Raw genomic sequence first — 72089 nt, 5'->3', positions numbered from 1 at the left:
CCCCCATTTCTCATTTTCCACTAAGCAGTTAGTAGTAAATTAACCATAACTTGCTCAATAAAGATCCAATCGACAAGCAGTTTGAATTTTTGAAAACTAGAGAGACAGGGATTTAATTTGATATATTATACACTGAATTTGGATAACTGTAGACCCATTGCTGAACCATTCATTTTATCATCACACACATTTTTGTTTTCCCCGTTTCTCGATTTCCACTGAACAGTCAGTAGTAAATTAGCTATAACTTTCTCAATAAACATCCAATTGACAAACGGTTTAAATATTTAGAAACTAGACAGATAGGGCTTTAATTTGATACATTATACACTAAATTTGGATAACTATAGACCTATAGCCGAACCATTCATTTTATCATTACACACATTTTAGTTTCGCTCGTTTCTCTTTTTCAACTGAACAGTCAGTAGTAAGTTGACCATAGCTTGCTCAATAAAAATCTAATTGATGAATGGTTTGAATCTTTGAAATTCAGACAAACAGGAATCTATTGGATATATTATATGCTGAATTTGGATAACTGTAGACCCCCTACCGAACCATTCATTGTATCATCACACACATTTCAGTTTCTCCCATTTCTCAGTTTCCACTAAATAGTCAATAAAATCCAATTGACAAACGGTTTGAATCTTTGGAAACTAGACAGACAAGGCTTTAATTTGATATAGAATTTGGATAACTATAGACCCATTGCCGAACCATTCATTTTATCATCACACACATTTTAGTTTCCCCAATTTCTCAATTTCCACTGAATAGTCAATAGTAAATTGACCATAACTTGCTCAATGAAAATCCAATTGAGGAATAGTTTGAATATTTGGAAACTAGACAGATGGGACTTTGATTTGATATATTATACACTAAACTTGAATAATTGTAGACCCTTTTCCAAACCATTCATTTTATCATCACATACATTTTGGTTTACCCTATTTCTTGGTTCCCACTGAACAGTCAGTAGTAAATAGGTCATAACTTGCTCAATAAAAATCTAAGTGATGAGAGGTTTGAATATTTAAAAACTAGATAGATAGAGCTTTAAGTTCATATATTATAAGCTGAATTTGGATAATTGTAGACTTGTTTCTGAACCATTCATTTTATCATCACACACATTTCAATTTCCCTTGAACAGTTAGTAATAAATGGGCCATAACTTGCTCAATAAAAATCCAATTGATGAGTGGTTTGAATCTTTGAAAACTAGACAGACATGGCTTTAATCTGATATAGTATACAATGAATTTGGAAAATGTTAATGAGTGAAGACTTTTACGCTGTCTTTTTAGCTTTAATACATCTTCCATTTCTAGCCATTGATCTCCAAGCATTCTAATGGCTGAAGAGTTATTGCTGGTCAACCATATAAAAGCTAAAGTCCTCCCTCATTCTCGACGGTCTCTCTTGGTCGAAATCACTGAATCAAAACTGCTCTGTTAGGGTTCTTCGTATAGTACTTTGCTCTTATGTAAATCAGTGGTTAATCCACCTATCAAAGTTGTGTTTCTTTATGGTGTAGAGAATCAGGATTAGAGTTCTCATTAGAGTTATAGATTTATGGGCATAGAAGTGAAGTTTGTGTGATTCTTGTTAGTAAGGGCTTGAAGGGAAGATTGAGTGGTGTGTTGTAATCTTTGGTGACAATAATAATAGTGCAGCGAGCCTGCATATTCTGGAGCTCAACGTGGACGTAGCTTGTTCAATCTTGAACAAGTGAACCACGATAAAAAGATTGTGTGTTGTTTCTTTTCTATATTTGATATGTGTTTGACTGTGTTGGATCTCGATTAGGATAAGATAGACTCAGGTTTACAACAGTGGTATCAGGGCTGAGTCTAGGGTTCCTCGAATTTTAAATTCTAGGGTTTTCTTGATTTGGGAAATTTTCTTGGGTTTTGGAAAAAAATTGGGGCCTTTTCAATTAAGTAGTTCCAAGAATCCTAGGGTTCCAAATACAACAAGAATTTCCAAAAATCTCAGTGAATCGAGTCCATAATCATAATCTTGATTCCTTAGGGTTTGCTTCTGAACCCAAATCATGAGTATCACGCGCATGGAAATCTCCCAATATGATGGGAAGATTGATTTCAACACCTAAAAAAAGAAGATGAAGGCCCTCTTATCCCACAATAAGATGGGAATGGCTCTGGAGAAGGATGACACCAAATGGCCTAAAGAAAAGCTAAAGAAGAAGGCAGAGGTAGACGAGAAAGCGTATAATTTGATCATCATGAACTTGTCTGACACCGTGCTGCGGAAGGTGGATGGCTTGGGATCTCTAATCGCTCTCTAGGGTAGACTCGAATCCTTATATGCTCTTAAGTCTGCACCTAATTTAGCTTTCTTAAAAGGTACATTGTTTTCATATAAAATGGACAGAGCTAAATCTTTAGATGAAAACTTGGAAGAATTTCTAAAGATGACCCTAACCCTAAAATGTACTAACCAAGAACTATGAGACTCTAGTCTTGCCATGATTCTGTTAAACTCCCTGCCAGATGAGTACCTAGTTGTAAAGAATGCCTTACAATATAGTGGCACAGAACCTAGTGTGGATTTGATAGTTTCCGGGCTAAAATCTAGGGAACTAGAAATGAAAATTCAAAAAAGAACTGGTTGTAATCTGTTTGTCAAAGGTAGGTTTGATACTGGACAGTTTGGTAAAGAAACTGGAAAGAACTCTCAGAGAAACTTAGGCTCTAAAACCAAAAAGACAGGTAAGGGGAATGAGAAACCTAAGGGAGAATCTAGGAAGTGTATTTTTTTTTTTTTTTTTGTAACAAAATAGGGCACCTTAAGAAGAATTGTTACAAATGGATTAAGAAGAACAAATAGGCTAGTACTGAAACCAACCTAGCTAGCATTAGCAGTAACATTGAGATCTCTAAAGCACTTACTATTTCCAACACGGCTAGAAGTAATTAGTGGGTGCTAGACTCAGGTTGTACCTTTCATATGAGTCCAAACAGAAATTGGTTCCAAAGACTTAAAATTGGTGAACAAGAAATTGTATTCATGGGCAATAGCCATTCATGTGAGGTTCAAGGCATAAGTGACATAACCATTAGGCTAAATAATGGTAAGGTGGTTCTGCTCACTAGAGTTAGATACATACCTAAGCTTAAACATAACCTGATTTCACTTGGAACATTAGATGAATCTGGTTGTTCCTATAAAGCACAAAATGGCTGCCTGGAAGTGTACAAAAATGGAAATGTATTGATAAAGGGTGTTAAAAAGAATGGCCTTTATATCTTATGTGGTCAATACTATCCTAATGTGTTTAATACTGCTCTACTGTCCACTAATGTATCTGTCGCAGAGAAATGGCATTTGAGATTAGGCCACATAGGCCAAAATAGCATCAATGCATTGAAACAGCAGGGTTATTTTGGTAATGATTCTGTTTCTGATTTAAGTTTTTGTGAAACATGTGTTCTTGGGAAACAACACAGGATGAGTTTCCACAAAGGAACTCATCTTGCTACAAAGTGTTTGGACTATGTGCATGTTGACCTTTGGGGTCCTGAAAGGGTCAAGTCATATGGAGGGAACACATACTTCCTCTCCATTATAGACGATTACAGTAGAAAGGTATGAGTATACCTTCTCAAGACTAAGGATGAAGCCTTGACTAAGTTCAAAGGCTGGAAAATCTTGGTAGAAACCCAATTAGACAGAAAAGTCAAGGCCCTTAGGACTAATAATAGGTTGGAGTTCAGTAACCTAGAGTTTGATACTTACTATAGCAATCAGGGGGTATTAAGGCATAGGACTGTCAAGGGAACCCCACAACCAAAATGAGGTTGCAAAAAGGATGAACAAAACACTTCTAGAAAGGGTTAGATGCCTCTTATTTACTGCTGGTTTGTCCAAAACTTTCTAAGGAGAAGCCCTAACCACTGCAGCTTACCTAATCAATAAGAGTCCCTCAAGTTCGATAGGCTTTAAATATCCAGAAGAGAGATGGGCAGGAAGGAGACCAAACCTCAATCACCTAAAGGTGTTTAGGTGTGCAGCTTATGCACACACTCGAGATGGTAAGTTAGAGCCTAGGTCCCTTAAATGTGTCTTTTTAGGGTATAAAGAAGGGACAAAAGGCTATAGGTTGTGGGAAAGGGATGCCCCAAGGGTTAGGGTAATAATCAGTCGAGATGTAGTCTTTAATGAGATCATGTTTCCTTGTAAGCTTTCAAATGACAATGCAGGTAAGTCAAGAAGTGATCTTGAAATGCTTGATCAAACTAAGAGATATCAGTTTGAGGTGGAGCCAACAAGCTTGACAGAGCACCCTGAACAACTAGAAGCTTCTGAACCACAAAATCCTTCACTGTCCAACAATGAGGACCAAGATGAAGAAGGGGAACAGCCTGAAAACATTGATGAAGCCCATAATGAAAACCTGGCAGAATACCAACTAGCAAGAGCTAGAGTTAGGAGGGAGATAAGGCCCCCTAACAGGTTCAACTATGCTGACCTAATCTACACAGCCTTGGTTGTTGATGTAGAGATACAAAGGTCTAAACCTGAAACCTATCAAGAAGCCATCAGCTCCAAAGACAGAGACAAATGGTTGGAAGCCATGAAGGAGGAAATGAAGTCCTTAAAGCTGAACAAAACCTAGTCTCTAGTTCTAAAATCAACTGACCAGAAACTGGTATACTGTAAATGGCTTTACAAATTAAAGGAAGGCATAACAAGCTCAGACCCGCCAAGATTCAAAGCCAGACTTGTGGCTAAGGGCTTCACACAAAGGGCAGGTATTGACTTTACTGAAATCTTCTCATCTGAAGTTAAGTTTAAGACTATTAGGCTAATGCTATCAATTGTGGCTCATTATGATTTAGCATTGGATGAATTGGATGTTAAAACAGCATTTTTGCATGGTGAATTGGAAGAAAATACATATATGTGTCAACCTATTGGCTTTAAGGATAGGAACCTACCTGAACATGTTTGCCTATTGCATAAGTCCCTTTATGGCCTTAAACAATCCCCTAGGCAGTGGTACAAGAGACTTGACTCATTCATAGTAGGAGTTAGGTTTACTATAAGTGAATATGATAATTGTTTCTATTTTGCTTGCATAAATAACATGCCCATATACCTATTGTTGTACGTAGATGACATGCTATTTATATGCAAATCTAAGTCACACATAGCTGAACTAAAAGCAAAACTAATTGTTGAGTTTGATATGAAAGATTTAGGGTCTGCAAAAAGGATTTTAGGGATGATAATTGATAGAAAAAGAAAATTAAATAGGCTAAAACTTCACCAACTACCATACCTACAAAGACCGACTTCTAGGTTTGAAATGACTGAATCTAAACCTGTTAACATACCCTTAGCAGGTCACTTTACATTAAGTGAATTACAGTGCCCCAAAACTGATGCTGAAAGGTTAAAAATGGAAATTATCCCCTACTCAAGTGCCATAGGATCTGTCATGTACTCCATGATAAGTGTAACGCCCCACTTGAGGTACGTAGTTAAGACTTGATGAATGGCTTGAATGTTTATTGATTTACCCTCATTTGAGTTTGTATGTTGTTAATTGTTTGGTTTGGTTGAGTGGTTGCCCTGAAAATTGTAAAGACTTGGCGAAATCTTGATGTTATAGTCTTCGCCGGGGCGAAGACGAAGCTTCGTCGCGGCGAAGAGGTGCTACAACCCACGGTGTAGCTGCTGTAAGTTTTCGCCAAGGCGAAGAAATAGCTTCGCCGCGGCAAAGACTCGGCTGAAAATTTCCTTGAGTTTTTAGAGAATTCTTCCTTTGGGGCACAATGACCATTTTACCCCTAATTAGCAGAAAAAGTGGGGATTGAAATGCAAGGAAATTGCATGGAGAATAGTTTATTTGGGGGTGCATTTGCAAAGAATTAAAGGACAAAGATGGAATTCCTACGAAAGAGTAAGGGTAAGATGGGAAAGAGGGGAGAAAATATGAGATATTAAAGGTTTAGTTTTAGAAAACCTTCTCATTTCTTTCTTTCCACCGCCTCTTTCATCCTTCAATTCTCTCAAATTTTCATTCAACTTTTCAAGGATTTTTGGAGGGGTTTTGACTAGAAGTTGATACAAGTTGATCCTAAGCACTTAAAGGTAAGAATCCTTACTCTAGATGTGAATTTTATTGGTGTAAGAGTAGGATCCTTATTGAGTTTGTGTTTAAGGTTTAAGAGAAAGTATCAAGCCATCAAGAGTGGAGAGCTTAAGTGGATTCTACTTGAGTTTAAGGTAAGTAAATCCACCTAAGTGTGATTTGCATGATTGAATGATGTGTAGAGATTTCTATATGATTTAATTGATTGAATTTTTATGTTTGTCATGTATTGATGGATTTATGAATGAGTTTATTGTTGTTTTATGAAGAGAATTCCACCATGAAAATGGTGGATTGTGTTGATAAAAGTTGGTAGAAGTATGGATAGAATTGAAAGAATTTTGAGAGGAATATTTGAAGTGTATTTTCTTTGCAGGATGTGTGATGAATTAAAGGAGTTGAACTCCAATTTTGGATGGTTAAGAAAGAAGTAGAATTATAGTAAGAGTAGAGTTTATGTATGCACACATATTGTTTGATGAAATGCCTAAAAGAAGCATGAGTAGAAGTAGAGAACCTTACTTTATGCAACATAGCATATTTGCATTTCATGAATGCATATAAGAAAGATTCTAGGCAGGAGCCATCCATATGCATATGTTTATTTGAATAATCACCTAAGAAAGAAATATGAGAAATGAGAAAGAAACACTCTGAGAATAGAGATAAAGAAAAGAACTAATTCTCTTAGAATAAGAGAAAGAAAGATTTAGCACTAGAGAAGTGCTAAAGAAGAGAAAAGAGAATAGGTTGTGTGATGGGGAGCCCGTGAGTGTAGAAATTAACCACATGTAACCGCCATGAGAGAGTGGTATCCGCCATGAGAGAGCGGAATGAGAATGAGAAAAAGAATTCGTATAGCCGTGAAAATACATGTGGGTGAGGGCTATACACGAGATAGAGTACACTCACATGACTAAGGGTTCCGAATCCATGCATCAACCAAGGCAGATCGACGAAGAATGAGAAAGAATAAGAAAACATGAGAAAAGAATAGAAAGAAAAGAAAAGAGAGAAATGCATTGTTATGATTAGTGCATATGCATCCCATCCATGCATGTTATTATGAGATTCTCCATGGGTGATGAGAATAGAAAGAAAAGAAACGAGAGAAATGCATTGTTATGATTAGTGCATATGCATCCCATCCATGCATGTTATTATGAGATTCTCCATGGGTGATGAGAATAGAAAGAAAGAAAAGAATAGTGAGAGCTAGAAGTAGAGTAAGAAAAGAATTGAAGAGTAATACACAGGGACTATGGAATAAAAGATTTACTTACTGAGCATCTTTGTGCTCACCCTGTTGTTTTCTATGTTTTTACAGGTCATAGGTGAGGACTTGGTCGGATGGACGTCGGCAAGCGGGGAGACTTGGCTGCACTGTCCACTGTTTTGAGAGTCTTCTTGTACAAATGATATTGTACTTTGTAAAGAATGTATATATTAAGTAAAGAAAAATTTTTGGGCCGAACTATTTTGATAAGTATACTTGTCTTTTCATTAATATATTTAATGATTTTGATAGTAGAAAGAAGTTGTTACAATAAACACTAGACCTGATCTTTCATTTGCAATATCATTACTGAGTAGGTTTATGTCAAATCTAGGAATAGAACATTGGGTTGCATTAAAATGGCTACTTAGATACATTAACAGCACAATGCATGTTGGATTAGACTTTTGCAAAAGAAACTCTACACTTGATCTTATTGGGTATGTAGACTTTGATTTTGTAGGTGATCGAGACTCAAGGAAATCCACTACGGCCTACTGCTTCACCTTAGGAGGAAACTGCATTAGTTAGAAATCACAACTACAACCATTGGTTGTACTATCCATAACAGAAGCTGAGTATATGGCAGTGACTGATGCATTTAAGAAGGCAATATGGTGGTAAGGGATCTTGAAAAAAGCAAGTTTGATGGATGGAATTGTGACTGTGTATTCTGACAGTCAAAGTGCCATTCATCTAAGTAAAAACCCTGTATATCATGAAAGGACAAAGCACGTGGATGTGAAGTATCATTTTTGTTAGAGTAGGTGCCCTAAAGCCAATCAATTATTGTAAAATTGACTATGTCATAAATGTTTATTTATCAATAAAAGGCATATTCTACTATATCACGTAAATCATATTATATGTATTGATACATGTCCTTAGGATGGTAGAACCGTGACGAAGGTATCAAGTGTTTCAAATCTTGATAGTGAGAACCCTATGATCACATATAGTTGCCATTCTAGAAACGTTCGTAGCCCCAGTATTACTCTTACCAAGGACACAGATAATACGGTAAGGCTATCATAGTGTTGAACGACCTTGTCGAAAGGCAGTGATTGATCTCACTTGTCAATGTTGTTTCCCAACAACCTAGTGCAATGCATGGGTGCTTGCTAGAGGCAATTTCACTAGACAAACCCACCAGAGGATTCCATATGGATGGTAACCCTAATTTCTATGGAATAAATCCTCTAATGGATGGTGGTGCATGTGATCCTTAGACTAGAGATCACTAGAGTGCCTTGTGCACCAATTGGTGTAGTTTGACACTAGCCCAACTTAGTTTTATTCAGAACTATCAATACGATAGTGATTGGCTACGTTGAGAAGTGTATCGAGACTATGGTGGATTAACAAAGGATTCATCACTCTTAGGTACGGGAGAAGTTATCTCACTTGGTAATTCATTAAATGGTAATGACACTAAATCTGTTGCCACATTTGGATTGAGTTGATGCTCAATCCAATTTAATATTCCTGTCATTGGTCTAGTAACTGAATACAAACATGTCGAGGATATATGAGGTTGACACTATTTCTGTACCTCAGTCTCGATGAGATAATAGTTGATGAAAGGATTTAATTGCAAGATAACAAACCGTTGACAGACTGCGGTTTCGCTGAATCCGAATCTATCGGGTGGCCATGATGCCTTGCTAGGGGCCAATCTTGGTCTGTGTGTAGTGAGACGATTAATTGGTGTTAATCGCGATACTACACACTGCCGATATGATGAGGAACCTACGGGTCACACACTTAGAAGATAATTTAATAATCAATTTGTGAGAATGGTATTTTTGTCTTTAGGATGAAAGGGTATTTTGGTAATCTCGCAGTACAATTAAATTTGCTGAGGTTGTTGCCTATATTTAATTTTAATATTAAAATTAAATTAGTGAGATTGTATTTAAATATATCTCTGTATATATTTAAATGAATTATTATTATTAATTAAATATTATTATTAATTAAATATTATTATATTATTATATATTAATTGATTTTAATTATAATAATATTTAATTAATTAAAATACCATAAAGGGTGTGTTTGGTTGCAAGGGTAAACTAGGGTTGGAGCCCATGGCTATTCCTAAGTGGAATAGGGTTTTAATTGTTGCACTATATAAGTGCAACTTAAAATTAAAACATAATGAGAATTATTCATTCAATTAAAACCCTAGCCACCCCTCTCTCTCTCTCTCTCTCTCAAGAAGAAAACTTTTCTTGTTCTTCTTTCTTGATTCTTAAAGCCCTTGATTGTTCTAGCAAAATAATCAAGGGTTCTACAGATTATCTTCTTGTGGACTTCTATAAGTGCGATCCTACTTTGAATCGATTGGCGAAAAATCACATGAACAGTAGACGGTGAGCAGTAACCGTGAACAGTGTTTCTGTTCGAAATTAGAGATATTTGAAGGAGCCTCCAAACATACGTAAGTATTCTAATCCTTGAATGGATTTACTTTATACATATTTTTGTTTATAAACATGTAAACGGTATAATCTATACTCGGATCTTGACAAAGAAAGGTAATTGATTTACCGATTGAATTTTTGTTTTTCCGTTGCGTATGGTAGATCAATCACAAGCAGTGGTATCAGAGTCTCGGGTATTAGATTATATTGTTTAATTGATGTTTGATAACATATATATTTGTTTGATAACATGTTATTGCATGATTTGAAGTGTTTTTAAATCTAGAAAAATTATGTATGTTAAATGTCTTAATTAATCAATTGATTAAATAATGTGTTAATTGAATGTGTATTGGTTGGTTGGTGTCCTAGTTGAATGTTTAAGCATTCGATTTGATTTGGATCCGTGTCCTTATGTGAAAAATTGCAAAAGACATTACTGTGCTTGATTCACTGTTTTACGACGTTAGCCGCTGCGAAATAACACTTCGTTATTTCGCTGCGGCAAGATGCAAAAAGTGAATCTGGTAGTGGCAAAATTCCAAAAAGGTAGATCTAGCCGCGGTGAAATAAAACTTCACCGCAGCATAAAACTCTCTGGAACGATTTGTGTTTTCTGGAAGTTTACAGTCACCGCGGCAAAATAAAACTTCACCGCAACGACCATGTGTGCATGAACTTCGTCGAGGCAAAGAATTTCTTCGCCGCGGCAAGAAACCTACTATTCCGTTTTTGCTTTCCGTTTTTCGCATAAGGGCTAAATTGTAGTTTTTTAAACCTTTAAAGGCAATATTCATTCTACACGTTTAAGGTGGTAACTTGATAATTCAACCCACCCAATTCAAAAATTGATTGTTTTTTAATGTATGCAATGTTCTTGTTTGATAATTGCATGGTGCTCGGTACAAGAGCCTTAAACCTATTGTTTATTGTTTATTGGGTTTGTTTGTAATTTTTTATAAACAAATAGGACATGCATGTCCTGCCTCTCTCTTTTAAATCTCCATGTATTTCTTCTCCTCATCTCAATCCCCTCGTATGTAATGCGAGGTTTCTATTTTATTGATGTAAATTAGAATAGGTTTTTTATTATAAAATTATTTGTAATGATTGTGAAGAAGAAACAAAGGAGCTATGAAGAGGAATAACTTAAAGATCCAAGATTTATTTTTAAACCCTAGGTTGACCCACCGATTCCTTTAGGCTCGAGGAAATCGGTTTTAGTGGGCCATGTACCGGCACGTTTAATTTTTTGTTTAGAATGCATGTTAAGGTTGAATGTTCAATAACATGTCAAACAATGTCATTCTAACAAAGATAATAATTTGGTGAGACATTAAATAAAAACCCTCAAATTTGATATATTAAGTCACATATGTCTTCCATCACCATGGTTTTAATCAAACCACTGTTCGTCAGAACATTGTTCGCCACAGCGAAGGGTACACTTCTACCACTGGGAGGTTAAATTCATTAGAGTCTTCCTTAATGATGATGGGCCAACTTAAAATGACAGTTTTGCTTGTTCGCCACAACGAAGGTTGATAAACATGTTATAGGCATAGTAGAGAAGTACACATGTTGAGTGTACGTGGCGACATGTAGTGTCCACTCTACTAATACTGGGAATCACACTTAAGGACGATGGCTAGGCCGTTGGATTGTGTGATTGGCTTGTTGGCTTACTTCACATTTGAGGTTGGTAGTGGGAGCTATCAACTGGTGTGGATTAAGTTTGTTGGCCTACCTAATCAACCCATTTTGGCTTGTTCGCCACAACGAAGTCTTGAAATGGGCCAGATGGGATCTCAGTCTACTAGGAAAGCCAACGGGCTTTCCCGAGTTAATAGTGAGGGCTAGTGGCTTGAGGAAAATAGTGGGAGTGTTTTTTAATAAAAGACCATATTAAGAAATAATAAAAATTATATTTACTTTACTTTTCTAAATTGTAGATTCACTTAAAAAATGAGCATTATGAACCTGCAAGCAACAGATAATCGAGATAGAAAACAGGTTGGATGGATCCAATTTCTTGGACTGGTATCCTAATCTTCGGATTATACTCAAGTCTGAAAAGAAATTGTATATCTTTGATAAGCCATAAATGGCTAAGCCTAATCCTGATGCCACTCAGGAAGTAAAGGATACTCATCAAAAGTTCCTTGATGGTGTTGATGGCATTCAATGTTTGATGTTAGCATCGATGACACCAACGCTGCAAAAGTGATAATCCATGGATTATACTGTTTTTATTAGAATTTTTAGTCAGATTTTAGATACTTCTTAGTTCATTTTGACCTGAATTGCTACTTAATTCTTTACATTTTGTGTTTCAGGCTAAAATGGACATTTTATGCAAATAAGGAGCGAATTGGAGTTTTTGGACTCAGAAGTGCTCGGATCTCAGAAGTTGGAAAAGTTCTGAAGCAGAGTGGATGCACTATGAAGCTTGTTTCCATGAGGAGAGTGACGAAGATCAAAGATTCAAGCAAAGAAGCAAGCGGAGGGCAATTCTATAAATTCAGAATTCCACATGAAGGTTCGCCGCGGTGAAGAGAGTTGCGCATGAGGGATTATTTCACTTCTTGGCCGCGGCGAGAATCCTTTTTCGCCGTGGCGAAGTCTGCAAATTCCAAAAACGTACAGTTTCATTTTTTGGGCATTTTCCTAGGTTTTTGGGCTAGGTATGAAAGAAAAACTTAGTCATTTTTTAGGGTTCGTTTTTAGAGAGAGAAAGCAGCTATTTTCATTCTCTTAGGTTTAATTTGGGCGAACTTTGATTGGAAAGAGTGAAGATTCGAGATTGAAACCAGTGGATTCGTCATCTTTGGGAGATTTCTTGTCTTTTCTCTTATTTTCATTATGTTGAACATTGGGTTTTTCGTTTCTTTTGTTTGTGTTGTTGATTTAGCTATGAACTAACCCATTTTGGGTTAAGGTTTTGATGTAGTTCAGATTCTAATGGGTTAAGTAATTGATTGATTATTTTCATATGATTTTGCTTTGATTGTGTGATTATTCTAAAATTATTATTTTTATGTGATGAACATGATGAGATTGAGAAATAATTCATGTTAAGCTTCTTGGGTAATCACTTTTGTAGTATTAAATCCTAGAGATAGATTTAAGAATCAATTAAATCAATCTAGGATTCTTTGTGCTTAATGAACTTTTTACTATTAGTCTTCATTTTGTTGGGTGCGGAAGGTTAATAGGGAAGAGTAAGGAAATATAGCCTGAGAAGGTATATTTTATACTTTAGAGAGTTTGATTTACAATCAATGCATGTGAATATGGAATTAGTATAATCCTTAGGTTTAACCCAAAGAGTCCGAATGAAGTCAAAACCCTACCTGTTTGCTTGAATTGATTTTATCCGTGTTTTAAATCTTGCTTTCATAATTTAGTTTTGAATATTTAGAAATTTTGATTTAGTTTAGTTTAAAATTCTCCCATAAATCCAAACAATTCCATAGCTCCAACTTGAAAATAGTAGAAAAACTTAGTGTTTAGCAACCAATCCTCATGGGAACAATACTCACTCATCACTCTATTACTTGTGTGACTAGTATACTTGCTACATATTGCATGTTTATGAAACCACACATAAATTTTTTGGCGCCGTTGCCGAGGATTGAGTTTTGAGTTAACATTAAAATTTTCTTGTGTTAGCTAGATTGGAGTGTTATTTTTACTTAATTGTTATTTGTTTAATTTTCGTTATTTTTATTCTTTGTTTGGTGCGATTTTGCTCTTTCTACTTTTTTGTGTAGTTTATGCAAAGAGCAAGACGTCAACCGGTGGTTCCTGTTGATCCTGAGATTGAAAGAACCACTCGAAGACTGAACAGAGAAAGAGAAGCTACAATTGAACCAGAAGTAATAGTTGTAGAGACTGCAGAGAATAGAACACTGAGGGAATTCTCAGTTCCCACAGTTGAAGGCAGTGGGTCAAGTATTACTAAACCAGCGGTACAAGCCAACAACTTCGAGATAAAGCCGACAATCATCCAGATGATCCAACAATCGGTTCAGTTCAGGGATGATTTGAAGGAAGATTCGAATCTACACATTGCCAACTTTTTGGAGATTTGTGATACGTTCAAGTCTAACGGAGTGTTAGATGATGCAATCAGATTGAGACTATTCCCATTTTCATTGAAGGATAAAGCTAAAGGATGGTTACTGGCACTACCAACTGGAACAATCACCAAATAGACTGATTTAGCACAGAAATTCCTGACCAAATTCTTTCCTCCAGCAAAGTCAGCAAAGTTGAGAAATGACATCACATCATTCATTCAAGAAGAGTCAAAATCATTGTATGAGGCTTGGGAGAGATACAAAGAGTTACTGAGAAGGTGTCCACATCATGGGTTGCCAGTTTGGATGCAAGTCCAAACATTTTATAATGGATTAACGGTGAATGTGCAAACTATGGTGGATGCAGTTTTGGGAGGAGCATTACAGAATAAGACTCCGGAAGAAGCTCACGAGTTGCTTGAGGTTCTGGCAAGCAACAACTATCAAAGACCTAATGAGAGGGTGCAACCAAAGAAATCTATGGGTCTTCATGAAGTTGATGCATATACAGCCATTTCAGCCCAACTAACAGCACTTCAAAAACAGTTGGGAAGTATGCAGGTAAATTCCATTCAAGCTCCTCAACTAACTTGTGATTTTTGTGCAGGTAATCACATGAGCAGTGAATGTCAAGTAGGGAACACTTTTGCCTCAGCATCGTCATCATCGGAGCAGGTTAACTACTTGGCTGGAAATCAAAGGCAACCAAACAATCTGTACTCCAACACATATAATCCTGGTTGGAGGAATCACCCGAACCTATCTTGGGGCAATCAAAACCAACAGAATCAGCAAAACAATCAATGGAATCAAAAGGCATTGCCAAATAACCAAACAGGGGTGAACAATCAACCGGGAGATCCAAGAGTGACAAAATTAGAGGACATGTTTGGGAAGTTTATGCAAGAGACCACGGGTTTTATGAATGAGACGAGAACTAATTTCAGAAATCAGGGGGCGTCCATTCAGAATCTTAAGGTACAGATAGGGCAATTAGCTAAAAAGCTAAATGAGAGACCACAGGGTGCTCTACCAAGCAACACAGTGACGAACCCACGTGAGCAAGCAAATGCAATAATTCTGAGGAGTGGGACAGTTTTGGAAGAATTGGGGCAAGCAAGGAAAGAAGAAGAGTCACCAAAAAGAAGGGAAGAATTTGATGAGGAAGTAGATGAAGAGATAGTTTCTGAAAAGAAACCATCTACTTCTAGGGAAGAAGAACAAAAACAGGAAAAGAGGCAAAAGAGAAGGAAAGAGAAATTGCCATTTCCTGAGATACCACCAGAATTGGCACACCTCACTCCACCTATGCCGTTTCCTCAAAGACTGAAGAAAAAGAATCAGGATAAGCAGTTTTCCAAATTCATTGAGATATTTAAAAAATTGCATATTAACATTCCTTTTGCAGATGCATTGCAATAGATGCCAAGCTACGCAAAATTTCTTAAGGAAATTTTATCAAACAAAAGGAAGTTAGAGGATGAGGAAACAGTGATACTGACGGAGGAGTGCAGCGCCATTCTCCAAAAGAAGCTACCCTCCAAAACTCAAAGATCCAGGGAGTTTTACTATTCCTTGCATTATAGGAGATATTACTTTTGATCGTGTTTAATGTGATTTAGGTGCTAGTATTAATTTAATGTCCTTTTCTGTTTTCAGGAGATTGGGGATTGGTGAAGGGAAGCCAACGACCATGTCGTTGCAACTTGTAGATAGGTCCATAAAACATCCGAGAGGGATAGTGGAAGATGTGTTGGTGAAAGTGGATAAGATAATCTTTCCAGCAGATTTTGTTGTTTTGGACATGGAAGAGGATAAGGAAATTCTACTTATTTTGGGCCAACCATTTTTTGCCACGGGAAGAGCACTTATAGATGTGCAAGAAAGGAAGTTACTATTAAGAGTTCAAGATGAAACAGTAACTTTCAATGTCTTTGAGGCTATGAAGTTTCCATCCGAATCAGATTCATGTTTTAGTGTTGATGTGGTGGATAAACTAGTAGCAGAATCTATTGAAGAGAACACCCCACAATTACCTCTAGAGGCCTGTATTGCCAAATCAAAAACAGTAGAGGTAGATGAGTCGGCGAGTAATGAATGTGCTAGATTGTTGGAAGCACTTCAACCGATTGATCAGAGCCAAGATCGAGAATTTGAGGATTTTGATTTGGAAAAAAAGAAGGAAAAGGAAAAAAATGAAGAACCTCCAAAACTTGAGTTGAAACCTTTACCTTCCCACCTCAAATACGTGTATCTTGGGGAATCAAAGACTTTCCCAGTAATTATTAGTTCAAGTTTAAGCAAATTGGAAGAAGAGGGATTGATAAGGGTGTTGAGGGAACATAGACTAGTAATTGATAGACTATTTCGGATATTAGAGGCATCTCACCATCATTCTGCATGCATAAGATACTCATGGAGGATGATATCAAGCCTAGGGTGCAACCACAGCGAAGATTGAATCCGTCAATGAAGGAAGTGGTGAGAAAGGAGGTAGTGAAGCTCCTAGATGCAGGAATAATTTATCTTATTTCCGATAGTCCATGGGTCAGCCCGGTACAAGTGGTTCCGAAGAAGAGAGGTATCATGGTGATAAAGAATGAAAGTAATGAATTGATACCAACTAGGATGGTCACGGGCTAGAGAGTGTGCATTGATTACCGGAAATTGAATGAGGCTACAAGGAAGGATCATTTTCCACTTCTTTTCATTGATCAAATGTTGGAGAGGTTGGCAGGGCATGCCTATTACTGTTTTCTGGATGGGTATTCAGGATATAATCATATTGCCATCGCTCTTGAGGATCAAGAGAAGACAACCTTTACTTGTCCATATGGCACCTTTGCTTACCGAAGGATGCCCTTTGGGTTATGCAATGCACCAGCCACATTTCAGAAATGCATGATGTCGATCTTTAGAGATATGGTGGAACGGTTTATAGAAGTCTTCATGGATGACTTCTCAGTTTTTGGTTCATCTTTTGACAACTGCTTATCTAATCTTTCTCTTGTTTTGCAGCAATGTAAGGAGACGAACTTGGTGCTCAATTGGGAGAAGTGCCACTTCATGGTCCAGGAGAGAATAGTGCTTGGTCATAGAATTTCAAAAGACGAAATAGAAGTAGATCGAGCAAAGATAGAAGTGATTGAGAAGCTGCCACCACCATAAATGTTAAAGCAATTCGAAGTTTCTTGGGGCATGCGGGGTTTTACAGACGATTCATCAAGGACTTTTCTAAGATTTCTAAACCCCTTTGCAATTTGTTAATTAAAGATGTTGCTTTTGATTTTAATGATGAATGCATGCATGCCTTTCTAACTCTAAAAAAATTATTAGTATCTGCACCTATTATTGCAGTTCCCGATTGGGGACTACCATTTGAATTGATGTGCGATGCTAGTGATTTTGCTCTAGGAGTAGTGTTAGGACATTGGAAATTCATATTTTTGCATGTAATTCAGTATGCTAGCAAAACACTCACTGATGCACAATTGAATTACACCACCACTGAAAAAGAATTGTTGGCTGTGGTTTTTACTTTTGACAAATTTCATTCATATTTGTTAGGTGCAAGGGTGATCGTCTATACGGACCATTCAGCACTCAAGCACTTATTGGCAAAGCAAGAAGCGAAACCTCGGTTGATAAGATGGATCCTATTGCTTCAGGAGTTTGAGTTAGAAATTAGAGATAAGAAGGGGTCGGAAAATGTGGTGGTAGATCACTTGTCAAGGATTGAGAGACCAATATAGGGAAATGAAGAGGAAATTCCAATCAGAGAAACATTTCCGGATGAGAAATTGATGAGAGTGGATGAAGCACCATGGTATGCAGATTTTGCAAATTATTTGTCATCAAGGGTGCTCCCAATTGGAATGACTTTCCAACAAAAGAGGAAATTCTTCTCAGATTTGAAGTATTACTTTTGGGAAGAGTCATTTCTGCACAGACACTATACTGATCAAATGATACGTAGATGTGTCCTGAAGGAGGAAATGGAAAGCATTCTATGGCATTGTCATGAGAGGGAAGTGGGTGGCCATTTTGGAGGAGCTAGGACAGCAGCCAAGGTTCTTCAATCTGGGTTTTATTGGCCAACCCTTTTTAAGGATTCTTTCCGGATGGTTCAGGAGTGCGACCAATGTCAACGGAGAGGTACGATTTCAAAAAGGGATGAAATGTCGTTGAACAACATCCTTGTGGTTGAGCTATTTGATGTGTGGGGGATTGATTTCATGGGTCCTTTCCAAAATTCGTTTGGGAACACATATATTTTGGTGGCTGTGGACTACGTATCGAAGTGGGTGAAAGCAGTTGCATTGCCATCTAATGATGCCAGGGTAGTGATTAATTTTGTGAGAAATAATATTTTCTCAAGATTTGGGGTACCACGGGCAATCATTAGTGATGGAGGATCCCATTTTTGCAATAGGCAATTGGATGCACTTTTGGGAAAGTATGGAGTGAAGCATAGAGTTGTAATACCTTACCATCCACAAACGAGTGGGCAAGTGGAACTGTCTAACAGAGAACTGTAGGGAATTCTAGAAAAGACAGTTAATGCATCTAGGAAGGATTGGTCACAGAAATTGGATGATACATTATGGGCCTCTCGAACTGCATTTAAAACTCCAATTGGTATGTCTCCATTTAGGATGGTCTATGGGAAAACATGTCACTTACCGGTAGAACTTGAGCATAGGGCATACTGGGCAGTCAAGCAGCTAAACATGGACTTAAGAGCTGTTGGGGAGGAAAGGATGCTGACTTTGAATGAACTCGATGAGTTCGTCTCGAAGCATATGAAAATGCTCGAATTTACAAAGAGAAGACAAAAAGGTGGCATGACAAGCATATTAGGTAGAAGAACTTTAAAGTGGGTCAGAAAGTGTTGTTGTTCAATTCTAGACTTAGGCTCTTCCCCGGAAAACTTAAGTCTATATGGTCCAGACCATTCACAGTTACAAGAATTCAATCATCCGGAGCGGTGGAAGTTACACATGAAGAAAAAGGCATTTTTACAGTCAATGGATAGAGATTGAAGCCATACATTGATGGGGTGATGAGTTGCAAGTCCATCCCGATCCGGCTTGACATTCCAACTTGAGGAATTGAGAGAGTCAAGCTTTCGACTATAAATAAGCGCTCCTTGGGAGGCAACCCAAGTGTTTTCATTTATTTATCTTTGTCATTGTTTTGTAGTTGTTTAGTTTTAGTTTATTGTGTTTATGAAGTTTAATTTGTGTGTTTTTGGATGTTTCAGGTGAAATTGCGAATCAAGGTGGAAAACTAAATCTTCCAGTTTTCGCTGCGGTGAAGCAATTTTTGAAAATATTTAGTAGGCAAAAGGTTCCAGACCTCGCCGTGGCGAAAATTTTTCTTCGCCGTGGTGCCATTCTCTCGGTAAAGTTTCGCCGCGGCGACAAATTTGTCTTCGCCGTGGTGAGAGAAATGTGAGTGAAATTGACTAAGGGATCTTCGTCGCAGCGAAGATTGTTCTTCACCGAGGCGAAGTACTCCCTGTATTTTTTCACCGCGGCATCGACTGGGTTTCAATAACCCTAGAATTCGAGTGATGAACTTCGCCGCGGCGAAGTCTACTTTCTATAAATTCTCACTTTCTTTCTTCATTTTTCACACAACTTTTCAAATTCATTTCAGAGAAAAATTTTCAAACTTCAATCCAGAGCCTTCCCAGTGATTTCCAAACCAAATTTCTCACTCCTTAACCCTCCTAAACACCAAAACAACTCATTTCAACAACAATCTTTGCGAAAAATTCACGAAATTTTTTAGTTCAAGAAATTTGGGGTTTTGCAATCTAGGCTGAATTTGGCTCAATTGGTGGCGAATACTCCTTAGTGTTGGTAAGATTTCATGTTCTCTAAGCTTTTTATCTCAAAAATTTCGAGTTTTGATTTGTAGATCTAAAAATCTTGATTGTTGGTTGAGTTGTGGAATTTTTGTGTTTGTAAGTGTTGATTTGGTTTGAGGAAGGGTTGATTGTGCATTGTGTGATATTGAGGAGTGTGGGTTTTAAATTTTGGAGTGTTTGGTTGAATTTGGAAAAATCGTAGTTTGGGGGTTGAGGTGAAAATTTTTGGAAGTGTTGGAAATTTTTGCAGGATTGAATTGGTTGTTATAGGACACTTAGGTTTGAATTTTTGAGCTGCATTGTTTAAGTTGAAGTGTAGTTTAGGAGAAAATGCCGCTCAAAGTCAAGGTACCATCCAAGGGCAAGGGTAAAGGAAAGAAAGTAGATGACCGGTTTATAAATGAAAAGGCTCGAAAAAACTATGAGGCCGCAGCCAAAAGGAAAGACAAGGGATTTATCCCTGAGCGAGGACTGGCCGAAACCCAGGCTGATGAATGGAGTCAAGGGAGAAGTTGGAGGAACTTTCTGAGTAAACCCGCACATGCAGCTGTGGAACCACTGGTGAGAGAGTTTTATGCCAACCTCTCTGAATGTGATGAGGGGGTTGTGTTTGTGAGGGGTACTAATGTGGTACTTATGGCAAAGGTCATCAATGATTTCTATGAGTTACCTCAGGTTGACCGTGATGAATATCAGGAGTTTAGGAGGACACAGAAAAGGGATGAAGTGATTCTTAGGACCATAGCGAAACCAGATGCCTCTTGTGATATTTCAAAGCAGGGCAAGAAAACTATTAAGGGGACTAGTTTAACACCAGTGGCTCGGTTGTGGCAGTATTTTATTTGTGCTAAGATGATGCCGAAGACGCACTACAGTACAATGACTTATGAGAAGGCACTTTTATTGTATTCTATTGCCACAGGAAAGAGAATGGACGTGGGAAACATCATCCTGACGAGTATCCAACTTGCAGCCAAACTAGGGCAAGGCGGTTTTCTGTTCCCATAACTCATTACAGAGTTGTGTACTCAAGCAGGAATCAAGGCACAAGCTGATGAACCACTGATCCATGCTACCCCAGTCCTCGACACAGCCTACTTCCGCAAACATCTTAAGCCTCAAACAGAAGCAGGGCCCAGATCAGGTACCAAGAGAAAGAGAACAATAGCAGCTGCCACCGCATCCGGTTCAACAGTCCCAATGAGAGAAATGATGCAGAAAATGATGGGTCTGATGAAAAGGATGGAACAACGTCACGGGTGGCTGGCAGAGCAGGCGAGGAAGACACATGAGCTACAAATTAGCTGCTACAACAACGTCGAGATTGATACTTCAGAACACTAGTGGGAAGACTGGGATTCAGATGAGTGGATGGGCTCCGATTCAGAAGAAGATGACGCTGAGGAAGAGGAAGAGGCCGAAGAATGAGCACCTATTTTAGTTTCGTTATTTTTATTTGTTTTAGTTGTTTCTGTTTTTCTTTTATTTTGAGCATTGAACTCAGTTGATATTTTTGTTTGGGATTGTGTTAGTTGTTTTAGTTGTTCATTTTTGTTTTAAATTCTAGTTGATGTAAAGATGAGATTAGGGTTGTAATATTTTCATATTAGTCAGTGGATTTTTCTAACATAGTGGACACCACAATTTTCAATTGTTTTTACAAAATTTGGGTGATGAAAAAGCTGAGGACCGAGTGTGCACAATGTTGAGCGGAACTTCAACTTCACGGATTAATCAAGAACTATCTCGCACCTTTTTCTATTTTGTTTTCTATTCCTAATTTATGCATAATGTGACATTGGGGACAATGTCATCTTTAGTTTGGGGGTAGAAAAAATTTGAAAATTTTTTTATTTTTGTTTCAGTTACGTTTGTGTTTTTGTTGTTTTTGCCAATGATGAATTGCATAAGTCCATGATGAGACTAGGATTGTTGGGATTTTATTGTTGAAAAATGTTAAGCATTGCCTCAAGTTTATGTTTATTGACTGAATTTTGATTGAGGGTTGTTGAGTGGTTCAACCACCATTTTCATTTATTTCGGCATGCTTAGATTCATTTTATGTGGTTAGGTAAAGTTTGATAATGTTGGTGGATTCTAGAACCTAGTAGAGAAGTGCTTGAGGCGAAATCTTAGGAATATACATTGTTGAGGAAATGATTTAGGCATTTTTCGGAACGTTTGAGCCCTTCCAGCCAACCCATGAATGAATTTGTCTCTAGTCACCATTTGAGCCTTGTGAGATTATCATTGCTTTATTTTCTTTGCAAACTGAAAATTTCCCAATCCAACTACCCTAAACACATAATCGTACCCTTAGGAGAATTTTGGGCCTAATGCAAACACAAAGAAGTGAAGAGTTGTGCGAATCACTAAAGAACAGTTTTGGGGTTGTGAGAAGGGCGATAAAAATAAGAGAGGTAATTAACCTCAATTCGACGGTGATTATTTTAAAAAAAAAATTCTTTAGTTCAATTCAAAATCAAAATAAGGAATGCATAGTTTGAGGGTGTAAAATGGTTGACACTTTGATTGGTAGTTGAAGAAGTGGAGATTGATGTGACTGTATTGTTTGCATAGAAAACTGAGTTCTCTTACTTTGTTTATCTTATCTTTTTTCTTGAACCCCACTACCCGAGCCTAACGTTACAAGCTTGTAAAGACCTGTTGATTCTTAGCGATGTCTAGTCTAATCAGTGGAGAGTGTTCGATATTTAGGCCTATGGAGTCTGCCACCATTTGATAACTTTTCATTTCTGCATAAAATAATTCGGGAAGTTAAATGTGGATTGAAGTGGGGATCACCTACTCGGTGGACCGATTGAGAAAGACAGTCGATGTAGCTTATAACTTCTTGGAGTGTTGAACATTTTCTGAAAATAATTTCTCACACCCTTTGGACTTGTGTGATTTCTAGGCAATTCGTATGTTGATTTTGAGTCTAATTTGTGTTGTTCATTTTTCATTTTTTTGTGTTGTGTTTTATGTTTTTGGTTGTTTTATTGTTTTCTTTCGCCGAGTTTTGTACCTTATGCTCAGGGACGAGCATGTCTGTAGTTTGGGGGTATTTGATAATCCATGGATTATACTTTTTTTATTAGAATTTTTAGTCGGATTTCAGATACTTCTTAGTTCATTTTGACCTGAATTGCTACTTAATTCTTTACATTTTGTGTTTCAGGCTAAAATTGACATTTTATGCAAATAGGAGCGAATTGGAGTTTTTGGACTCAGAATTGAGCGATCTCAAATTGGGAAAGTTCAGTAGAGTGTGCACTATGAAGCTGTTTCCATGAGGAAGTGACGAAGATCGAAGATTCAAGCAAAGAAGCAAGCAGAGGGCAATTCTGTAAATTCAGAATTCCACATGAAGGTTCGCCACGGCGAGAGAGTTGCGCACGAGGGATTATTTCACTTCTTCGCCACAGTGAGAATCCTTCTTCGCCGCGGCAAGTCTGCGAATTCCAAAAACGCACAGTTTCATTTTTTGGGCATTTTCCTAGGTTTTTGGGCTAGGTATAAAAGAAAAACTTAGTCATTTTTTAGGGTTCGTTTTTAGAGAGAGAAAGCAGCTATTTTCATTCTCTTAGGTTTAATTTGGGCGAACTTTGATTGGAAAGAGTAAGATTCGAGATTGAAACCAGTGGATTCGTCATCTTTGGGAGATTTCTTGTCTTTTCTCTTATTTTCATTATGTTGAACATTGGGTTTTTCGTTTCTTTTGTTTGTGTTGTTGATTTAGCTATGACACTACCCCATTTTGGGTTAAGGTTTTGATGTAGTTCAGATTCTAATGGGTTAGTAATTGATTGATTATTTTCATATGATTTTGCTTTGATTGTGTGTTATTCTAAATTTATTATTTTATGTGATGAACATGAGAGATTGAGAAATAATTCATGTTAACTTCTTGGGTATCCTATTGTAGTATTAAATCCTAGAGATAGATTTAAGAATCAATGAAATCAATCTAGGATTCTCTGTGCTTAATGAACTTTCAACTATTAGTCTTCATTTTGTTGGGTGCAGAAGCTTAATAGGGAAGAGTAAGGAAATATAGCCTGAGAAGGTATATTTTATACTTTAGAGAGTTTGATTTACAATCAATGCATGTGAATATGGAATTAGTATAATCCTTAGGTTTAACCCAAAGAGTCCGAATAAAGTCAAAACCCTACCCGTTTACTTGAATTGATTTTATCCGTGTTTTAAATCTTACTTTCATAATTTAGTTTTGAATATTTAGAAATTTTGATTTAGTTTAGTTTAAAATTCTCGCATAAATCCAAACAATTCGATATCTCCAACTTGAAAACAGTAGAAAAACTTAGTGTTTAGCAACCAATCCTCGTGGGAACGATACTCACTCATCACTCTATTACTTGTGCGACTAGTATACTTGCTACATATTGCATGTTTATGAAACCACGCATCAAAAAGCAGCATGAGAATATGGACACTACTGCCATTATTCTACACCTCAAGGAGATTTACGAAGGGAATGCTCAACATGAGAGGTACAAGGTGTCAATAGCACTGTTTGGAAATCGCTTGACTAAGGGAGCCCAAGTCAAGTTGGCCCCATGTGCTCAAAATGATCGAGCACATGGAGAGGCTTGAGACTTTGGGGTTTGAGTTGGATGCAGAATTACAAATGGATTTAATTCTGCAATCCTTGCATGACTCTTATGCACCGTTCATAATGAACTTCAATATGAACGCTATGTTGAAAACCCTGTCAGAGCTTTTGAACATGCTAAGGACTGCAGAGCAGAACTTGAAGAAGTCCAAGCATGTTTTATTGGTAGCTGCCAGTAAAGGAAAGGGTAAGGCCAAGGGAAAGGCCAAGGCCAAGCCTAAAGGACAGGATGCTCTCAAGTATGTGGGTGGCGTTGGGAAATGTAGGAAGGTAGTCTGCTTCTATTGTGGCAAACCTAGCCACTGGAGGAAGTACTGCAAGGCTTTCCTCGCAAACAAGAAGAAGTCAGATGCTTCAACTTTAGGTATGTTTATGATTGAGATTAACTTCTCTCCTTCAACATCTTGGGTCATTGACACAAGATGTGGTACTCACATTTGTACTGATGTGCAAGGACTAAGGCTAGTAGATTGCTCGCCAAGGGAGAAGTGGACCTACGAGTTGGAAATGCAGCACATGTGGATGCATTAGCTGTAGGGACTTATTGTTTGTCTTTGCCTTCGGGCTTATTATTAGAACTCAAAGACTGTTATTTTGTACCTGCGATTTCTAGAAACATTATTTCAGTATCCGCTTTGGATAATATAGGATATCATTTTGAGATTTCTAATGGATTGTTGTCCTTTAGTTTGAATGGTATTCTATTTGGAATTGCAAGGTTATATAACAGATTATATGTTCTTGATTTGAACAATAAAGATATTCTCAACGTTGAAACTAAGAAAGCTAAACATGGCGAACAAAACCATACATACCTCTGGCATTGTAGATTATGTCATGTTAATCAGACTCATATTGCAAAACTTCAAAGGGATGGAGTTTTGGACCCTTTTAACTTCCAGTCATTTGAGGTATGCGAGTCATGCCTTTTAGGCAAAATGACCAAGTCACCTTTCACAGGACAAATTGAAAGGACTACTGAACTGTTAGGCATCATCCATAGTGATGTATGTGGTCCACTAACAGTTGAAGCCAGAGATGGATATTCCTACTTCATCACATTAATTTATGATTTTAGTAGATATGGTTATGTCTACCTCATGAGACATAAATCTGAAGTCTTTGATAAGTTCAAAGAATTCAGGAATGAAGTACATAATATATTGGGCAAAAGTATTAAAACTCTTTAGTTGGATCAAAGAGGTGAATACTTAAGCTCAAGGTTTTCTGAATACTTGAAGAAATGTGAGATAGTATCACAATTCACCCCTCCGTATACACCACAACACAATGGAGTGTTTGAAATCAGGAATAGGACCTTACTTGACATGGTTAGGTCCATGATGAGTTTTAGTGATTTACCTGCATCATTCTGGGGTTATGCCCTAGAGACTGCAACTCACATTTTGGACCATATGCCATCAAAGTCTGTAGACAAGACTCTATTTGAACTATGGAATCGGCGAAAGCCCAATTTGTCTTATCTAAGGATTTGGGGCTGCGAAGCTTATGTCAAGAAATTGATTTCGAACAAGCTGGGCCTAAAATCCTACAAATGTATATTTGTGGGGTATCCTAAAGAGACCAAAGGATACTATTTCCACCATCCAGAAGAGCGCAAAATTTTTGTTGCTCGCACTGGTGTCTTCCTAGAAAAGGAATTTTTTCTAAGAAGTACTAGTGGGAGAAAAGTAGAACTCGATGAAGTTCTAGAGCCACAAGATATACTAGACGAAGGACGGGAAGATGTGCCACAAGCAATGGTTGAACATCAGAAGGAGGTTACTCCCAACTTGTGGATCAAAGTGAACCACCTCAAGTAGCACAGGAGCTATGTAGATCTAGGAGAGTGCGCCATGAGCTTGAGAGATACGGTTATCTCGTGACTCAACATGGTGACGTACTTGTCTACCAAGACGATGAACCCAAAACCTACGAAGACGCTATATTGGATCCAGATTCCATTAAATGGCTTGAAGCGATGAAATTTGAGATGGACTCCATGTACCAGAACCAAGTATGGTCTCTGGTGGAACCACCTAAAGGGGTAAAACCCATAGGGTGTAAATGGGTCTTCAAGAAGAAGACTGACATGGATGGCAAGGTGCATACTTATAAAGCACGATTGGTTGCCAAAGTTTTCAAGCAAATTCATGGTATTGACTATGAGGAAACCTTTTCGCTGGTTGCCATGATTAAATCCATCCAGATTATGCTTGCGATTGCTGCATATCATGATTATAAGATTTGGAAAATGGATGTCAAAACGGCTTTCCTGAACGGAAACCTTGAAGAGGATATGTATATGACACAACCCGATGGTTTCATTCTTGATGGGCAAGCTGAGAAGGTATGCAAGTTGCAGAGATCCATTTATGGACTCAAGCAAGCTTCAAGGAGCTGGAACATTCATTTTGATGAAGCTGTAAAAGAATTCGGTTTTATCAAGAACAAAGATGAGCCATGTGTTTACAAGAAAGTAAGTGGGAGTGTAGTGGCATTCCTAGTGTTGTATGTCGATGACATACTTCTGATCGGGAATGATATACCAAACTTGCAATCGGTAAAGACTTAGTTATCAAAGTGCTTCTCCATGAAAGACTTAGGAGAAGTAGCCTGCATCCTCGGAATAAAGATCTACCGAGATAGATCACGTAGGTTGTTTGACTTAAGTCAGAGTACATACATTGACAAGTTACTGAAGAGATTTAGTATGGAAGAATCCAAAAAAGGATTTCTTCCGATGTCACATGGTGTCTATCTCTTTAAGGATATATGTCCTAAAATACACGATGAGAGAGATAGAATGAAGAGGATCCCATATGCATCAGCAATTGGATCCATCATTATGTCATGTTATGTACTCGGATTGATGTCTCATGTGCGTTAAGCACTTATGGTAGATATCAATCGGATCCAGGTGAGTGTCACTGGATAGCTGTCAGGAACATCCTTAAGTACCTAAAGAAGACTAAGGACATGTTCTTGGTTTATGGAGGGGAATATGTGCTCACTGTAAGAGGATACAGTGATGCTAGTTTCCAAACGGATAAAGATGATTATCGATCGCAATCAGGATTTGTATTTTGTCTCAATGAGGGTGCAGTGAGCTGGAAGAGCTCCAAGCAAAGCACTATAGCGGACTCTACAATGGAGGCTGAGTATATTGCATTATCCGATGCGGCCAAAGAGGCAGTCTGGATTAAGAAGTTCGTTATCGAACTTGGTGTGGTTTCCATGATTGTTGATCCGATAGATGTCTATTGTGACAACAATGGAGCAATTGCTCAAGCAAAGGAACCACGGTCTCACCAGAAGTCTAAACACATACTCAAACGTTTTCATCTCATCAGAGAAATGGTTGAGAGGAAAGATGTACAGATCAGTAAAGTGCATACTGATGACAATCTCATCGATCCACTAACGAAGCCTCTGTCGCAGCAGAAGCATGAAAAACACTTAAAGTCATTCGGTATTAAATACATGAATGATTGGCTATAGTGCATGTGGGAGATTGTTAGAGTATGTGCCCTAGAGCCAATCAATTATTGTAAAATTGACTTTGTAATAAATGTTTATTTATCAATAAAAGGCATATTCTACTATATCATGTAAATCATATTATATGTATTGATATATGTCCTTAGGATGGTAAAACCGTGACAAGGGTATCAAGTGTTTCAAATCTTGATAGTGAGAACCCTATGATCACATATGATGGCCATTCTAGAAACGTCTGTAGCCCCAGTATTATTCTGACCAAGGACACAGATAATACGGTAAGGCTATTATAGTTTTGAACGACCCTGTCGAAAGGCAATGACTGATCTCACTTGTCAAGGTTGTTTGCTGACAAACTAGTTTAACGCATGGGTGCCTGCTAGAGGCAAGTCCACTGGACAGACCCACCAGAGGATTCCATATGGATGGTAACCCTAGTGTCTATGGAATAAATCCTCTAACGGATGGTGGTGCATGTGATCTTTAGACTTGAGATCATCGGAGCGCCTTATGCACCAATTGGTGTAGTTTGACACTAGCCTAACGTAGTTCTATTCAGAGCTATCAATACGATAGTGATTTGCTACATTGAGAAGTGTATCGAGACTATGGTGGATTGACAAAGGATTCATCACTCTTGGGTACGAGAGAAGTTATCTCACTGGGTAATTCAGTAAATAGCAATGACACTAAATCTGTGGCCACAGTGGGATTGAGTTGATGCTCAATCCAATTTAATATTCCTGTCATTGGTCTAGTAACTGAATACAAACATGTCGAGGATATATGAGGTTGACATTATTTCTATACGTCAGTCTCGATGAGATAATAGTTGATGAAAGGATTTAATTGCACGATAACCAAACCGTTGACAGACTACGGTTTCACTGAATCTGAATCTATCGGGTGGCCATGATGCCTTGCTAGGGGCCAATCTTGGTCTCTGTTTAGTGAGACGATTAATTGGTGTTAATCGCGATACTACACACTGCCAATATGATGAGGAGCCTACGGGTCACATACTTAGAAGATAATTTAATAATCCATTTGTGAGAATGGTATTTTCGTCTTTTAGGACGAAAGGGTATTTTGGTAATCTCATAGTGCAATTAAATTTGCTGAGGTTGTTGCCTGTATTTAATTTTAATAGTAAAATTAAATTAGTGAGATTATATTTAAATATATCTCTATATATATTATTATTAATTAAATATTAATATATTATTATATATTAATTGATTTTAATTATAATAATAATTAATTAATTAAAATACCATAAAGGTGTTTGGTTGCAAGGGTAAACTAGGGTTGGAGCCCATGACTATTCCTAAGTGGAATAGGGTTTTAATTGTTGCACTATATAAGTGCAACTTAAAATTAAAACATAATGAGAATTATTCATTCAATTAAAACCCTAGCCACCCTATCTCTCTCTCTCTCTCTCTCTCTCAAGAATAAAACTTTTCTTGTTCTTCTTTCTTGATTCTTGAAGCCCTTGATTGTTCTAGCAAAATAATCAAGGGTTCTACGGATTATCTTCGTGTGGACTTCCGTGAGTGCAATCCTACTTTGGATCGATTGGCGAAAAATCACATGAACAGTAACCGTGAACAGTGTTCCTATCCGAAATCAGAGATATTAGAAGGAGCCTCCAAACATACGTAATTATTCTAATCCTTGAATGGATTTACTTTATACAGATTTTTGTTTATAAACAGGTAAACGGTATAATCTATACTCGGATCTTGGCAAAGAAAGGTAATTGATTTACCGATTGAATTTTTGTTTTTCTGCTGCATATGGTAGATCAATCACAAGCAATTTTTTCCGAGACCAAATCACAAAAGGGAATCTGAATATGCTAAAAATACCAATTAAAGAGACCTAGCTGATATGGGAACAAAAGTGGTAACTCTTGCAAAGTTCAAGCATTGCTTGAACCTATTGCACATCAACTGATCTTATAAAGCTGAGAAGGAGTATGTGAGAAGCTTGCTGCACAAATTTGTTGTTGTTTGGAGAAAGAATAAGGCTTCAAGGTGGAGATTGTTAATGAGTGAAGCCTTTTACACTGTCGTTTTAGCTTTAATACATCTTGCATTTCTGGCCATTGATCTCCAAGCAATCTAATGGGTGAAGACTTACTGCTGGTCAACCATATAAAAGCTGAAGTCCTCCCTCATTCTCGACGGTCTCTCTCGATTGAAATCGCTCAATCAAAACTGCTCTGCTAGGGTTCTTTGTATAGTACTTTGCTCTTATGTAAATCAGTGGTTAATCCACCCATCAAAGTTATGTTTCTTTGTGGTGTAGAGAATCAAGGTTAGAGTTCTCATTGGGGTTATAGATTTACAGGTATAGAAGTGAGGTCTGTGTGATTCTTGTTAGTAAGGGCTTGAAGGGAAGATTGAGTGGTGTGTTGTAATCTTTGGTGACAATAATAATAGTGTAGCAAGCCTCCATATTCTAGAGCTCAACATGGACATAGTTTGTTCAATCTTGAACAAGTGAACCTTGGTAAAAAGATTGCGTGTTGTTTCTTTTCTATATTTGATCTATGTTTGATTGTGTTGGATCTTGATTAGGATAAGATAGACTCAGGTTACAATAGATAACTATAGACCCTTCCAATTGTGGTTAAACCACACTTAAAAGAAATGACAAGTTATTTAAAACAATGTATGAAATGACATCATTTTAAACGTTAGACATTTTGACGCTAAAAAACGACCCCACACAATAAAATCATAATGTAAAACTATATAAATTAAAATCTTTAATTTGATAGACCCATACAAGGTATGTACCTCAATAGTAGATATCAACCAATTGAAACATTCAATTATTCAAATAAATGTAGTGTCAAAACCAATATCATATGCAACTTGTGCAACGTGTGCGAATTTCAACCAATGTTTTAAAACTCGGCCAGGCCCGGCCGGTTTAACCGATTCAATCGGGACTTGTAAGCTTCAACGAGCTGGGTTTATATTTTTCCTATTCACTCAAAACCCTAGGATTTGGGAGGATGATCGGCGGACAATTGACGGTTGGGATGTTGGGGCTTTTGAAGAGAAAGTGACGGTGAATGCAATGGTGGTGACGAAGTTGATTTCCGATGAGTAAATCGACTGAAAATCGAACAAAAATGGCAGCGGCAACAACCAGCTTTTGCTAGCGATTGGCAAGGCTAACGGGGGTGGGTTGAGGTGGGTTTTGGTCGAGAGGAAGAGAGGCGTAATTCCTAGGTGATTGGGAGGGTTGTCGACGCCGGCGTCGGTGAGATCTGGCCGAAATAGGTGATCTTGCGTATATTTTAAGGAGAATGGCCTCAAAGGACGATTGAGGTTGCATCTGAGGTGTCGCCGGCTGATTTGTATTTGGGGGTGTGTTTGCTAAATTTCAAACTTATATGGACTAGGGGTGTATTTGCTGAATTTTAGAAGTTTTTGTCAACCGGTTTGACCTACAGTTAAACCGGTCAACTCGGGACTTGACAACTTTGCCAAGTTTCACGTCGGGTTGGGTTTTAAAACATTGCTTTCAACTAGTTTATTGAATAAGCTTCATATTTCATTTAACTAAATGTGAAATTGTAAAAATATTAATAACATAAAATTCCCACTTGAGATTTGAGATTACAACTATGGCTTTTATAGATTTATAGGTAATCTTGATCTAAAATAATCAAGCATTGATATAGCTTAAATTAATCTTGAAACAACGTGATTTAAGATGTACTAAAAGGAACAAGACATGCAAAAATTGCCACCTCTAACAAAAGCCTTATAATAGATTGGTGTTATCCAATACTTGCCAAGAATCCTTGAGATATTGTTTCATGAAGCTATCTTTGTTGAAGATTGAAACTTTTGTAGAAATGTTTTGCAAACTTTATTTCTAGGTATTGTAATAATATTACATGTTAGAAGTATAATTCATGTGGTTTCGTCACAATCTAAATTTCGTTCATTAATTTCTTGATTTGAGCCAAGTACGGAGACACATTATGGTAGTAAGGAAATGCGTTTTCAATTATGCAGGTAAATACTCTAATCCATTGCCTATAAGAATACAAATTATGTTTATGATGGATGAAGTTTTTGGATTTTGGCATCCAAAAGATCTCCACACTACAACAAAAAGGACTTTTAGCTACGATTTTGTTAGGGACGATTAAAATTCATCGCCAAAGGTAATTATTAGCGACAAAATATGAAATTGGTCGTCAATAGTTTCGCGGACTTTCTAATCCTCGCACGAGATGGCGGGAAATAAATTGGCGACGGACTTAGCGACGACATAATTCGTCATATAATGTTTTTTACGACGAAAATACAAAAAGCGACGCCCAAGTTGATTTCGCGACGTAACCATATGTCGTCGTGGATACTTTTTAGAGAAATAGTACAAAACATAGCCAAAAGTATTTAACAACGCAAATGCACAGTGCCATAAAATGTGTTTGGTGACGAAAATATAGAAAGCGATGCCAAAGAATTTTAGCTATGCAACAAAATGTCCATCATAACAGCTTTTTGGTGACGAAAATATAGAAAGCAATGCCAAAGACATTTAGTTACGGAACAAAAGGCCCGTCGTAATAGCTTTTTGGCGACGAAAATATAGAAAGCGATGCCAAAGACATTTAGCTACGCAACAAAAGGCCTGTTGTAACAGATTTTTGGCGACAAAAATATAAAAAACGACGCAAAATCCATTTGGCTAAGCAACAAATAGTTCATCGGAAAACGTTTTTGGCGACGCAAATATAAAAAAAAAAGGCCAAAGACATTTAGTTACGGAACAAAAGGCCCATCATAACAGCTTTTTGGCGACGAAAATATAGAAATCGACGCAAAAGACATTTAGCTACGCAACAAAAGGCCCGTTGTAACAGCTTTTTGACGACAAAAATATAAAAAACGACGCAAAATCTATTTGGCTATGCAACAAATAGTTTGTAGGAAAACCTTTTTGGCGACGCAAATATAAAAAAAAAAAGGCCAAAAACATATTGCGACACAATTTATGTTTCATCGTGAAAACGTTTTGGTGTCGATTTTCTTAAAATCGTTGCCATTAGTATGTTAGAATTTAATTTTTAATGTAATTTTATATTTATATGACAATAACTGAAAGTGTAAAACCAAGCAGTAATAAAAGAAATCAAAATTAAAAACAGTGTCAACTGTCAATATAAAAAATAATATCTTAGAAGTTTGGCTCTTGAATTTGACATTCAAGCATGTACTTCAATTTAAGAATGTTGCTAGTAAGGAATTTATTGTTTCACTTAATAGATTGGGTTGGTTATTATTTAATACTTATTTAAAGCCTTGATTTATAAATATATATAAATATTTATTAAAAGCTAATGACAATGCTCTTATTATTATTATTATTTATTTTGTAAATACGAAAAGCACCATAGGGTAAATTGTTTTTCAGGTTTTCACTGTTGGTAGCTTATATTTGGTACTTGTTTGTTGCTGTTTGGGATCATTATTATTATTTTTATAATATATATTATAATAAATTTATAATATTATTTAATATTTATATTTAAATGTCAAATTTAGTACATTAAATAATATTTATTAATATTAAAGCAAACAAATGAAAATTAATGCACAAAGGAAAATCACATCACAATTATACAAATTAAATTTGGATAACAATAATAAATATTATTAATTCTCAATATCATCTTCAACTTGTACATCTTCACTTTATATCATCTTCACTAATTCTATTACTTGGCTCCATAAATTGAACAACTTCTGGTTCCACATCCACCCTACGAAGTTCTTCTTGTTCATTAACTTTTGCATCAATATGAAAACTAAATTCATCTAAATTATTGGCTTGATATGCATCATGAGTTGTCAATTGATCTTCCTCAATTTTATCGGGAATGTCGTACAAATGCCTATGTTACACCTTCTGTATAACTTTCCAAACCGGGTTGATGTGTAATCCAGTTTTCATATTGATGCAAAAGTTAATGAGCAAGAAGAACTTCATAGGGTGGATGTGAAACCAGAAGTTGTTCAATTTATGGAGCCAAGTAGTAGAGTTAGTGATGATGATATAAAGTGAAGATGTACAAGTTGAAGATGATATTGAGAATTAATAATATTTATTATTGTTATCCAAATTTAATTTGTATAATTGTGATGTGGTTTTTCTTTGTGCATTAATTTTGATTTGTTTGTTTTAATATTAATAAATATTATTTAATGTACTAAATTTGACATTTAAATATAAATATTAAATAATATTATAAATTTATTATAATATATATTATAAAAATAATAATAATGATCCCAAATAGCAACTAACAAGTACCAAATATAAGCTACCAACAGTGAAAACCTGAAAAACAATTTACCCTATGGTGCTTTTCGTATTTACAAAATAAATAATAATAATAAGAGCATTGTCATTAGCTTTTAATAAATATTTATATATATTTATAAATCAAGGCTTTAAATAAGTATTAAATAATAACCAACCAAATCTATTAAGTGAAACAATAAATTCTTTACTAGCAACATTCTTAAATTGAAGTACATGCTTGAATGTCAAATTCAAGAGCCAAACTTCTAAGATATTATTTTTTATATTGATAGTTGACACTGTTTTTAATTTTGATTTCTTTTATTACTGTTTGGTTTTACACTTTCAGTTATTGTCATATAAATATAAAATTACATTAAAAATTAAATTCTAACATACTAATGGCAACGATTTTAAGAAAATCGACACCAAAATGTTTTCACGATGAAACATAAATTGTGTCGCAATATGTTTTTGGCCTTTTTTTTTTTTATATTTGCATCGCCAAAAAGGTTTTCCGACAAACTATTTGTTGCATAGCCAAATAGATTTTGCGTCGTTTTTTATATTTTTGTCGTCAAAAAACTGTTACGACGGGCCTTTTGTTGCGTAGCTAAATGTCTTTTGCGTCGATTTCTATATTTTCGTCGCCAAAAAGCTGTTACGACGGGCCTTTTGTTCCGTAACTAAATGTCTTTGGCCTTTTTTTTTTTATATTTGCGTCGCCAAAAACGTTTTCCGACGAACTATTTGTTGCTTAGCCAAATGGATTTTGCGTCGTTTTTTATATTTTTGTCGCCAAAAAGCTGTTACAACGGGCCTTTTGTTGAGTAGCTAAATGTCTTTGGCATCGTTTTCTATATTTTCGTCGCCAAAAAGCTGTTACGATGGCCCTTTTGTTACGTAGCTAAATGTCTTTGGCATTGCTTTCTATATTTTCGTCACCAAAAAGCTGTTATGATGGGCATTTTGTTGCATAGCTAAACGTCTTTGGCATCACTTTCTATATTTTCGTCGCCAAACACATTTTATGGCACTGTGCATTTGCGTTGCTAAATATTTTTGGCTACGTTTTGTACTATTTCTGTAAAAAGTATCCACGATGACATATGGTTACGTCGCGAAAACAACTTGGGCGTCGTTTTTTGTATTTTCGTCGTAAAAAACATTATATGACGAATTATGTCGTCGTTAAGTCCGTCGCCAATTTATTTCCCGCCATCTCGTGCGAGAATTAGAAAGTCCGCAAAACTATTGGCGACCAATTTCATATTTTGTCGCTAATAATTACCTTTGGCGATGAATTTTAATCGTCCCTAACAAAATCGTAGCTAAAAGTCCTTTTTGTTGTAGTGTGGAGATCTTTTGGATGCCAAAACCCAAAAACTTCATCCATCATAAACATAATTTGTATTCTTATAGGTAATGGATTAGAGTACTTACCTGCATAATTGAAAACGCATTTCCTTACTACCATAATGTGTCTCCGTACTTGGCTCAAATCAAGAAATTAATGAACGAAATTTTCTAACACTGCTTTGGTGTACTTAATATGAAGATTGTACATTATAATAATGTTTACCTAGAAATAAAGTTTGCAAAACATTTCTACAAAAGTTTCAATCTTCAACAAAGATAGCTTCATGAAACAATATCTCAAGGATTCTTCGCAAGTATTGGATAACACCAATCTAGTCGAAAGCGAAGAGTTCCTTGCGGAAGGTTAGGCAACACATCAGTGTTATCTATGCGAATAGGCTTATAATCTTCCAATTTTGAGAAACTCTCGATCTTAAAACCTTGTAAGTAATGTCGCCAACATTTGATATCACGAGCATTGCAACATTTCGCATCTTTATTTGTCAATTCTTCATTCAGCCACTGTAAATAAACCAAATAAGAAACTTAGCCAGAAATAACTAAAATAAATAACTTTAAGATGGTGAGAAAAAAAGAGTTTTCTAAACTTAGCAAGAACTAAGAAGACTTAAAAATCTAAAACCCTTAATCTTAAAAATGAGAAAGGAAGAATTGTTTTATATTCATGTAACATGCATTATTCTTGATCACACGGATAATCCTTGATAAGGAGAAAAATAAATAAAAGAAGAAAATCACATCAATTCAACATTTATTCATTTACATGTGGAGTAAAAGTTAAAACTGATTAAAAGGTGTACAGATAAAATTCCAAAATACAAACATTCGCATTTAAAATCCTAGCCACTTTAGAAATATTGCACTTACTCTGTCAGCCATAATGAATGCATTTTGGGGGAGAGCTTTCAGCAACTATGAATTTTAAACAATAAAATTACAATTCTACTTTTCTTCCTCCTCTCATTTTTGACGTGGAAAAACAACAATTTTCCCTTTCCTTCTCTCATGATAAGTTATGTAAGAAAAACATTAAATTGTTAATACTTCAATCAAGAAAGTCAATGATAATATGGTAATTTTGACAAATTTAGAGGAAATATGCAAAGAAGTAAAAATTATGATAAGATGGACATACCTTAATGAATTTGTTTTGCTCGCGCCCCCATGTTATCACAGACAAACTTTTAGGATGACAAAGACATAGAACGCCATCCAACAAAGCTCCATAATCTGATGATAGTAATGCATGTGTATATAGAGATAAATTTCCAACTACAAATGGTAGCCAGGGCAAATGTTCTTGGAATTCTTCTAAACTGAAAAAGTGCTAAAAAATCACGAAAAAAGGAACAAAATAAGCAATTAACAATAATTAAAAAATAATGAAAATAAGTGAATTTCTTATATAAAGTTTACATACATACCTTCCTTGATGTGAAATATAAGATCAAATCTTCAATTTGATTGGAAACTCCAAGAAATTCCTTCATGCTAATGTACCATTGGGTGTCAGGATCACTTCCATTTAAGAATCCAACTCTCCATCGGCAAGGAGCATTTATCGAAGATACGGGAATTGGATTATTCACATAAGAGAAACTGCGTAAATTTGGAGCATAAATATCAATCTCCCTCAATTTAGAACAACCGCCAAAGCGCAAGTTCTTAAGTTGATTACTTGCAACAGTAACCTTTTCTAGGGAGTGACAACATTCAACGCGCAAATTCTCGAGCAAAGGAAATCTTGAAATAAGGTCATGGAATTGCATGTCCTTAAAAAAGGCACCCCCTAAGTGTAAATCACTCAAACGATGACAATCATACATGTTAATCATACATGGCATTCGTTGCCGATCAAATAAAAGCGCAAATTCTTGAAGACTTGGAACACATATTGTGATTCTTTCAACCTCATTTGGGGGAGAGTAGATCCTTATAATCTTGAGTTTGAGAAGTCTAGAGATTATACAATAACATTTCAAACCCCTACAAAAGATAAAACTCAATTCCTCAAGCATACGGCAATCACTAACAACCCTTTGAATCATCTCTTCATTTGTATGGATATCATAGAGAATTAGCTTTCTGAGAGAATGTAACCTCATAGAACCAAAAAGCTGCTCCATCTTACACCCATGTAGTTTTAAACTTGTCACAGATTTAGCATAAAAGATTGCTTGAGGTAAATTATACCTATAACTTCTAGTTGGTCTGAGGTTAAGATCCATTTCTTTGACACAATTTTGCACAGCCAATCCTATCCACTTGTCAAGAGAAGCAGGCAATTCGTTCACATCATCAAAGCTTATGGATAGCCTAAATGCATGCATACAAAGCTGAAGTTTACAGAACCGAAACAGGGAATCATCAACAAATTTGATGAAATTCTTCAAACGTTCACAAAACTTTTCAAAACTTTCCATCTCCGTTTCAAATTCCACTCCAAAGAAATAATTTTCATTGAAATCCAAGATAGGAAATGAATCCTTTAAATATTTCCATCTCTTTGACAACACACTAGTTTGAGCTACCTCTTTTGTGGAGAGAGAACACATAATGCGATGAGCAATAAAAGAAGGTAAATCCGAGATTCGATCCATGTCACCAGAACTCTCCCCCATAATCTTGAAACCTGTAATTTCCATACATTTCCACAACTAATTAAGGCACCACAATGTAATGTAATTCATGCTTTTTCACATAATTTAATTTACACAACTCTATTAAACATATAAAGAAAAGCAACCATGATCCAGCTGAAAAGACAAAAACTTGTCAGAATCTTCAAGCTCAGAAGCTAAAAGTTCAAACTTTTGTGCCTAGAATTCTGATAAATATGGATAATATATATACACATCAAGAATTCTAAAACAAACAGCACAGAATTTATACAAAAAAGAACACAAAGAAAAGTGCTACCACAGGAAGATTGACCGAGAAAGATTTAAGTAAAATTTAGGATTATTTAATGCAAAAAAAAAAGACTTGAACGAAACATACAACAAGTCAAACAAAAGAAACATACAACTTACATAGCAATGGCGAAAGAGATCTCAAGAAGATTAGAAAGAATTAAAAACATACCAGAAAATCCTAAGCGAAGAGCTGCACCACATCACTCATCACAAACTCAGTAGTGAGTAGAAGAAAAGAAACTGAAAATGCTTGAAAAATTGGACAATAACGAGGAGCGGGTAAAGCAGATGCTTTTTCAGGAGAAATTACACTAAACTCCAGAGCTTTTCCTTTTTATTACGTACCCCCTGAAGTTTAGGATTTGTTAAAAGAAGGTTTTATGATGGATATTTTGATAATTGAATATGAAACAAGGAATGCATGTGTATATCTGGCGGGCAAACTACTGTTGCTGTCAGTCATTTTTGTGATGAGTGTTTTTTTAATTTTATTTTCTACAAAAATAATCATTTTGATAAGCCCCTATTTATAAAATTACAAAAATAACCCTATTTTGTAATATAAGTATGTTCAATAATCATCACTTAAAATGCTAAACATAAATATATGATTTAATATTAGTGTGATTATGTTTTTAATTATGTCAATGTATTATAAATTATTATCTTTTTATAATTTTACCATCATTGACTGCGAATTATTTTTAGGTGGTCAAACGATTCAATAAAAACTCTTAGATGTATTACTTAAAAGGTTTTCTTAGATGTATTACTTAAAAGGTTTTAAGTTTGAACTCTTCATCGATCGTTAATAGAGACAATCATTGGAGTTCTTACAGTCTCTAGTTTTAAAGTAACGAGAGATTAGTTGAGACCCCAAATCATTAAAAAAAAAAAAAACATTGATTGCGTTGGAAAGTATTATCAGAAAATTAAATTATGAAATAAATTATATGTTTGGTCATATTTGTGTAACAAAATAAATGACAAGAGTTATTGTTATTATACAACATGCAAAAAAAAACCCATATATTAAGGTATTCAAAGAGGAATGCTACAATAATGAATATACTGCTATAAAAACTTGGACACAGACACAGTCCTCAATCACTCTCATCAGTTTTCATAAATACGGCAATCTCTATTCAATACAATATCAATAAAACAATCTATATTTCCCCTCCTTACCAAATCTTCAACAACTTTATAGACGATAAGCTAGTGGGTTTATTCGTTAAAAGTTGTGGCATTATGAATGCTCGGACACTGTTCGATGAATTGCCTGAATGACACATGGTTACTTTGAATTCTATGATACCCACTTGCTTTAGCAATCAGTTATATAAAATGATAAATTTGGGATTGACTAGTGTTGATTGTTGGTTTCTCCCAGAAAGGAGGCCTAGATGAAGCTTTAGGGGCTTTTGTGAGAATTAAAATAGAATGATGGGCCAATTATAGAAGATGAAGGACAAAATGAGAAAGATGAGATTAAAAAGGATCTTTCAATTTGATGTTGATGGGAAGATGTATACTTTCATGCTGGGATTGGTCCCAAAATTAAGATGGTTAAAATTTGGGTTATGTTCCGATTCTAGATCTTTTATGCAAGACTAAGGTCTTAGATGAGAACAGAAAAAGAGATCTTTGCATCATCTCATTGAGAAACTTACCATGTGTTGATTGTCATACTTGGATAATGCCACAGATTCAAAGAAATTTCATCAATTTAAAGATGGCTTCTGTTGCTGTCGTGATTATAGATGAATCCTGTGCAATGTCTTTACTTATTTCTCGATAGCGCAGTGCGCATTTATCCATTTCTATTTCTCTTCTTCAGAAACTCCCATTGGCATCAACAGATGACTGATGTAACACCATTTGGTTTCAACATATGTAGAGTGGCCTGCATCGATTGTTTCTCAGATTTCAACAAAGGTGAGAACCAAATTTGTGAAGTTATTTGATTGTTAATGGAATTGCTAGATTAGGTCTGTAGATATTGTGGATTAGCAATAATATTCTAGGACACACTTATGTTTGACAGCTGACTTATGAATAGTTTGTTGTCATAACAGCTGGATTATTTTATGAATGTACTGCAAGCTCCTAGGTCATTAGTTTAATGGGTTGCTTCCCGGAGTTTTACTGCAGCGAGGAACCAATTTGTTAAGGTATTTAGTTTTTGACTGAATTGCTAACTTCGTCATTTGATCGTGTAAAACTTTTAGGGAAAGATCAATCCAATTTGGTGTTCATCTTGAAGCATCTTTCAGCTTGACTTTAAACTAAGAAGAACTTTAAGCTGTCGTTTATTTTTTTCATTAGTTCACTATTTTTCCGTGATAGTAATAATACTTGGAGAAGGGTATTAATTAATTTTGGACATTAGTTTACTTTACTTGATTTTTCTTTGAATTTGAGACTGTCATATTTGTCACTAAGTAAATGGTAAAGTTATTGTAGTTGATTGAACACTCTTTGCCACCCCTAGAGAGTTAACTGTGTGGCAGGGGGGTATACAGGATACTGCATTCGTTTCTCTGAAGAGGGAACCCTCAGAAGAATCAGAACCTTAAAACTTGGTTAAAAGTTAAACTGACAAGAGTTTATGGTTGAGATAGTGTAGGATCTGAAAGTTGCACTGGGTGATGAGGGACTAATGTTCTGCTCTGAAGTATTTTTAAGCTTCTGGTGGTTGGAGCATTGTTATTGAGTACATGCATTTAGAGAAGAATTCTACAACGAGTTGGATTATTATTGTAGAGGAAATTCATATTTTCATAGCTGAAAGTTGGCTTCATCCAAGATATTGAGAGTGATACAAGAACTATGTTGAGTTTATTTTGTATTACCCAAGTGAAATTTTGTATTATTAAAGAGAAACTTGAAGTATCAGCTAGCTTTGAAAACACATAATAGTTACCTTAACAATAATAGTGGGGTAATCTTGAAATATTTTGATCATTTAGATAGATGAGTTGTAAAGTGATTCTGTATTTCCATGGGTCAACCTTGTTACTGTGAAAAATATGGAACTAATGTGGCAGCAACTAGCGAAATGTAGTGCTGAGGCTGAATGTAGAGAAATTACTCATAATTTGTTGATTTTACCGGTAAAATCTATTTTACAAGAGATGAGGTTTTTTATTGAAGAGTCTTGATGAAGTTGCTTGTATATTGCTAGTAGTCTTGTATTTTATGAAAGAACCAAATCATATTGAAGTAGATAGTCAAATTATTTGTGATTGGGTAATAGGAAAACAAATTGTTAGATGTGCGCTTTTAGATGCTCAATTAGGGTATATGTACTACCTCAATGGTCCTTTCTATTAAACAATGGAAATCTTGGGTATTCATGCTCCAACTTAAGGGTTGGTATTAGAATTATTATACGTTGGGGTCAAGATGTATGATGATGCTATTTTTGGTATTTGAATTTCTATGTTTGTTAATTTATGAGGGATGTCTCCTCATTCTAAAGAAATAAATTGCTTTAATTTTTCTTTTGTTCTCTTCCTTGTCCAAATATAATAGTCTGTGAAGTCTCTTATTGCTGTACTCGTTGACTCCAATCTTTACTGTGGATTGGAGATTTAATTGGTGGGAGAGTTACCTCTAACCTAAAACCAAAAAGCTAAAGTAATCAGAATTTTCAACCATTGAATCTTTCAGTATCATGGAAAAGATTTACTTGTAGGCAATTTCCTTGTTCTGTCTGCATTGATGCCCATTAATATAGTTGGCTGACCAAAATACCAACTGAATGACTTGCCTGGATCATGATTCAGTCGTTAGTTACTTGGTGAGGGATCTTCCGGTAACCTGGAAAAGATCTACTTGTAGGCAATTTCATTATTCAGTCTCTACTGATGCCCAATATGGTTGGCTGATCAAAATGTCTTGTTAATTACTTATCTAGATCATGATATAACAGTTATTTACTTGGTGGGTTTCTTAAAATTATGGCTGGAATAATTGAAGCATATCCTGACAATTTTGCACTCAGTGCATGATCACTTGTTTCACAATTCTTTTTCTTGAAATAAACAGATAAAAGTGGGAGAGAGAGAAAGTGTTATCCTGAAAATGCTTGCAAATTTTGCTATATTTTATTTTCTCTTGAAATTGGCGTTTTATGCCTTGGCTACAATATAACTACTTAATGTACACACACAATTGAGGCCTTGACAATTACATTAGTAATCCGATACACTGGCAAAGCTTTGTAGGTATGGGGATATCAGTCTAAAAATTGCGGTCTTGAACTTGGTGTATATATACCCCGGTATGAATTTCTGAGATGGACACAGAAGGCAAGATGCTGATCTATTTTGTGTGCTTACTTAAGCAGAAGTGCTTCTTTTTGCCTTCCCAAGAGGGATAAAACTGTTGCAGATATATGTCTTGAGGAGAGCCCTGCTGCTTCAATTTGGTCCTGGGGTGATCCATGGTCTATATATCTATCAGGAAGTACCATTGCTCTCAACTGCAGAAGGAATGCTCAAGAATTAGGACCTCAATAAATAAAAAGGAAAAGAAGAAATAAGATTAAAAATTTGCTTGAAACTTTCATTTCAAAGAGGAAATACCTTGAGAGGTCCATCCAGAATACCACTTAAGCTTAGGAAGTGCGCTACATGAGAGCTAAAACCTCCAATAGCACCCTCTTCCACAGTAATTAGGATTTCATGATCTTTGGCCAGTTGCCTGATGAGATCTGTATCCAAAGGTTTGCAAAATCTTGCATCAGCAACTGTGACAGATATGTCTCTGTTCCTGAGCAAGCTTGCAGCTTCCACACATTGTTGAACTATAGAACCATAACCTAGAATAGCAACTCTATCTCCTTCCATTAGTATTCTTCCCTTACCAATCTGTTGAATTATCAAAAGGAAGTAATGGTTAGTTTGTTCTGTATTTTTCTCTTTGCATATTAAAATGTCGGCAACTTATGCTAACCTCCAGTGGGGTTCCTTTGTTATTAGGTGGGAGAACAGCTCCAATTCCATTGCCCCTTGGGAATCTGAAGCAACTGGGCCTGTCGTCTATGGCTGCTGCTGTGGCAACCATGTGCATAAGTTCAGCTTCATCAGATGGAGCCATGACCACCATATTGGGCAAACAAGACATGTACACGACATCAAATGCTCCACAGTGTGTGGGTCCATCGGCACCAACCAAACCAGCTCGATCCATTGCAAAGCGAACCGGTAACTTTTGAAGATCTACATCATGTACCACCTTCATGTCCAAGATAAAGTATTAGTGTTAAATTTTGCAATAAAACAACAAAAAAGGAAAAAAGAATTACATAGCCTACCACAGTTCAACTTATTCATCTACTTTGCTGACTTACCTGATCATATCCTCGTTGCAGAAATGATGAGTAGATTGTACAAAATGGTTTGAGGCCCTCTGTGGCTAAACCAGCTGCAAAAGTAACAGCATGTTGCTCAGCTATCCCCACGTCAAAACAGCGATCTGGGAACTTCTTCTGGAAATAATTGAGGCCAGTGCCACCACCCATTGCTGCATGGATGGCCACAATCTTATTGTCTGTCTCGGCTTCTTTTATTAGAGATTCAACAAAATACTGTGTATATGAAAGTGTAGAGGATTTGGACTTTAATTGCTGGCCTGTTTTTGTATCAAACTTGGCAACTCCTGCAAGCATAAGAGAATAAGGACTATTTCTATGGCTTATGACACTGCCATTGCAATGTAAAGTTGATGTCTTACCATGCATTTTATCAGCCGCTGACTCAGCTGGGGTATAGCCTTTCCCTTTCTCTGTTACAACATGGATCAGAACTGGTCCCGGAGCAGGCATTGCTTTCACCTTTTGAAAAATAGTTACTAAATCTTCAACGTTGTGCCCATCTACTGGACCAATATAGTATAACCCTAGTTCCTCGAATAGAGTTGACCCAGTGGCACTGATCATTCCTCTTGCATACTCGTCTACCTTTGCTGCAACTTCATGTGTTGGCCCGCCAATTTGCTTCGTGATGCTCTTGAACCAAAGAAAAATAGCACCAAGTCAGACGTCTTTTAGTACTGAAGAGAGGTAGGAAATTAGACTATGAAGATAAATGATATGTGCGAATATGAGGTTTACTTTTGCTGCTTCACGAAGTTTACGAAACTGGGTGCTGGCTTGGAGCTTGGTTAAAGCATTGCTGAGGGCTCCAACCGGTGTTGTGGGGCCATCAAGAGTAGCAGTGGGTAGAGATACTTGTTTGTTGTCGTTCAGCACAACAATCAGATTAGTATCAAGGAATCCTGCATTGTTCATGGCCTCATATGCTTGTCCTGCAGTCATGGCTCCATCTCCGATCACCGAAATAACGTTATTTTTCTTTCCCAGAAGGTCCCTTGCAACTGCCATACCTGAATATTTTTAAATAAATACATTGATTATTATATTCTAAAATTCCCATCTAACAATTCTATAATTATATATACAGTTGCGGTGAGAAGTGTTTACCAAGACCGGCAGAGATGCTTGTGGAACTGTGTCCTGCACCAAAAGCGTCATGAATGCTCTCATCCCTTTTAGGAAATCCTGCAAGCCCTGAAGTTTTCCTCAGGGTATGCATCTTGGACCTTCTTCCTGTCAGAATTTTATGGGGATAGGCCTGCAAAATTCACAGTTTAACGTTAGCGAACCTGAAGCTTTGGCTGCTTCTTCATCTATTTGGACTTGAGTGACTCTGCCTCACCTGGTGTCCAACATCCCATACAATTTTATCTTCAGGTGTGTTGAAGACATGATGCAATGCAACTGATAGTTCAACCACTCCCAAGCTTGAACCAAGATGCCCACCTGTCTTAGATACACTGTACACAATATCTTCTCTAAGCTCTGTCGCCAGTTGTTCAAGATCCTGAAAATGTATTAACAATTCATAGTAAACAAACAAACTTATCCTGAAGAAAGCACATGATGTTACATCGCTCAAGCACGTTTAATTCACCTGTGTAGATAGATTCTTCATGTGAAGTGGATAATTAATTGTGTCCAGCAAAGGAGTATCAGGTTTTTCACCTGAGAAACCAATCCTCTCGCCATCTTTTTCTCGCTTAATCGCCATCTTTTTCTCCCCATCTGGTGATGATGCTCTCACAAAGAACTGGAACACATCAAGTAAACCATTATTATAGTCAGATCATGAAAGAAGCACACACATAACAGAACATAGTATATATTACTGACCGGTTGTTTGCAGGAGATGTTTGGTCTTGAAGGTTGGAAGAATTATGAGAATATTATAGCTGGGGTCAAGATGTATGATGATGCTATTGGTATTTGAATTTCTATGTTTGTTAATTTATGAGGGATGTCTCCTCATTCTAAAGAAATAAATTGCTTTAATTTTTCTTTTGTTCTCTTCCTTGTCCAAATAATAGTCTGTGAAGTCTCTTATTGCTGTACTCGTTGACTCCAATCTTACTGTGGATTGGAGATTTAATGGTGGGAGATTACCTCTAACCTAAACCAAAAAGCTAAAGTAATCAGAATTTTCAACCATTGAATCTTTCAGTATCATGGAAAGATTTACTTGTAGGCAATTTCCTTTTCTGTCTGCATTGATGCCCATTATATAGTTGGCTGACCAAAACCAACTGAATGACTTGCGGATCATGATTCAGTCGTTAGTTACTTGGTGAGGGATCTTCCGGTAACCTGGAAAAGATCTACTTGTAGGCAATTTCATTATTCAGTCTCTATGATGCCCAATATGGTGGCTGATCAAAATGTCTTGTAATTACATCTAGATCATGATATAACAGTTTATTACTGGTGGGTTTCTTAAAATTATGGCTGGAATAATTGAAGCATATCCTGAAATTTGCACTCAGTGCATGATCACTTGTTTCACAATCTTTTTCTTGAAAAAACAGATAAAAGTGGGAGAGAGAGAAAGTGTTATCCTGAAAAGCTTGCAAATTTTGCTATATTTTATTTTCTCTTGAAATTGGCGTTTTATGCCTGGCTACATAACTACTTAATGTACACACACAATTGAGGCCTTGAAATTACATTAGTAATCCGATACACTGGCAAAGCTTTGTAGGTATGGGGATATCAGTTAAAAATTGCGGTCTTGAACTTGGTGTATATATACCGTATGAATTTTGAGAGTGGACACAGAAGGCAAGATGCTGATCCATTTTGTGTGCTTACTTAAGCAGAAGTGCTTCTTTTTGCCTTCCCAAGAGGGATAAAACTGTTGCAGATATATGTCTTGAGGAGAGCCTGCTGCTTCAATTTGGTCCTGGGGTGATCCATGGTCTATATATCTATCAGGAAGTACCATTGCTCTCAACTGCAGAAGTAGCTCAAGAATTAGGACCTCAATAAATAAAAAGGAAAAGAAGAAAAGATTAAAATTTGCTTGAACTTTCATTTCAAAGAGGAAATACCTTGAGAGGTCCATCCAGAATACCACTTAAGCTTAGGAAGTGGCAACATGAAGCTAAAACCTCCAATAGCACTCTTCCACGTAATTAGGATTTCATGTCTTTGGCCATTTGCCTGATGAGATCGTATCCAAAGGTTTGCAAATCTTGCATCAGCAACTGTGACAGATATGAAAAAAAAAAAAACATTGATTGCGTTGGAAAGTATTATCAGAAAATTAAATTATGAAATAAATTATGTGTTTGGTCATATTTGTGTAACAAAATAAATGCCAAGAGTTATTGTTATTATACAACATCCAAAAAAACCCATTTATTAAGGTATTCAAAGAGGAATGCTACAATACTGCTATAAAAACTTGGACACGGTCCTCATTCACTCTTATCAGTTTTCACAAATACGGCAATGTCTATTCAATACAATTCCATATCAATAAAACAATCTACATTTCCACTCCTTACCTAATCTTCAACAACTTTATAGACGATAAGCTAGTGGGTTTATTCGTTAAAAGTTGTGGCATTATGAATGCTCGGACACTGTTCGATGAATTGCCTGAATGACACATGGTTACTTTGAATTCTATGATACCCACTTGCTTTAGCAATCAGTTATATAAAATGATAAATTTGGGATTGACTAGTGTTGATTGTTGGTTTCTCCCAGAAAGGAGGCCTAGATGAAGCTTTAGGGGCTTTTGTGAGAATTAAAATAGAATGATGGGCCAATTATAGAAGATGAAGGACAAAATGAGAAAGATGAGATTAAAAAGGATCTTTCAATTTGATGTTGATGGGAAGATGTATACTTTCATGCTGGGATTGGTCCCAAAATTAAGATGGTTAAAATTTGGGTTATGTTCCGATTCTAGATCTTTTATGCAAGACTAAGGTCTTAGATGAGAACAGAAAAAGAGATCTTTGCATCATCTCATTGAGAAACTTACCATGTGTTGATTGTCATACTTGGATAATGCCACAGATTCAAAGAAATTTCATCAATTTAAAGATGGCTTCTGTTGCTGTCGTGATTATAGATGAATCCTGTGCAATGTCTTTACTTATTTCTCGATAGCGCAGTGCGCATTTATCCATTTCTATTTCTCTTCTTCAGAAACTCCCATTGGCATCAACAGATGACTGATGTAACACCATTTGGTTTCAACATATGTAGAGTGGCCTGCATCGATTGTTTCTCAGATTTCAACAAAGGTGAGAACCAAATTTGTGAAGTTATTTGATTGTTAATGGAATTGCTAGATTAGGTCTGTAGATATTGTGGATTAGCAATAATATTCTAGGACACACTTATGTTTGACAGCTGACTTATGAATAGTTTGTTGTCACAACAGCTGGATTATTTTATGAATGTACTGCAAGCTCCTAGGTCATTAGTTTAATGGGTTGCTTACTGGAGTTTTACCTCAGCGAGGAACCAATTTGTTAAGGTATTTAGTTTTTGACTGAATTGCTAACTTCGTCATTTTATCGTGTAAAACTTTTAGGGAAATATCAATCCAATTTGGTGTTCATCTTGAAGCATCTTTCAGCTTGACTTTAAACTAAGAAGAACTTTAAGCTGTCGTTTATTTTTTTCATTAGTTCACTATTTTTCCGTGATAGTGATAATACTTGGAGAAGGGTATTAATTAATTTTGGACATTAGTTTACTTTACTTGATTTTTCTTTGAATTTGAGGCTGTCATATTTGTCACTTAGCAAATGGCAAAGTTATTGTAGTTGATTGAACACTCTTTGCCACCCCTAGAGAGTTAACTGTGTGGCAGGGGGGTATACAGGATACTGCATTCGTTTCTCTGAAGAGGGAACCCTCAGAAGAATCAGAACCTTAAAACTTGGTTAAAAGTTAAACTGACAAGAGTTTATGGTTGAGATAGTGTAGGATCTGAAAGTTGCACTGGGTGATGAGGGACTAATGTTCTGCTCTGAAGTATTTTTAAGCTTCTGGTGGTTGGAGCATTGTTATTGAGTACATGCATTTAGAGAAGAATTCTACAACGAGTTGGATTATTATTGTAGAGGAAATTCATATTTTCATAGCTGAAAGTTGGCTTCATCCAAGATATTGAGAGTGATATAAGAACTATGTTGAGTTTATTTTGTATTACCCAAGTGAAATTTTGTATTATTAAAGAGAAACTTGAAGTATCAGCTGGCTTTGAAACCACATAATAGTTACCTTAACAATAATAGTGGGGTAATCTTGAAATTTTTTGATCATTTAGATAGATGAGTTGTAAAGTGATTCTGTATTTCCATGGGTCAACCTTGTTACTGTGAAAAATATGGAACTAATGTGGCAGCAACTAGCGAAATGTAGTGCTGAGGCTGAATGTAGAGAAATTACTCATAATTTGTTGATTTTACCGGTAAAATCTATTTTACAAGAGATGAGGTTTTTTTATTGAAGAGTCTTGATGAAGTTGCTTGTATATTGCTAGTAGTCTTGTATTTTATGAAAGAACCAAAGCATATTGAAGTAGATAGTCAAATTATTTGTGATAGGGTAATAGGAAAACAAATTGTTAGATGTGCGCTTTTAGATGCTCAATTAGGGTATATGTACTACCTCAATGGTCCTTTCTATTAAACAATGGAAATCTTGGGTATTCATGCTCCAACTTAAGGGTTGGTATTAGAATTATTATACGTTGGGGTCAAGATGTATGATGATGCTATTTTTGGTATTTGAATTTCTATGTTTGTTAATTTATGAGGGATGTCTCCTCATTCTAAAGAAATAAATTGCTTTAATTTTTCTTTTGTTCTCTTCCTTGTCCAAATATAATAGTCTGTGAAGTCTCTTATTGCTGTACTCGTTGACTCCAATCTTTACTGTGGATTGGAGATTTAATTGGTGGGAGAGTTACCTCTAACCTAAAACCAAAAAGCTAAAGTAATCAGAATTTTCAACCATTGAATCTTTCAGTATCATGGAAAAGATTTACTTGTAGGCAATTTCCTTGTTCTGTCTGCATTGATGCCCATTAATATAGTTGGCTGACCAAAATACCAACTGAATGACTTGCCTGGATCATGATTCAGTCGTTAGTTACTTGGTGAGGGATCTTCCGGTAACCTGGAAAAGATCTACTTGTAGGCAATTTCATTATTCAGTCTCTACTGATGCCCAATATGGTTGGCTGATCAAAATGTCTTGTTAATTACTTATCTAGATCATGATATAACAGTTATTTACTTGGTGGGTTTCTTAAAATTATGGCTGGAATAATTGAAGCATATCCTGACAATTTTGCACTCAGTGCATGATCACTTGTTTCACAATTCTTTTTCTTGAAACAAACAGATAAAAGTGGGAGAGAGAGAAAGTGTTATCCTGAAAATGCTTGCAAATTTTGCTATATTTTATTTTCTCTTGAAATTGGCGTTTTATGCCTTGGCTACAATATAACTACTTAATGTACAGACACAATTGAGGCCTTGACAATTACATTAGTAATCCGATATACTGACAAAGCTTTGTAGGTATGGGGATATCAGTCTAAAAATTGCGGTCTTGAACTTGGTGTATATATACCCCAGTATGAATTTCTGAGATGGACACAGAAGGCAAGATGCTGATCTATTTTGTGTGCTTACTTAAGCAGAAGTGCTTCTTTTTGCCTTCCCAAGAGGGATAAAACTGTTGCAGATATATGTCTTGAGGAGAGCCCTGCTGCTTCAATTTGGTCCTGGGGTGATCCATGGTCTATATATCTATCAGGAAGTACCATTGCTCTCAACTGCAGAAGGAATGCTCAAGAATTAGGACCTCAATAAATAAAAAGGAAAAGAAGAAATAAGATTAAAAATTTGCTTGAAACTTTCATTTCAAAGAGGAAATACCTTGAGAGGTCCATCCAGAATACCACTTAAGCTTAGGAAGTGCGCTACATGAGAGCTAAAACCTCCAATAGCACCCTCTTCCACAGTAATTAGGATTTCATGATCTTTGGCCAGTTGCCTGATGAGATCTGTATCCAAAGGTTTGCAAAATCTTGCATCAGCAACTGTGACAGATATGTCTCTGTTCCTGAGCAAGCTTGCAGCTTCCACACATTGTTGAACTATAGAACCATAACCTAGAATAGCAACTCTATCTCCTTCCATTAGTATTCTTCCCTTACCAATCTGTTGAATTATCAAAAGGAAGTAATGGTTAGTTTGTTCTGTATTTTTCTCTTTGCATATTAAAATGTCGGCAACTTATGCTAACCTCCAGTGGGGTTCCTTTGTTATTAGGTGGGAGAACAGCTCCAATTCCATTGCCCCTTGGGAATCTGAAGCAACTGGGCCTGTCGTCTATGGCTGCTGCTGTGGCAACCATGTGCATAAGTTCAGCTTCATCAGATGGAGCCATGACCACCATATTGGGCAAACAAGACATGTACACGACATCAAATGCTCCACAGTGTGTGGGTCCATCGGCACCAACCAAACCAGCTCGATCCATTGCAAAGCGAACCGGTAACTTTTGAAGATCTACATCATGTACCACCTTCATGTCCAAGATAAAGTATTAGTGTTAAATTTTGCAATAAAACAACAAAAAAGGAAAAAAGAATTACATAGCCTACCACAGTTCAACTTATTCATCTACTTTGCTGACTTACCTGATCATATCCTCGTTGCAGAAATGATGAGTAGATTGTACAAAATGGTTTGAGGCCCTCTGTGGCTAAACCAGCTGCAAAAGTAACAGCATGTTGCTCAGCTATCCCCACGTCAAAACAGCGATCTGGGAACTTCTTCTGGAAATAATTGAGGCCAGTGCCACCACCCATTGCTGCATGGATGGCCACAATCTTATTGTCTGTCTCGGCTTCTTTTATTAGAGATTCAACAAAATACTGTGTATATGAAAGTGTAGAGGATTTGGACTTTAATTGCTGGCCTGTTTTTGTATCAAACTTGGCAACTCCTGCAAGCATAAGAGAATAAGGACTATTTCTATGGCTTATGACACTGCCATTGCAATGTAAAGTTGATGTCTTACCATGCATTTTATCAGCCGCTGACTCAGCTGGGGTATAGCCTTTCCCTTTCTCTGTCACAACATGGATCAGAACTGGTCCCGGTGCAGGCATTGCTTTCACCTTTTGAAAAATAGTTACTAAATCTTCAACGTTGTGCCCATCTACTGGACCAATATAGTATAACCCTAGTTCCTCGAATAGAGTTGACCCAGTGGCACTGATCATTCCTCTTGCATACTCGTCTACCTTTGCTGCAACTTCATGTGTTGGCCCGCCAATTTGCTTCGTGATGCTCTTCAACCAAAGAAAAATAGCACCAAGTCAGACGTCTTTTAGTACTGAAGAGAGGTAGGAAATTAGACTATGAAGATAAATGATATGTGCGAATATGAGGTTTACTTTTGCTGCTTCACGAAGTTTACGAAACTGGGTGCTGGCTTGGAGCTTGGTTAAAGCATTGCTGAGGGCTCCAACCGGTGTTGTGGGGCCATCAAGAGTAGCAGTGGGTAGAGATACTTGTTTGTTGTCGTTCAGCACAACAATCAGATTAGTATCAAGGAATCCTGCATTGTTCATGGCCTCATATGCTTGTCCTGCAGTCATGGCTCCATCTCCGATCACCGAAATAACGTTATTTTTCTTTCCCAGAAGGTCCCTTGCAACTGCCATACCTGAATATTTTTAAATAAATACATTGATTATTATATTCTAAAATTCCCATCTAACAATTCTATAATTATATATACAGTTGCGGTGAGAAGTGTTTACCAAGACCGGCAGAGATGCTTGTGGAACTGTGTCCTGCACCAAAAGCGTCATGAATGCTCTCATCCCTTTTAGGAAATCCTGCAAGCCCTGAAGTTTTCCTCAGGGTATGCATCTTGGACCTTCTTCCTGTCAGAATTTTATGGGGATAGGCCTGCAAAATTCACAGTTTAACGTTAGCGAACCTGAAGCTTTGGCTGCTTCTTCATCTATTTGGACTTGAGTGACTCTGCCTCACCTGGTGTCCAACATCCCATACAATTTTATCTTCAGGTGTGTTGAAGACATGATGCAATGCAACTGATAGTTCAACCACTCCCAAGCTTGAACCAAGATGCCCACCTGTCTTAGATACACTGTACACAATATCTTCTCTAAGCTCTGTCCCCAGTTGTTCAAGATCCTGAAAATGTATTAACAATTCATAGTAAACAAACAAACTTATCCTGAAGAAAGCACATGATGTTACATCGCTCAAGCACGTTTAATTCACCTGTGTAGATAGATTCTTCATGTGAAGTGGATAATTAATTGTGTCCAGCAAAGGAGTATCAGGTTTTTCACCTGAGAAACCAATCCTCTCGCCATCTTTTTCTCGCTTAATCGCCATCTTTTTCTCCCCATCTGCTGATGATGCTCTCACAAAGAACTGGAACACATCAAGTAAACCATTATTATAGTCAGATCATGAAAGAAGCACACACATAACAGAACATAGTATATATTACTGACCGGTTGTTTGCAGGAGATGTTTGGTCTTGAAGGTTGGAAGAATGGTAATAGAGATTGTTTAGTTGCAATGGAATAGCCAGAAAGAGCCATAGTGATGAAAGGCAGTTAGAGAAATGTATGAGAAGAGTGAGAGAGTTCTTGTTGAATGTTGAGATGAAGGATACAAATGATCATGTTTATACTATAGTACGAGAGAGGCTTACGAGGCATAAATGATGGGGACATCTGGAGGAAATTATTATTTTTCTTTAATTTTAATTACATAACTACAGTCAGCATGTGCATTGCACGTGTACTAGCAGTAGGAAATCGAGAATTGAGTTTAAGTTTTTATGTGCATAAATTTGTGTTAAGTCATGGTTAATTAGTTATAATATTTCCATAAACATAGGACTTGCAATTATATTTATGTACATAACATTAAATGTGATAATTGATATTAAACTTAAATAAAAATATAAATCATAAATGCTGTAAATATGAATTTTTTTTTTTTTTTATCATAAATATCAAAATTGTACATTGTAAAAGTCCAAATACCAGGAAAAAAACACGGATTGAATGGTATTAAAAAGAGAAGAGGACAAAAAATATTGACTACTTAAGGTCATGTTTCACATAGATTTAACCGAGTACGAACATTAAATATTTCACGTGTTTCACAAATCAGTCTGAACATTATCAGTAATATACAGTTTTGAGTTTGACTTGTCATAATTCATAAAAGCACGTGTTTAATTCTCTGTAATTTGTATAAAAAAGACAAGAATTGGGTTGTTATAGCTTCATGAGGATCTGTAGGCTATTTATTAGGTGAACTAAAGTTCTATACTAATCTATAATGTCAAATTTATAATAAGGTACATATGATTTATTAAATTGTAACAAAAGGCTTTCTATAATAAAGTTCTGTGTGTTTGGCCCTTTTATAATAAACATACGCTGACTTTGAAAATACAATCTTAAATTCCATTTTTTTATGGGTTGTTAGGTTATTTTATTTAAATTTATAAGGAAATGATGTTTTTGCTATTCATCTAAATTCAATCAAATCTAACATCAAAAATTTGTCAACAATATTGAAAAATAAATATATTTTTTAGAACCAACAAATATTTAATAAAAGAAAGGTCAAACACACAACAGTTAAGGTTGTATTTCCAAAACTAATAGTTATTCATTTAGTATCAGATTTCCAAAACTAATGAATTAAAAAGAAGACTAGGGACTTGCTATAAGAAAAGAAATAAAGAGTAGATTTTCCAGATACAGTTGCCTATGGTAAGGGTGGCAATGAAATGATGGTGTTGACGTATTGTTTACATAAATCCATTATATTATTTCCAATATTAATTGACTTCGTGTTTGGATCCACCAAAACCAGCTGGTTCACCTTGTAATAAGTACTAAACTCCTTGTCTTTTCCCTTTTCCCGGTTGTTTAAAACAGCATTAATTATGGTTATAACAAACCAAATTAAAATATTATTTATTTAACAAACCTTTCATAAGATGAGTTAGTCTAATTCTTATCACCAACCACCCAATGGCAAAACCACATTCAAACAATGGATATATATTATTTGTAACGTAAATCATATTTCCATTTGAATAGTTTAAGGTTCCACGTCACAACATATTTGTTTTAATTATGAGGATGTTACTGTTACGTTGATTCTCTTCTTCCTGAAACGTGAGGGAAAGAATCTTCTGCGTATAACAATACATTGAAGTCTATTAAAACAAGAATAAGTTGACGGAAGAAGTCAATATTTTGATTTATGGATGAATGTATTAGTTTTGTTTTTATTTTCTGCGAAAATTAATTACTTCAAACCGTGACCCATTTTTCTTATAGGTTTGTGAAGAATGGACAAGAAATTAAACACATTCATGAATCCAGTTTCACCATGCGTTTTGACCTATTAATTTTAATGTTGTGAAAAATTTAATTTTAAAATAATGAAGAAAATTACCAAAGTTCACCAGATAGAGACACTTCGTGCTTGATTATTAGCAACATATGGAACAAGAGTAATCAAACAACATATTTATTATTGCATTTGTAATCTTAATGAAACAATTACAACATTATAAGACACATTCCAATGTATATAAACAAGTTTGTACTATTATATAATTAAGAAAATGTATTTCTAGGTATATATAATTACACCTCATTGTAGTTTTGGCTAAATTAATATTAGAAAATTAGCCTGATTTGAGAAATAAGGAAAAAAATAAATTTATATTTAAATAAAAAGTTTTTTCATAGATTTTTATAACTTTATTATATACTTTTGAAGGTTGACAATAAAAAGTCTAGATAGCCTTACATAAGGATGAAGATATACATGTATATACTTCATATTTATTGGATAGATAGCCGTAGATCCTGGCAATCTTTTGTCTGTTTCTATTTGAATTTTCCAACCTGTGAAGTCCGAACTCAATTTCATGGAATTTTCTCGGAATTAGGCATTACGCTAGCTCCAAAAATAGAAATGTCATATACAATTAATATGTGTCACTGCATCGAATGGGCCAATGAATATTTGAAAATGTGACATAATAATTTAGAATTTGATATAGGTGAGGCCGAGTCCGAGTCCGATTGTGATAAGAAAAAGTAGGTAAAACATGTGAGATTAATAAATAAGCTAATTTCATGCATGAGAAACGTTGAATTTGTCCCGTAAGACTAAAGACAAAGCATCAATATTTATGAAGCCGGCCGTATTGTTTTTGATACCTACATTAAATTTCTTGTCACCTTTTGTTGCATCATCTTCTCTTGTCCACATCCTTTAATCACATATAATGAACCTTTATATCNGAGATTAATAAATAAGCTAATTTCATGCATGAGAAACGTTGAATTTGTCCCGTAAGACTAAAGACAAAGCATCAATATTTATGAAGCCGGCCGTATTGTTTTTGATACCTACATTAAATTTCTTGTCACCTTTTGTTGCATCATCTTCTCTTGTCCACATCCTTTAATCACATATAATGAACCTTTATATCGTTAAATTAATTAAAGATTTATATATAACTGAGTTTTAAAATAAGAAAGTATTATATATATATATATATATCCAAACATATTACTTATTGAAGATCCCAAAATCTTCAATATAGATTTTCAGGAAATTTGAGTGAGTATGATGTTTGGCTCGAGAGAAAAATGAGAAAACACAATGTGAGAAATCAACTTCTCTGTTCTTCTTATTTCCGTTGAAGTGTTTTGCCTCCAAATTTTACATGTACTCCATCCCGACAACCTTTACCTTACATTCTTCTTTTTTCTCTGTTCTTTATACCTTTTTTATCCTCTCCATTGCTCTTCTGTTTTCCATTGCTTTTCTTTATTCCTGACCGCTTCTCTTTATATTACACCTTCAATATTTATTGAAGTTTCTTTTATAAGAAATTCTGCTTCTACACTCATAATTATATAGTTTCTCTATTCAAACAAGTAATCATTAATATAAGAATATTATAACAATGAATTATCAGACTTTTTATATACAATAAATGAAATATAAACATTTTTATCAATAAAAATATAGTAATATACTTGTCGTGAATAATAAGGAATAATTTATCGTAAAAAAACTTCAATATATATATAGTAGAAGTCAACACTTGAGAGATGCCTAACATCATGTGTTTACTAGTGCCCTTATTACGCACATAATCTTGAAAGCATACATGAATAGGATACCCATTCGGCCAAGTTGGCCACTTTGAAAAATGAAGGAGCTAGCTACCTAATTACAGTATAATGGAGAAGAAGATGCATACATGATTAGACAATATATGTATATATATAGCCAATCTATAACCTAGTTATGCAATATCGCCTAGCTATCTCATCACCTGAATGACCTTAATTTGTTGGAGAACAACTGCTCCCACTGAAGGGTTACATCAGGTTTCAAAGGCCACTTATTCTCTCTTAATCTATTACTTCATTACTATCCAAAGATTTTATTGCCCACAGCCATCAACCACAATACCTTTTTTTTTTTTTTTTTAATGAACTCGGTATAAAGAATAAAGAATAATATACACAATCCTAACTCTTGGACATGACCAAGAGTCACGCTGTACAAACAAAAAGCAAAAGGAAAGAACACCTATCCTTATGCTCAAAATAAGCAACCTGAAATGCACAAAAAAAAAAACCAACCAGGCTACTGCAAAAGAAGACAACCAAACCTATACAGGAGCAGCAAAAAAACCACAATACTGTAACCAATTGCATTTTTTTTCTTTTTTAACCTTGATCAAATGAGAGAAATTTATTTAAAAAAAAAAAAAAAAAAAATCAGTGAGACATAAACAACCTTACTTCTTAAAAAAACCGAAAACATAATTAAAAGAAAGATTCAAAGAGTCATTATTTCTCATATGATGAAGATAATTTAAGGAGAATTAAAAACTTTATAAATTGATCAGACAAGAAAATAATGGTGTTTGAGAGTCGTCTTATAAACAAAGATGGACCCAACAATTCAAATAAATCAGAATCGAATATGTATATGTATATCCATAATATGTGAAACGCATCAGTGCTTTTACTTAGGGTAGGTGAAGTGGTTATCTCATATTAAAAGCAACGCATGTTTACGGTTTCTCTCTTTCTATCAGAAGACAAAAACATAAATGCCATCACTACTAATAATTTAAAATGTGTCATTCCCACAAAGTTAAAGAAAAATGGGGTGCTTCGGACTGTTCATTACCAACAAAGCTCTGTTAATTAATTAGATGAATAAATATTATATGAACGTTCTAGATATACATTGTAATTCTATGGTTGAAATTTCACCTGGAGTATACATGAACCATTAATTAAATATAAATGTACACAAGAAGGACAACAGCATCTTACAAAGTTGATTAAGCATAAAGGTAGATTTTGTACGAGTGTGTCTTATCCTCTAACTTCACTATCAGTTTCAGATACTTCGCCATCTCAATGAGACGAAAAACGAACTTATGCTCCATCTCTTACGGTGATTTTCATTTAATATACCAACTTGGTAAGTGCCAGTCGCTTTTGGCATATTATTTTACATGTCCAATATTATTACTATTTTCTTAAATGATTAAAAATTTGGGCAAATTTTATATATATATACTTTTTTTTTTTTTTTTTGAGATGCCAATGTTTGACTAATTAACCAAAATTTAATCTGGGAACTTGGGTATTCAAGTTTTGTGTAGCTTTTGATGCTTTAAAATATTTAGCTGTATGTTTACTTTGTCTTCAAATAATAATTAGTATATAGAAAATTGATGTTCTTGAAACTAGCTCTTTCATTTGAAGGCATCTTTGAGTTGATCTGAAGAGGATTCAAGAGTTATATAGATGACAAAGTAGGAAAAGGTGGGCTAATACCTTAATTAAGCATATATTTATTAATTTGAAGCCAAGGTAGCTAGGATAAGTTAGCTAGGGCAGTAACTAATTAAATGCAATCTTTTGATATACAATTAATTTCAGTTGAATAAATTAAACTGACAAAGGATGGAGGGCTGGCTATTACCGAATGATTATCATGAATAACAATATATAATTGTCACTCCATTACTTTATTTGTCTTTTAATTTCTTTTGTCTTAATGATGCTAAATGAAGCGATGGTATCAACATGCAAGAAAAAGTTACGACTACAATGAAGTTCATATTATATTATTTAGAAATCTTGTTAACTAATATATGTTACCAACACAGAAAATCTGCTCTATTACAACGAGGTTTTCCCCGATGACGGCTTTACACGCCGGTATATAAAACTTTTTCTGACACAATCGTGTGTCACTGTCCTTTAATTTGATAATTTTACGATCCAGTTTTGTGCCCGAAAACACGACTACAACGACGTGAAGAGAGGAATAGCAATAAGGTTTCCATACTGATATCAGTTTCGTCTTTATGTAATTTATTGGTGATTTTTTACAATAAATATTAATTATTATCTTAAGCCTAAACGTATGCTTGGAACATGAGTCGTGATAACTTTAGTTGAACCTAAAACTACTTAAGTTGTGAAGATATGAGAGTGTTAACCAATAAATTTACAAGTGTTTAGAATGATGAATTTTGCTTAAGTTTGACATGTATATATGTTGAAATTAGGCTCTAATAAAATCAAAACTCACCTTATTCAACGTGTTATTTCGGATAGCCATGTGAAGTAGATGAAGATCTATATACTTTATTAAACCGACCATTTATTTGGTTCCAATCCAATGAGATCAAAACCCACTTTATTTCATGTAATCCAACCCCCCAAGATATATTTTTATTCGTACCATTTTTCTTTTTTAAAAGGAAAAAATTATACAACAGAAAAGATCAGATTATTCTCACCCTAGTTGCGATTAAGTTAATTGATTAATTGAAAAAATTGTAAAACATTTGAAGATGTGAAAAATTTATTTTGGGAAACAATCGTGTTGAAAGGCAAATCAAAAGCGTTTTCAGTCCCAATTAAATCAAAGGGTTGCTGTATGTTTAGAAAAAAGAGAGGTACGTACGTACTAATCGTAAAGACTTCATAATTTGTTATTTGTGTTTGGTTCGCGTCCTGTCAGTCACCCTTCAATTATTAAGGAAACATGTGGTGGGCAAAGAACCCAATGCCCAGAGGGCCAGAGAAGAAATTGACAATAACAAAGGTTGGTGGAGGAGACTTTATAAAGCATTTTCACATGTTTTCTTGCAACGTTTTCTACATTTGAAAATGAAGTTGTTTAGGAATATGTGGACAAGAAGTTGTTCAGGGGTTTGTCATTACAGTTACGAATATGTAATTAGAAAAATTATTTTTTCATTACCAAAACTTTTATTCTTAAAATAAACATTCACATAATCACTTTTCTAAACGATTAATGCTAGCCTTACTCACTCCCTACTCACTTCTCTTACTTATCTTTGTTAAAATGTTAGCCTTATCCACTTTTTCACCTTTTTAACAAAGGTGAGTAAGAGAAGTGAGTAAGGGGGGTGAGTAAGGCTAGCATTATTCTTTCTAAATTTTCTGTCTTGAAACAAGAAAAATCAGATTTGTAATTGATGTGATTTTAGCTTTTGAAATACCAGCTAATTTTCCTTCCTCTTCTTAGACTTATGAGATCAGTGTTTTAAAACCTACCCTGGGGTGAAACCTGGCAAAGTTGCCAAGTCCCAGGTTAATCGGTTTAACAAGTTTGACCAATGGGTCAAACCGATGTTCAAAAATTTTAAATCTTGCAAAAATGCCCTTAAAAATTATTGGAAGTTCCTCTAGGTTTGAAATCTTGCAAAAGCACCCCAAACATCACTGTCGATGTTGGCAAATAGGGCGTGTTTCTAGCAATGACAACACTCCCCTCAACCTCCTGACCAAAACTCATTTCACCCCTTCCCCATTGCCTTTCCAATCACCGACAACAGCGGGCTTTTTTCGGCTACATAGTTTTATGATTTTTGGTCATTCACTCACCAGAAATCACCGTCGTTGCCACCATTGCACTCATCGACCATTCCTCTTCAAAAGCCCTACCATTCCAACCTTCAATTATAAATGGATTGATGTCCTAATTTCTAGGATTTTCAATGAATAGTAAAATTTGTTACCCGACCCGGTGAAGGCCTCAGGTCCCAATTGAACCAATTCAACTGGCCGAGCCAGGTCGAGCTGGGTTTTAAAACACTGGCTAACATGTGTCACCACAAAACTCAATAATGGTGTCTGATAAGATTAATGATTTCAAAACTAATAAAACTAGATTTGAGAATGATTTTCAAATTTCATAATCACTCACCGACAGAGCAAATATTAATGCCATTGCAAGTACCTAAGAACGAACAAATCTTCAACCATAGATATCAAGAAAACTATTGCAGTTAGAGATCATTGTGATGACAACTTTTACAAGGGATATTACAAGCCTGAAAGCAAAGAATTTTTACTTTTTTTTTTTTCACTAGTATAGTACAGAACCCAAAAATCAGTGATTGGTAATACATCCATGTTCAATTTAGTTCAAAGAAATGTAGAAGAAGAGTGAATCTGTTTTTATTTTGTAATGCAAGTCTTACGGAGCAAAGTTTTTACACTTACTTTTATACAAACTTCAGTAACCATGGTTAGTCTTAACCATAGATCAATTAACTATAGTTTACTCAAACTAACTCTAACTAACAATTCTAACTAATCAACTACATTACACATCACATTTGACTAACATTTAACTACTAAATTATACAATATTTAATAATCCAAGACCCGCCCTCAAGTTGGTGGGTGATGAATGTCAATTACTCTTAACTTGGACGATAAATGGTGATGTAAAGTCCTGAAAGAGCCTTAGTAAATAGATCTGCAGGCTATTCATGAGTAGGAAGAATCAACCCCTCCTTAAGCTTGGTACGCACAATGTGACAATAAATATCGATATGCTTCGTGCACTCACGAAATATTTGATTTGAAGCAATATGAATGACAGATTTATTGTCACAGCACAGAGGAATTGGATGCTGGAGAGGAAGAGCTAAATCAGTCAAGAGTTGTGTCAACCAAACAAGTTCACAAACTGTGGTGGCCATAGCGCGATATTTTGCTTCAGAGGAGGATCGAGAGATTGTAGCTTGCCTCTTTGATTCCAGGACAGCGGAGAACCTCCTAGGAAAATGCAGAACCCAGTAATGAACTTACGAGTCATCAAGCAAGATGCCCAATCTGAGTCACAAAAGGCCTGCAGGCGAAGAGAACCATGAGCAAGGAAGAATAAACCCATACCAGGGGATTGCTTAACATACCTAACCACTTTTAGAGCAGCTTGAAGGTGAGAATCCCTAGGCTGATGCATGAATTGGCTAAGGAGATTTACTGAAATACTGATATCAGGTCTAGTCAAGCATAAGTAAAGCAATTTACCAATGAGTTTTTGATATATGGAGGGATCTTTTAATACAGAATCTGCCTATCCAGGAAATTGCTCATCATATGCGGCTGTAGTAATTAAATTTTATATTTGGATCAAGAGGGATTAAAGATGGCTGGGCAACAACTAGCCCTGATTCGGCAATCAACTCCAAGGCTTACTTCCTTTGGCATACAGTAATGTCTTTGGAAGATCTTGCAACTTCGAATCCCAAAAAAATACCTAACAGCTCCCAAATCTTTCAACTTAAAATGTGAGTGTAGCAAGTCTTTAGTAGCTTGAATGAGTGAAGGATCACTACCAAGAAGAACTGAAGGATCACTACCAAGAAGAACTAAATCATCAACATAAATGAGCAATAGAACAATCTGACCTTGAACTTTCTTAAAGAATAAAAAAAAAGTGGTCTGATGGGGACTACTCAAAACCTCCCAACAATAGTGCAGCAGTAAGCTTGGTATTCCAAGCTCTAGAGGCTTGCTTCAAGCCATACAAAGACTTATGAAGCCCACAAACCAATGCCTTATCATGTTGTTTAGGAAAACCTTGAGGTAAATGCATGTAAATTTCTTCTTGGAGATCTCCTTGAAGAAATGCATCATCAACATCCAAATGATAAAGTGGCCAATCTCTCATGGAAGCAATAGCCAATACAAGCCTCACCATTACGATCTTCACTACAGGAGAAAAAGTCTCCTCATAATCAAGGCCAGGTTGTTGAGTAAACCCTTTGGCAACTAACCTTGCTTTGTACCTTTCTAAAGTACCATCTGCCTTAAATTTCAGCTTATAAACCCATTTGCATCTGATTGGAGTCTTACCAGGAGGTAAGGGAACTAAAGGCCAAGTCTCATTTCTTTCCAAAGCTTGAATTCCCTATTGCATAGCAGCAATCCAATTGGGATCTTTGGATGCTTGGCTGAATGATGTAGGTTCGGTAAGAACTAAATACTACAGAGGCATTTTTGATAATTGGGTGAAAGATGTGTATACGATATGTAGTTTTGTATAGGATATTGGACAGTGGCTGTTAGATTGGATTGAGGCAAGATGGAGAAACAAAATCGGTAGTACATATGGGTGGTTTAATTGTCCTGCTAGATCTTCTAAGCTGGGTAGGAGAAGTGGGATTATCATATTCTTGAGCCATGAAGGTGTCTAGGAAAATTGGTTTGTTAGAAGGATGCCAAGTAAAAGGAAATATATGCTCATGAAAGATCACATCTTGGTTAATACAAACAAATATAAAATGTAAATCATACAAGATATAACCCTTTTTTGTGGAGGAATAACCAACGAAAACACAAGGTGTAGATCGTGGAGTGAACTTATCATGAGGAACCAAATTGGTAGCATATGCCAAGTAACCAAAAACCTTTAAATGATCCAAATTAGGTTTAGTCCCAAGGAATTTTTCATATGGTGAAAAACCATCTAAGACTCTAATAGGCAAGTTATTAATGATGTATACTGCAGCCTTAATCACATAACCCCATAAGTAATTTGGGATGCTAGATTGAAATTTAAAGGCCTTAGCCATATTTAGGATATGTCTATGTTTTCCTTCTACCACTCCATTCTACTGTGGAGTGTAAACGCATGTACTTTGATGTATGATACCTAAATTAGCTAGGAGTTCATGACATTGGTGATTAAAAAACTCTAGTCCATTATCAGTTCTTATGTATTTAGGTGCTTGATTAAACTAATTCCTAGCCATACGAAGGAAATCTTTCAATGTTTGAAAAACATCCAATTTGTATTGCATAAGAAATAACCATGTTATCCTAGTGTAATCATCAACCACAATAAGGAAAAATCTAGCATTCCCTTGGGTAGGTGTCTTATAAGGCCCCCACACATCTAAATGTAACAATTCAAAAACATGTGAAGAACTTGTATCACTTGAGGCAAAAGGTAGCCTAATTTGTTTAGCTAATGGGCAAACATCACAATGAAAATCATGTTGCTCAGGTAAATGATTATGTATTTTCTTAAGGACTAAAAGTGGTGCATGCCCTAGTCTTTTGTGCCAAATTACTATATTTTTAACATGTAATGCGATGGACAATGCTGAGGACAAACAAGCAGTTTTTATTAATGAAGCAGTAGGTACAATTGAAGACTTACAAAGAGTTTTATTAATGCCTAAATCAAAAGAATGCCTATACGTAGCTTCTTTTATTCCTAAATCTGAAGTATGCGATTTTATTTGTGAATTAGGAACAAAATGATACAACCTTAGGCATTGCTTACCAATCCCCCTCAGTTTGCCACTCCAGAGATCCTGTATAACACAAAAATCAGGGCAAAATGTGACTGAACAGTGACCAGCTGAAGTTAATTTGGATATTGACATCAAATTGTATTTGAAATCTGGTACGTATAAGGCCTTATCAAGACACAAATGTTCTTGCAATTTTACAGAACCAACATGTCTAATAGGTGTTTTTGTGCCATTTGGGAGACCTACATAGTTTACTATAGGTGATTGGCTAACAACAGTTGATTCAAGATTCTGAAAATTATGAGTCATATGATCCACAGCTCTTAAATCTAATATCAAATCGTCAGTATTTAAGCTAGAGTACAAAGAAACAATTTTACCTGCCAAGTTTGCAGATGGTGTCGAGAGGTTCTCCTTCCCCAACAATTATAACAACTGAGCATATTGCTCTGGTGTCAGCACATTTCCAAGATTGGTTCCAAATTTTGAAGTGATCGATTGTGTCTAAGAAGCTAATTCCTAGTTTGATTGAGCTTGATTAGCCTTAGCCCTAGTCCATGATTTCCCTCTGGTGAATTGAAAATCTACTGGATATCCATGCAGCTTATAGCAACTTTCCTTCTTATGTCCTAGAGCATGACAATAATCACACTCTAAATAAGGTTTCTTTCCCTTATATTTTGGGTTGTGATTCTGATTCTTCTGGCCTTATGAGTATAATGCAGTGGTGACCTCTGTGTTGTTTTTAAAACTAGTCAGAACCTTCTGGCTTTCATCCTGACTCACTATAGAAAACGCCTATTTCACCGAGGGTAGAGGAGCCATCAACAGAATTTGGCTTCGTACTAAGGCATAAGAATCGTTCAGACCAATCAAGCATTGTAGTAGTTTATGTTGATTCAAGTGAGCCAAATAAACCTTGGTTAAATCACTGTCTAGTGCTAATAAGCTTACTAGTGAACTTAACTCATCCCAAAGAGTCTTAAGTTTGTTGTAATACACCGTAATAGAGCTGGTTCCTTGTACCAAATTCACAATTTCTCTATGAATACCGAAAACTCTTATGCCATTAACCTTGTATTTTTCTTGCAAATCTTGCCACATTGATGTGCGCTACTCGAATATACAATACTATTGAATATATCTTTTGAGACCGTGTTAAAGATTCATGCTAACACCAAGGAGTTACATCTTTCCCATTGCGCATGCAAGGATTGATTGAACTTCGATTTTTCACAAGAACCACCGACAAACCCTAGCTTGTTCTTCGCCCTCAAGGACACGATCATAGCTCGACTCTATATCTTGTAATTCATTATCCCAATGAGTTCTCTGAAATCAAGATTGAACTAGGAGTATCCGAAGGATGGATGTAAAGAGGTGAGCTTGAATCTGTCACCATTTCACCAACTCTAAATCGCAGCTTCTTCGAGTAATTTTCAGGTGAAAACAAGCTTAATCAATCGTTAAAGCAAAAAATTGGTGAGTTCGATTGATCTTCGAATGAAATCTAAACAATTTCTTCTTTCAATGCTGGCTAATTTCTGAAAGGAAGAAGCGATTTTGCAACTTGATGAAGAGCTCTAATACCATGTTCAATTAGTTCAGATTTTATTTTGTTATACAACTCTTATAGAGCAAAGTTTTTACACTTACTTTTATACATATTTCAGTAACTACGGTTAGTCTTAACCATAGATCAATTAACTATAGTTTACTGAAACTAACTCTAACTAACAATTCTAACCAATCAACTACATTACACATCACATTTGACTAACATTTAACTACTAAATTATACGATATTTAATAATCCAAGAGCAAGTGGAATAAAACGAATATATAAAGAACAAATAAATTGTTTTTAGTTCATACATGTAAATTCCCATTAAGGGTCATGGGCAAGAGTACTGTATGCATGCTTTACAAGTTTTTTGAGTTGTTAGCAAGCAACCTTGAGCGCGGACAAAATTGAACTGGAATTATATCCACAAATTAATACTTAATAACATGGTGGCGTAACCATAGTTCATACATCACCATGTGGAATGCATCATATTTGATGGGAGGCGAATTCCAGTGGAAGTGCTTCTGGACCTGAAAACATGGCACGATAAGCATTCATTATAGATTGTAAGCCATAATTGTTGAAAAATTGATACCCGATTTAAAAAATAATAATAATAATAAATAAATTGATTTCCTTAAATATTGGTAACTGAAGTGATTATTTAAATTTATAGAATGACAGTTCACAACACGAAAATTTAACTATTTCAAGTGCAGTGAATAGCTTCTACCTTAACTAGGTTCTTATGCAGTGAAACAAATTCTTCATCTGATATGTTCTTGAGTATTTGCTTGAGCTGGTAGACATCATTTTCTTTAAGTACGACAGCAAATTTTCGCCAGTCCAGAATGTCATTGAATGGCAGGTCATAATAGTCCGATAATATTACTGAGAAAAAAAAGGGTTATGAGATGGTAAATAAAGAACAAAACTACATGTGAAAATAGCATCCAAGCAATAATCAAGACCTTAAAGTTAGATAACTGCACACAAAATCTTAAATTACAGAATATTGGTTAATTAGTAAGATCAACTTTAATCATACACTCCCAGCCAATTTTGTGTTTCCTCCTACCAAAACTCCAGCACTACTCAAACAACTTCGGCATTCTGAGTGGTATAGCAAACAAGCAGGACATTATCAATTAGAACAATTTCTCTTTTTTTCTTTTTTCTCTACCATTTATTTATTTTTTTTTTTTTTTTTTTTTTTTTTTTCTCTCTGGCAGAAAAGTAACTGATATCATATGCTAAAACAATAGATGACTCGAGACAAAACTATCCTTTTATCCGGTGAGTCTTATATGAATAATAATAAACAACAAGAAGAGAAAAAGAAAATGGAACTGTAATCCAACTATTGGTATATAGTCATTGTATCATCTGATCAAAAGCAATATCGAAGAAGCCATCTACTAAATCTAGTGCAAAAAGAAAGTACTAAGAAGATGAAAAAGAGTATGAGTTGATTAAGCAAAGTGAGCGTAATGTCATCATCATATTGTTAAAACAACAAAACAAGCAATCTTTAATGTAAATGCTATAGTCATTCATTCTCCTGGAGAATATGCTGAAGACGATGAGAGAGCGAGAGAGAGAGAGAGAGAGAGAGAGAGAGCTTTGTACAAATGTGGTTTTTGACCGTTAGATTGGAACCAAGTGGGGACTTTTTAGATTATACAATTTCAGTATTAGTTTTTGGATTTAGGGGGTTTTGAGTCCTTTAAAATTCAAAGATGTTATAATCATTTGGTCATACATTCATCAAGGGTAATTCAAGGAGAGAGAGAGAGAGAGAGAGAAAGAGATGGGGAAATCTTTGTACAAATGCAATTTTTGATTGTTAGATTGGAACTCAAGTGGGAATTTTTAGATTATACAATTTCAGTTTTTAGTTTTTGGATTTAGGGGTGTTTGAGTCTTTTAAAATTCAAAGAAGTTACAATCATTTGGTCATACATTCATCAAGGGTAATTACTCTGTTAATTCCAACAAGTTTAGTGTGATTTTTCAGAAGATAATGAAAGTTGTAATGTATTTATTTGATAAGACTCCAAACAATCAATGTTGAAGTCTAACAATCAGGAGGGGAGTCTTAACTCCAAAACTTGAAGAGTTCTCCACATACATATTTAAATTAGGAGGAATCCCTAATTCAGGGCACAAAATTATAGGACCAAGCAATTATATAAAGAACTAGACTAAAATTAGATCATTCAAAATCATTGCTCTTCAATATTATGTTGAAAAGCTAGTAATCAATAAGAGCTGCACCTTGTATTACCTATCAGATGAAGTATTTACAACTTCATCATCACCCAGGGGATAGGAACAAGAGTTTCCTCCACTGTACTGTAAGTATTGCACTCTAAGACAGACCTCTTCGGAATAATTAAGAAGGGTTTTCCATGTGTGCTTACTTACAATATTGTTTATAAAGATTGATCATATGTCTATCCTATTCCCTGAGGTTTAGTGATAGGAAGACTCGTCCATATGTTATGTAAATCAATCAGCTCACGTTTGGAGACATGAGAAAAGGAAAGCATAAAAAACCATAAGTTTTTCACCAAGTGTATGGCTTCATAAGCCACATTTTCCCCAAAGCAGCCAACAAAAGAAAAAAAAAAAAAAATCATAAACACTCACTACACTGAGAGAAATTAACAACTCACCAGGAACACATCCATAATGGATTGAGTCAGCTATACGAGCACTGTTCACTTGGGAGCCACCTGGACATATACAGAATTTAGTTTTGTAAAACCTCTTCTGATATGCAAGAGGTTGTGCAGTAGCCCTATTTATTCTGTTGTTTGAAATGTCAAGTTCTGTGTCATTCTCCCATACACGAGCCAAGATAACTCTAATTTTAGAGTTTCGATGACCAGCCCAAAAACCAAGGGTTTTCCTGCAAAAGAGGCTTAATTTAGTAATTAAATCCTTGAGAAACGTCACAACATCAACCATTATACATATCATCTAGAACGCAAAAAGCAAATATTTTCTTCTCTAAATAATATATTCCAAAATTTATATTGTTAAATCCTACATATAACTTCTGTTACATATATTTGACAGTTACAAAACATAAAGTTTAATTTGCATCATACTACATTTACAAAGTTTGTATCCTATTTGATGTGGCATTAATTTAATACTATCACACTATTTGTTATATAATTCCACCACTCATCCACCAGTTCTAAATAAATAGAACATTACTTGGAATAAAAACTTACGATACAAACTTAAGTGGAGTATCCTTTTCAATTACATACAGAATAAAATGGAGTCAAACAAATCCTAAGTCCCACTTCTATTCTATTCCAGTGCACTGAGTACTAAAGTTTGTAACAATGCATGAATTGTTGTTTTACTTCCAAGAAAACAGCTGCAACATACATTTGCTTAATACCTAGTTTAATTTCCATTATTGACAATGAAGCAATAATCTTTAAAAAATTTCCAGAACATTAATCAGTAAAATTAATGTCAAATTGAATAGCCCAGATGAATACAAATGCATAAGCAAAAAACATAAGTGCAACTAATCGTAAGCAAATAATAGGTTAGTAAGGTAAAGCAAATATAACCTATTTTCCATATCATTTCCTCCTCGGGGAAGAGCAAATGGCTGTAAGACTTGTGGGAGAGCAACATCTTTATGTGGAATGAAGGAAACATCATAACTAGGAGAACACACAACCCGAATTGCATTCTTTACAAGAAACGGAACCCCTTCAGTCGCCCTTACACCCACATCATGACAAGTTACAAAGAAGTGATCAGCACCTAGCGTCCGATTCCAATAAGGATACTTGCTTATCAAACCGTCCAAATAATCCTTAACAATTATTGTCATATTCTCATAAGACGTCCCCTGCATACAATCAATCAATCACTCAACCATCATCACGATAATCTACCAACACAAAAAACAATGGATTTTGACAATACCGAGATGCAAATCCCATAATCATACCTAACTAGTAAAATTTCAGTTCAAACTACTAAAACATCAACCTGACACCTTAAGATGTAACTATGCTAACTCAGCCACTACATCAGTTGGGATACAAACTTAAACTTACTTTGTAAATATAGCTTCATTCAACATCAAATTTCATTCTAGAAAAATTATAAATTTAATACCAAAGTTCAAACTAATAAATCCGTTTGGTTCATGATTCCATGCATTTTAGAATAGTATTTTGGAAAAAGTAAAGTTGGGTTGAGTTAGGTTATCTTTACGAAAAAGGTAATTATTAATGTTTTGAGTTGAATAAAATATAATTGGATTTTGAAAATATTGAAACAGATGTATTTTTGGCTTTATAGGATAGGATATGATAGTAAAATAGGATATAGGATAGTAAAATAGGATACTATCAAAATAGCAATCAAAGGAGCCCTAATAATGAAGAACCTAAATTGGAAATATTAAGACTAGTAATACTAATCCACATAATAAATCATAGCAATAAACTAATGAATTTAAAACAAAAAGAACAGCATTGAACATGGTTAGTACCTTGCCGCGCATTTTATGGCAGGAGATGGGGATGAAGAACAGGTGGGCTTGATCGGGATCCTGAGTTAAGAAAGAACTTTCTCGAATATTTTGAAAGAAATAGCCTTCACTAGCGTATTTACCAGTCAATTTCCTGGGGGTCTGATAAAAGGTGTTGGGATCACCATCAGGGTAAATATAGATCTTGAATTTTTGCTCCATCTCCAAGTAATTAAGATGGAAGATATTTGGCGAGTGGAAAACATTGGAGTGGACGACAGAGACAGAGTCATCTTGGGTGAAGACGAGAGGAATAGAGGAAGTATTTTGAGAAAGAAAAGAGGGAGGGGAATGGAGGGATTTGAGAGAAAGATAAGTGAAGGAAAGAAGAGTTAGAACGGCTAGAGAAAGGAGTGAGGTTTGAAGGGAGCATAAAGTGTGAGACGGCGGTGATAACAAAGGGAGTTGCGGCGGCTTGTTGGCACTCATCACCGGAAATTGAGGGGGATTTGGGTGGAAAGAATGAGCAAGATCAGTTTTTTTCTTTTGCAGGTGGGATTTGGTTTGGATATGTGTGTCACTGTGTTGGGTTTTTCTTCTTTATTTTACTGTGATTTCTGAAACCAGCCTTATAATTTTACTCTGGTCTAGGTTAAATTTTTGGGAATTTGAATCCTATTATAGGTGAACCATAATCAACCATTCATTAATCATAATCAATTATTCATTAATTCATTTTCATGATACTTTAATCATCATTTTATTTTTACATTATGATAAATTGATGATAAGGAAGACATTTCACTATTAAAGTGTCTTATTTGGTAAAAAACGGAACTTGCGTTGAATGCATTCTTTTTCAATGAATTCCTGATAAAGTAGAGTAATGCTAGGGTGACAAATACTCCTCAGAAACTTTTTCTCACAAACACGAAGTATCATCTCGCAATTAGTCAATTTGTAATAGGTCACATTGAATTAAATATGAGCTATCTCGCAATTAGTCAGTTCATAATAAATGTCATCTGATCAAATGTAAACTATTACGTCGCGTTTTTAAGAGAAAGTTTGTGAGAAATATTTGTTAACCAATTCATAAAAGTATCTCTTTTCTTTATTATATTGGATTATAATAGAGTTAACGACCTATTTTCACCCAAATAATGGTTTAATGACACTTTTTTCACCCACAAATTTTTAAAATATCACTTTACGATCCAAATTTATATTCCAACAACAAACAGAGAGCAAACTTAGTCCAGGCTATAAGGGTTTTTGAAGAGGGGAGGTTGATGAGTCTTTTGGTAGTGGAATGTTGGATTTTAATGGTTAGGATTGATTAGAATTT

The 72089-nt window shown here is 35.6% G+C and overlaps 4 protein-coding genes and 1 non-coding gene across 5 annotated transcripts; all 5 read right to left on the bottom strand.

The window, feature by feature from the left end:
- Window positions 1-14106: 14106 nt before the first annotated feature.
- Window positions 14107-14213, bottom strand: LOC116143911. The gene has a single exon (XR_004130188.1). It is a non-coding gene; the product is annotated as a small nucleolar RNA R71 (small nucleolar RNA).
- Window positions 14214-35861: 21648 nt separating this feature from the next.
- LOC116143894 (putative FBD-associated F-box protein At5g56410) lies at window positions 35862-38791 on the bottom strand. The gene is made up of 4 exons (XM_031429342.1): window positions 38739-38791; window positions 37079-38286; window positions 36790-36981; window positions 35862-36155 (listed from the first exon to the last, which is right to left on the bottom strand). The coding sequence occupies exons 2-4, from the start codon at window positions 38273-38275 to the stop codon at window positions 35931-35933; spliced, it is 1614 nt and encodes a 537-aa protein (XP_031285202.1). The 5' UTR covers window positions 38276-38286; window positions 38739-38791; the 3' UTR covers window positions 35862-35930.
- A 4120-nt stretch (window positions 38792-42911) lies between these two features.
- LOC116143849 (probable 1-deoxy-D-xylulose-5-phosphate synthase 2, chloroplastic) lies at window positions 42912-45825 on the bottom strand. Its single transcript, XM_031429296.1, has 10 exons — window positions 45789-45825; window positions 45550-45705; window positions 45295-45459; window positions 45060-45210; window positions 44691-44962; window positions 44312-44585; window positions 43929-44236; window positions 43532-43813; window positions 43162-43446; window positions 42912-43058 (listed from the first exon to the last, which is right to left on the bottom strand). The coding sequence occupies exons 2-10, from the start codon at window positions 45664-45666 to the stop codon at window positions 42912-42914; spliced, it is 2001 nt and encodes a 666-aa protein (XP_031285156.1). The 5' UTR covers window positions 45667-45705; window positions 45789-45825.
- A 4607-nt stretch (window positions 45826-50432) lies between these two features.
- On the bottom strand, window positions 50433-53656 carry LOC116143848 (probable 1-deoxy-D-xylulose-5-phosphate synthase 2, chloroplastic). Its single transcript, XM_031429295.1, has 10 exons — window positions 53491-53656; window positions 53252-53407; window positions 52997-53161; window positions 52762-52912; window positions 52393-52664; window positions 52014-52287; window positions 51631-51938; window positions 51234-51515; window positions 50864-51148; window positions 50433-50760 (listed from the first exon to the last, which is right to left on the bottom strand). Exons 1-10 carry the CDS (start codon window positions 53578-53580, stop codon window positions 50614-50616), a joined length of 2130 nt encoding a protein of 709 aa, XP_031285155.1. The 5' UTR covers window positions 53581-53656; the 3' UTR covers window positions 50433-50613.
- Window positions 53657-66483: 12827 nt separating this feature from the next.
- Window positions 66484-71378, bottom strand: LOC116143851 (probable glycosyltransferase At5g03795). The gene is made up of 5 exons (XM_031429299.1): window positions 70763-71378; window positions 69825-70111; window positions 68904-69139; window positions 66959-67116; window positions 66484-66755 (listed from the first exon to the last, which is right to left on the bottom strand). Exons 1-5 carry the CDS (start codon window positions 71228-71230, stop codon window positions 66654-66656), a joined length of 1251 nt encoding a protein of 416 aa, XP_031285159.1. The 5' UTR covers window positions 71231-71378; the 3' UTR covers window positions 66484-66653.
- Window positions 71379-72089: the final 711 nt, after the last annotated feature.

Source organism: Pistacia vera, unplaced genomic scaffold, assembly GCF_008641045.1.
Source record: "Pistacia vera cultivar Batoury unplaced genomic scaffold, PisVer_v2 Contig433, whole genome shotgun sequence".
NCBI lineage: Eukaryota > Viridiplantae > Streptophyta > Magnoliopsida > Sapindales > Anacardiaceae > Pistacia > Pistacia vera.
The sequence above is the reverse complement of the archived record's forward strand: the minus strand, read 5'-3'. Positions and strand labels throughout refer to the sequence as shown.

Coding starts and splice junctions, on each gene's coding strand:
- LOC116143848 (XM_031429295.1), bottom strand. CDS start 53,580: ATGGCTCTTTCTGGCTATTCCATTGCAACTAAACAATCTCTATTACCA. Junction 53,408..53,490: donor ACATCTCCTGCAAACAACCG/GTCAGTAATATA, acceptor GATGTGTTCCAG/TTCTTTGTGAGAGCATCATC. Junction 51,149..51,233: donor ACAAAGGAACCCCACTGGAG/GTTAGCATAAGT, acceptor ATAATTCAACAG/ATTGGTAAGGGAAGAATACT.
- LOC116143849 (XM_031429296.1), bottom strand. CDS start 45,666: ATGGCGATTAAGCGAGAAAAAGATGGCGAGAGGATTGGTTTCTCAGGT. Junction 44,586..44,690: donor AACTTCGTGAAGCAGCAAAA/GTAAACCTCATA, acceptor CTTTGGTTCAAG/AGCATCACGAAGCAAATTGG. Junction 43,814..43,928: donor TGCAACGAGGATATGATCAG/GTAAGTCAGCAA, acceptor TTGGACATGAAG/GTGGTACATGATGTAGATCT.
- LOC116143851 (XM_031429299.1), bottom strand. CDS start 71,230: ATGAGTGCCAACAAGCCGCCGCAACTCCCTTTGTTATCACCGCCGTCT. Junction 67,117..68,903: donor CCATTATGGATGTGTTCCTG/GTGAGTTGTTAA, acceptor TTTTTTTCTCAG/TAATATTATCGGACTATTAT. Junction 66,756..66,958: donor TGCATAAGAACCTAGTTAAG/GTAGAAGCTATT, acceptor CCATGTTTTCAG/GTCCAGAAGCACTTCCACTG.
- LOC116143894 (XM_031429342.1), bottom strand. CDS start 38,275: ATGGGGGAGAGTTCTGGTGACATGGATCGAATCTCGGATTTACCTTCT. Junction 36,982..37,078: donor TATATTTCACATCAAGGAAG/GTATGTATGTAA, acceptor GTGATTTTTTAG/CACTTTTTCAGTTTAGAAGA. Junction 36,156..36,789: donor AGCAAAACAAATTCATTAAG/GTATGTCCATCT, acceptor GTTTATTTACAG/TGGCTGAATGAAGAATTGAC.